This window comes from Aedes albopictus, chromosome 3, assembly GCF_035046485.1.
Source record: "Aedes albopictus strain Foshan chromosome 3, AalbF5, whole genome shotgun sequence".
Taxonomy (NCBI): domain Eukaryota; kingdom Metazoa; phylum Arthropoda; class Insecta; order Diptera; family Culicidae; genus Aedes; species Aedes albopictus.
The window spans coordinates 96,070,508-96,142,596 of record NC_085138.1 but is presented as its reverse complement, the minus strand read 5'-3'; the positions used below and the strand labels follow the sequence as shown (position 1 = coordinate 96,142,596).

The following is a 72,089-nucleotide window of genomic DNA, read 5'->3' as shown; positions in this document are numbered from 1 at the left end:
GATGTTGGAGTGTTGGTGGGAATTGGTTGGTAGAAGGTTCACACATTGGTGTGTGGATACCAGAGGAAGGTGATAGAATTGTGTGTTTTTATTATTTTGAAGATGTGCGGCACAGTTCGCTTGATTGCATAACTTGTAGGCGTTTTTCTAATAGGATTATGACACTGTGCTGTGAAAGTTTGGAAGGAAGGGAAACGGCTTTTTCAACCCGTTTCTGTTCTAGCGACGGCTATGAACATGTTTATATACATGAGTTGTATATGTAGAGAGCAGAGAGAAAGTGTATAGAAAGATACAAAGTAGGAGGAAAGGGACGGGCCAGGGATTGAACCCAGGACCTTCTGCATATAAATCAGAAGCGGTAGCCACTAGACTACGAAGCCCTTCAAAAGGAATCGCTCAAGAAGTGACAGAAACTTTCTACGGTGACTGCCATTTGAACTCAAGCCTAACATACAAGCTATCTTGATTCTGAACTCAATATGAGGTGTCCAGGAAAGCTTGGAATCAAGAATGACTCCAACGTACTTTACCTGTTCAGTCAAATTGATTTCAGAATCAAAGAGACGTAAAGGTTGAACACCATTACGGTTTCGCTTTTCCGTGCAAAGAACAATAGATGTTTTACTCGGATTAACCGGCAACACCAACCCTCAACTACCTGAAGAGCGTTTTGCATCAGGTCGAAAAGGGTGCTGTTGCATATACCGACTAACAATGTTAGGTAGTCGTCGGCAAAACCATAAGTAGGAAAACCGCTATTATTGAGTTGCCTCAATAGCGTATCTGCTACGAGATTCCATAAAAGTGGTGATAAGACTCCCCCTTGGGGGCATCCACAAACACTCAATTTCCTAATCGCCGCTTGACGCAATGTCGAGAAGAGATTTCGGTTTTTGAGCATTTGGTGAATCCAATTGGAAACCATTGGAGATATACCATGACCCCGTGCGGCTTCCATGAGCATGAGCATGAGCATGAGATGACCGTACAATTCGTAGTTGCTACTCCGTTACTGACCAGAACAGTCAACATTACACAGGGAACCAAATGGATGGGACCTGGGTGTAGCTTTCCATCCTCAATGTGCAATTTTGAAGGTTCAAAACTTTATATTGTCAGTACAAGCGCCGGCCACGTCCTTACGGTCATCGGGGAAGGGAAGGAATGTTGGTGTTACATCCGTTGCTACTAGAGACCGTGTGTACCTCCGCATCCCCACGGTTGTCACAGGAAGGACGTTTGTTAGTGGGAAGGGAAGGGATAGAAAGTTACATAGATCTGGATTCACATTGGTAAGTGATGTGAGCTATGCAACCCTTGATATGATTTAGTCTTCCGCCAGCCGGCTGTCGGAAGAATACAATAATTTTATTGTATGTTTGTGTATTAAATTTAATTATACACCGGGTATGAATATTTTTTAAACCACGCTTATGTCGGATCCACTCGTAATAACGCACGTTTTAAGCTTATCGTTTCTCAGTCAGAAAATAAACTGTATGCAAATCCGTTTAGTGTTACTGCCAATGCTGAAAAACCAAAACCCGCGCCGTAGCTTTACGAGTAAACTGGACAACTAAACAACTAGAATCGTTGCTTTTGAGTTTCATCTATGTTCTTATATTACTTTTTTTCCGCGTTCCCGTGTTAATAAGATTGGGGATAATAAAACCGTTGTACATATTTATTATCCGCGAATGTTCGCAACGCGTAATATAAGTTGAAGGTGTGATGAACAGAAATACATTATCGTAAATGTTCGAAAAAGATATCGAAACTATGGAACTCGGCACGAATAAATCGACGCGGAAAACGTGGTCTACTTGTCACTGTATCGTACGGTAATCTTGACCTTTCTAAAGAAAGAGATACTTCGCCGTTTTGATCGCTGATTGCCTGCTTGTAATAGAAAAAAGTATTAAATTGGCTTCTTTAACGGTGTTGAGATAATTCCATATTCTGAATCTGCATGCAAAACTGAGCCGAAATCCAAATTTTCATGAATTTTGGTGCCCGGGAACCTATTTAAAAATCAATATGAAGTTTGTATGGGAGCGATTTGTCGAATCACCCCTCGTCGCACTTTGTACTGGGTGGAGCTGTCAAGCAGTTGCCCAGCTGTCAAAAGGTGATTTCGATAAATCTCTTCGAAATCGATTTTAGGTACCAAACTAAAGTTCTAAAAATCTGAAAAAAATTATAGTGGTTCAGAAAAAGGTGCTCTTTCGTATAAAATCAAAAAATCAATACATTTTTCTTAATTTAAAAACCCAATTGTGATACGTTCTCCACTGTTATATTTTTTGTAAATTGTTATTTATATATAGTTTAAATTTACCTCCATCCCTCTGAAACAAACGGTATATTAGCAGTGAAAAATAAATAGAATAAAATAAATAAATAAACAAAAAAAAATATTGTAAAAAAGTACACCAAATCTTGATCCTGGAATGTTCCTGCATTTAAATAAACCAGGCTGGAAAATAGCAAGATCAAAACTTGAAATGGTAGATCTTACACCGTAACGCACCATTCCAAGGTGATCTACCCACGTTACGGGTTACCATGACCCCGTGCGGCTTCCAATATGGTATCGAAAGGCACGTTGTCAAAGGCACCCTCGATATCTAAGAAAACACCCAAGCAGGATTGCTTTTGAGCGAATGCCTTCTCGATGTCGTAAACAACTTTGTGTAAAAGAGTCACAGCGGACTTAGCAGTTTGGTACCGTGATTTCGGGTGAAATTGATCAGTGGGGTGAAATTGATCGACGAGGGGGCCATTTTTATTTGTTAGAAATAACGCTTTAAACTTAAAACAATTTGTAAAAAATGTTCATCATCTGGCTCAAGAGTTATTGAATGATGAGTTTACATGTTTTACAGCCAATTAGTCACATATTTCTGTATAAAATTCAATATTTTCTGAAACTGCCAGGCAGGCGAACTTCAAAGACACTTTCAAACTCTTGTTACCGCAGCTATATCTCAAAGGTAACGAATATTCGGATAAATGTTTCTAGCTGAAAAGTATTCGCTAAACTCGATTTCGTCATCAAAAGTTTTATAAATATTGAAATTAAAGCATAAAATTGTAATTTTCTGGAAGTAATAGCATATTAAGTATGGAAATTGCATACTTTCAGGCGTTTTCTTAAGATTTATTGAACTTTTAACTTAAATAATTAAAAATTTAGCAATCTTATAAAAATTTTGCATAGATTTTCGCATTCCGAGGTGGTTAATTAAGAAGGAAAAAATATTTTCAACACTTACAAAAACATTTTACTGACTGATCAATTTCACCCCGAAATTAAAATTTTTGATTTTTTATTTCAAATGATGTTTTTTGTAATAAAATTATTTGCAGTAGAATTTTTAACCTCGTTGACTGATGAAAACCATGGTCGTACTTGTTTTAATGCATTAAGTTTAATCATATTGAAAAGTATTCAAAAATTATTCTCCAAAAACTACGAAAAGTGATCAATTTCACCCGAAATCACGGTAGTCATGTTGGTTCACATGAAGAGGCACGTTGGCCAGATGAACATTACGGATGTGGTGATCCACAATGCGTTCTAAACATTTAAGAAGAAGTTTGAAACTCTTTGCTTCTTCATTGACGCGCGACCCACTTTCGGAATAAACTTTGCAGTAATATCCCGCCAGGATTTGGTAATATACCCTGTATCGAAACTGCAAACAAGTAGTTTTTTTTTCAAAACATGTTTGAAATAATCAAATCCCTTCTGAAGCAAAATAGGATAAATTCCATCAGAGGAAGTCAGATCGCTATTTGGCAAACGAAGTTCGTTCACTCGGAAATCCTTAGATTTCGCAAGGACTTTGTTTAACCGACTGACTTAACCGAAACTGGAAACATTTGTACGAAGGTTCTCCAGCCTGATCGTGCAGCAGACCGGAGAGCTTTCCTGTAGGCCTTGCGAGCCGACCTGAAAGCCTCCGAACCAGCCGAACTTCGTCTGTTCCAACACTTTGTACATTGTTTCCTGAGTTTCGCCAAATCAGAGTTCCATCAAGGAGTTCCTCTTATGATCTTCACAGACCGCAGCGGACATGCTTCTTCAAAAGCTTCCATGATGAAGGTCGTTGTTGTATCAACGACATCATCTAAATCACTTGGAGTGTCAATGGCTGGTGAGTATCCATGAAATTTGACCGCAACCAAATAAGTAAAGAGATCCCAGTTTGTTGACCGAGGATTCCTTAAACGCAATGTTTGCGAAGTAACATTTAAATGTTCAAAAACGATGGTCAGATAAAGATTCTTCATCTGACACATGCCAATTGATCAGCTCGTGATTAATTCTACTAGAGCAAAGCGTTATATCTAACATTTGCTCTCAGCAGATACCTAGATTGGGCGGTTACCTATGTTAAGTAATGCCAGATCTGTACCACTTATGTAAGTACTCCATCAAACTGGAGCCTCTCAAGTTAATGTCTGAGCTGCCCATACATTTCCGGTTATTAGTTGATACGAGTGTAGCTACTATTGCGTTGTTGACAAGCACACGGGCTCGAGGCATGACACGCGAGTTTGCCATTTCATGTTTACTGAAAGTAGCAAACACCGAGTTCACAAGGTTTCCTAGATATAGAAATTCCCCTTACGATAGTAAGGTTCTTGTACCAAAGCCACTTATGGTGTACCATTTTGTCCGCAAAGATTTGTATGGAATTCTGTATAGAATTTTTTTTTTGTAAAATTTATGGAGGATTATGATTACATAAAAAACGAAATACATTGCCCTGGCAAGGTCTTTATTTAACTCTAATTTGTTAAGTTTAAACAATATAGTTGAATCCATCCTGCGGAAATTTGAGCGATCAACGACTTAGTGATTAATCCACATTACTTACTTAGCTGGTATGTATGTATGTACCAATATTCCTATATGATGATGAAAATGCATACGTGATATATGATATGTTGGCAGTTTAATACAGACAGTAATGCTATCTAGGTCATCTATGTACAGTTTGATATATCGATCGTGCCGCGAGCAACCGGTAATCCCGTCAAATTTGAACACTTATCACGTCCAGCAGACTTTTAGGACAGTGCTTCCGATATTTGCTGCAGTCATGATGCACTCCCTTTTCCTCTGCCCGGTAGAATTCGTCTGGTAATCGTTCATCCCTTGAGTGTGATGGTCTGAAATTTATTTAAAATGAATGGTTAACTATCACTTTCTACTTGACAATGTTTTTGATCATACTTACGTTAGTAATATATGAATCAAATCACCCAGAACACCGTTGTGCTCATACAAGGGGTTATCTGCGGTTTCACAGATCGCTCGTAGAATGCATCTCTTCCCGTTGAGGCCGAGTCTGGAAAGAGCAAGTGTTTGAATGGTTTAACGCTTTTTTTTTAAACCAACCTTCACTTACCTGTTGAGATTCATCTCGATGGTTCGGTAGATCTTCTTCCGAGTAAAACTAGCACTCGGTTTATTCTCACCCATCTGTCTTCCCGAGTCTCGTTTTGTGTTGATTTCCGGGGTGTCGACTCGCTTTAATGCACCCTGCGTGTAATCCGTAGCACTTGTTGGCATGTTGTAGTTCATTTCGAAGTTGTACGCGAAGAAAATGTTCCGGTTGGGGATAATCAGCGGCACAGATAGAGCTGCTAGGATCTACAATTCAGCACATTTCAACAATTTCGAGTTTCACTCAACCTTAACGTTGCTTATGTTTAACTTACTCCAGTAGCACTATTATACGTGTAAACGATCCGTTTTTGTCGATGAAGAATCCTCGCAGATGTTTCATTCTGATTCGATTGTTCAGTCAATTCCACACTATTTGAATAACCGGGTAATAAGCCTAATAAAACCACCAACATATGGATCACCTTCCTCATGTTGGACTGTCATACTGGCAAATACCTGAACGAAGTTGAGTTCTGATGATTTACGCGCCCATACGGTCCAGCTACTCTCTCGTGTAGCACTAAGCCTCAATACGTGAAGAGAAATCACGATCTTTGTGTACTTGCTATTTGCGTTATACTCCGGGTGCGTCTTTGAATTGCTTGTTACCATCTTTCACTTATTCAACGGATCGATCATAATTCGAATATCCATTGTTGATCCTCGTTTACCAATTAGCGCCTCTCAATAGGTCTGAGAAAGTTTGAATAAACAATTTTATATCGGCGAGCGGCGCCTATTATGACTGGATGTCGTACCTACATAAAACACATTGTTAGCCATTCATTTCATCATAGTTCTACATCAAGTTAAGATCAAACTGGTCAGTCACACCAAACGCTCGCTGGATTGCGCTTTGCTTGGTCTACCCACCTTGCTCATTGCGTTGAACGCCTCCCTGCATCATCTGGATCTGTTGCGAACACCAACTTTGCCGGGTTGTTATCCGGCATTCATGCAACATGCCCTGCCCGACGTATGTTGCCGTCTTTGGACACTTTCTGGATTCGCCGTAAACTACAAATGGTTCATCCTTCGATTCAACACACCATTGTCCTGCATACCACAGAAGATCGTCCTTGGCACGCGTCGCTCGAAAACTTCAAATGCTTGCAGATCTTTGTAGACCATGGTCCAATGGTCCATGTCTCTTCTCTTGTCCGTAGAGGACCACCGATCTTATTGGCGTCTGCGCAGTTTCTTCTACACACTTAAAACTGATTCTCGAGCTCGGCAGAAATATTTGCTGGTTCATAACGGCAGTTCATAATTTTGCTGACATTTCGGCAAACAAAATGTTTCTGCCGAGATTGTTCATAATATTGTACCGAAATAACGGCAAACTGCTTGAAAAATTGGAAAAGTGACAGCATTTTTGGCTGATTCTGGCAGTGATCGCGGATTTTGCCGAAATCAGTAAACGAGATTACCGAGATATCAGCAATTATGTCATCCTTTGCTGAGTTTCAGTAATCCAACTGTCATTTTTGCAGCTGCCATGTTTTGGCAAAAGAAAAACAAATCAGCGGTGGTGTGTGGTGCTGAAGGCACATGAAGTGCATTTTTTAAACGAAGTCGAAAGGTGTAAGAATTAGGGCAAGGGAGGTATTTTGGACCGCTTTAGGAAGTGGATGAACAATTCAGCGAAAAAAAAGGTCCCCACTTCTAAATATGGATAATTTCAGTAGGCATTACGTAGAGCAACATGTTTTCTGTCGAAAAAGGCCAAACAGAACTCAAAATTTTTGTAGTAAATACAAGAAATATCAACACTCCTGACGAATCTCGGGCTTCTATTTTGGACCACCAAGTGCACATATTTTGGCCCACCAAATTTAATTTCAATTGATTGATGAAATGAAAACCATCTCAGCAATAACTTGAACATAGTTAAAACTACGTGAAGTTTACAAATTTTCTATTCAATTTTTGAGAAAGGGAACGTTTAAAAATCACGTAACGGTAAAAAAAGATGAAATTTTGTTGCTATTGCCAACGCGTTGTAGTATGATGTTTCATAAAAAAAATGTTACGCAAAACGTGTATTTATTAACTATTGCATGACGTAAATCACCATGTATAAATTACGTAACGCTTCATAGGAAGTGTGTAAGTTTAGTGATTTTGTTAAATATAAAGGCGTTCCACATATATTGTAATGAGTGAAAAGGCCACCAAAAATAAAGTAATTTGAATGATACGTAATTGGTCAAACATACATTAGATAACACATTGTCTCAGTCATCAACTAATTGCCGAGAAGGACAACTTTTCTAAACTGGATGATTGAACACCTGAAAACTTCAACTTGTCGAAAAGTTGTTAGGGCACAAATCGAACCCACAACAATCTCATTGTGAAATAAACGTATAACAACCCAGATTACGGGAGGTCCCAACTTATTCTATTTATCTGTTTTCAGAGTACATTACATTGGCATGAATGTTTTCTCCCTTTAGAAGGAACTGGAAAGATGGTTCTGACTGGTGGTCCAAAATATGTCCACATCTGATTATGTTGAACATATTTTGGCCATACCTCAAACCACCGTTTTAGTAAATATTATCGCTCCACCGAGGATAAGAACAGTTTATTTTGAGTTCTTACATGGCCCTAACTACATTCACATGAAATAAATATTTATTTGTAAAATTTAATACCTCTTCGAAGCCGACTACAAATTTGTCACCTCCTTTGTTTTTGATGCTTTTCCGTGCGTTTCATTGAAAGTGAAAACATTTTCTCCATTTTTGATACTGAACAGCATATTTAACTAACATCCAAAATAAAGGCCATCACACAGTTGAATACTTTTCGTGTTCCAATAAAAAAAATACTAAAATTCAGTAGAGATTATGTGATAAATATCATAAAACTCCCTAGGTGGGCCAAAATACCTGCCCGGTCCAAAATACCTCCACTACCCTAAAGACACTCTGTAAGTAAACTACCGTCTACCCCCGTTGGTTTGAACGACACCTCATGCAAACCAACGGGGTTCATTTTTAGTTTGAACTTCTAGCAACCCTGTGGACGACGAAAAACCCCACTGCTGGCAGTCTCATTTTATGTTTTGTTTTGGTTCTGCGTTTCGTTTCACCCCGTTCCATTAGCAGAATGAAGTTTGAGCCATTTTAAATTTGAACGATGTGCAGATTAGAGGGGGTCAAATTAAAAAGTGTTCAGATTAGATGCGGTCAAACGAACGGGGGTAGACGGTATCGCTAATTTGCTTCATATTCACTGTATTCTACACACTAAGTTTTTTTCGCCGAATCTCGGCAAACAGATTGCCGAGATTGGCACCGCCGAGTGCTCGGCAATCATCTCAGCAAAAATTAGATTTGCCGAGATTTCGGCAATCACAAAATTGACAGCTTTCAATATTTTTGCCGAAATCTCAGCAAATAAATTTGCTGAATCTCGGCATTTTATAATGTTTTTGTTTTGGAATGGAAGAAAAAAGTTAAAATTAAATTGAAAATTTCGCACCCGATTGGAAACATAATAGAAAGTTATTACTACGTTTATTTAGTTACATCTATAAATATATAAATAAAACGAAAAATAGTTAATATAATGCCGAATACTTTCATTGTTGTTTCCTCTTCTAGTCAGGCAAAAGTAAACAATTCCTCGATCGTGGATGTGGATTGGAGTTTTGGATTTGTGTGGTCGTCATTCTGTAAGCATGTGATTTTGACTATAATTAGCTGGAATTTGAATACTTACAAAAGGATTATTTTTTAATACTTACTCTTTTTTATCACTCAGCGTAATATCCATAATTAGGTTTCCCTCAACACCATGTAGCACTGATTTATTTTGTTTTTTTTTGCTGCTACGTGCCGGCTGCAAAAGTGACGTTTGTGTCTTGGAAGAGGATTATATATTAATACTGAGATCTCGGTAATCTCGTTTACTGATTTCGGCAAAATTTGTGTTTGCCGATTGTCTCAGCAAAAAATGCTGTCAGTTTCCAAAGTTTTCATACGACTTGCTGATATTTCGGTAAATCATTTTGGGCAACCTCGGCAAAAACATTTTGTTTGTTGAGATATCAGCAAAATCCTGAGTTGCCGGATGAAATCAGTATTTTTTTCTGCCGAGCTCGAGAATCAGTTTTAAGTATAGAATCGCAGTAACGCCTATGTGCCGCTGTTTGTCAAGGAGCCGTTGGTCTTTGAGTAGTATTTCAACACATGAACCAAAATGAAAGGAGGAACCCTGAGAGGAATGAATGCTTGCGGCAACAAATTCGATATTTTTCATAATTTTATGGGCCAATGTAAAAATAAATGTTGGAGAATACAATTTCTTTTTTCGTGGTTTTATATGGAATAAGACTTGGGCAAAGAATTCTGAATTTTATTTATTTATTTTTTATTATTTTCAAATGAAAACAAAAAATATGCCGAGATTCAGCAAATCCATTTATGCTGGCAAATGATTTCGCCGAGCTTCAGTTAATGTATTTGCTGAGAAACTTGGTAAAATATCACTAGCTGTCAATTTTGTGATTGCCGAAGTACCGGCAAATACAATTTTTGCCGAGCTGTTTGCCGAGCAGTCGGCGGTGCCAATCTCGGCAATTGGTTTGCCGAGATTCGGCAAAAAAAACTTAGTGCGTATGGCTCGTAGTAGACATAACTTCCATTGATGACGCGTCAACGTATTTCCGAACTCATATTGTTGGTAGCCATTAGCAAAAGAAACCCAGGTAGACGAATTCCTTCACCACCTCGAAGGTATCCTCGTTTATCGTTACGCTGCCAAGGCTGGATCTGTTTCATTCATTGCCATGCATGTACTTCGTGTTTGACCCATGTACTACCAGTCCGATCTTTGCTGCATCGCATTCCAGCTTTGTCACCGTTCCAATTGTTCTGCCAATACAAATCGTAAATGGAGCACCCAAATCACACAACACCCCCCCTCTCGGAAAATGTTCGACGGAATTAACCTTGAAATTTTGAAATTTAAAGGTGAATTTAGTTTAGCGGCTGTTCGAGCCCGTATGAAGTTGATCATCAACATTAACTCTTTTCCCGGTTAGCCTAGATAGCTGTGTAGTGTCGGTAGCGATTGTGTCAATTCAGGCCAAACATTTCAATAGGTCCTATCTGCATTTGAGAGGCTCTCTTTGTTCACTTTCTCTTTCAATTATTGCAATGTAATGCTACACTTATCAACTACTTTTGCAATACAAATCAAAAGACGACTGTTTTGACCTTCGTTCTATGCAAGGAGACAATCATAATTCAAACGAACAGCTGAGATATTACCGAAAGAGAGGGAAATCAAAGAGAGCCTCTCTTCTGCAGATAGGACCTTTAGACATGTTTGGCCTGAATTGGCTAAGAATAACACTACGGACCGCCTGTTCCGGTGGTAAGAATCCACCAACAGGTGACCTCTAATTCATGGTGTGATGCGGCTTTATGCTTACCGTGCCTAGGAATGAATGGCTCCAATGGGTCTAATAAAAACCTAACCGCTAACGGAGCCTGTGGAGTACCAGGGCGCCCACCACAGTATGTTGCCTTTACTGTGCTAACCGGAGCAATGATGCAGTGGAGTTTGTGTTTCTCCGAGACAATCAGCTGCCCTTCTTTAGTCTTACTTGAGGCTAGATAAGGGCGGGATTATGAAGATGTTTTTAATTAGTTTAAATTTTCACCTATATGGTTTCGCATTATGCGATTTACACAGTGTATTCTGTGTATCCTCGCCTTTGGCGTTTTCCAATAAATACCGATCTGGATTTAATGCTGCTGTTCTTTAGTGTGCTGTTATTGCGAAGAGTTTAATCTTACCTTGTTTGGGTAGTGGCTATGGTTAGTATTGCTCAGATTAATCTTCAGCACAAAAGAACAGCAACGATCATTAATGTCTTCCATAATTTATATCACATAAAAACTGTTTATTTTGAACCCTCTACTCCCTTGGCACGCTTTTTGTATGATACCTCTGAAACACACTTTCCTGAAACCCCTCCCCTTCTCAAAGCGTCACGTAATTAATGGACCTTCAGAAAAAAAAAACTTAAGGAATTCCATTTATTAAGTAATCTAAAGACTCCTCCATCGGCACCTTAAAAAAATTCAGAACTTCAATAAATTTCTTATAATGGAATGTCTCCAGCGATATCTCCCAAAGTTCTGTCACGATTTTGTTTAGTGATTCCAGCAGATATTCTTCAAGAGATTTCTGCATGTAGAGATTCCGTCATAGGTTTATATTCTTCTATGTATTTCTACAGAAATACTCTTGATTTTCTGTCAAGCATACCTTTGGGAATTTTTACTCGGATTTTTTTGAGACATTCATAATTTTCTTTAGAAATAATTCCTAGCAAGTATTACAGAAGTTCCTTCAGAAATTTCTCATGAGCTTTTTCTAGGAATCTTTACATAAGTTTAAGTGTTTCTCCAGACACTCTTCCAGGGATTTCTTTTAAAAATACGTTCACAAGTTCCTCCCGGAATTCTTTCAACTTCTTTCAGAATTCCATTATCATATTCTCTGGGTTTATTTTACAATAATCCTAAAGGGATGCTCTGAAGAATATCTCCAGGGATTGCTACAGGAATTAGATGGACGATTTATTCAAAAATTCTTCCAGAGATTCTTTAAGAAATTTCTCCACGGAGGCCATCCTCAACTTCCTCGAGAATTCCTTCAGAAATATCATCAAAGACTCCTTCAGTAGTTAAATGAGGGTTTTTTCATGAATATCAGCGCTAGGGATTACCTCAGAAATGTGTCCATGCATTAACTCGGACGTAATGGTTATGCAGTCTCAATTTTGATTCAATGGATGGTGTCTTTTTCTAAAGCATTGTTCTTCAACCAATTCCTCCCCTAGAGCTGCAATCTCGCTGTCTTCGAATACGAACAGCGAGGTTGAATTCCCCAAGATTTCCTTCAAGATTTCCCTAAAAATTTCTTCTGAGACTTTTTCGGTACTTCCCCCTGGGATTTCTTCAGGAATTACTCCTTGGCTTCCTCCAGGTATTCCTCCAGAGATTCCTCCGGGAATTCTGCAGGGATTCCTTTGGGAAAAAAAATCCTTCAGATATTCTTGCAGAATTTTCTCCAGCAGTTCCTCTGAAGATTCCTCTAGGAATTCTTCTAAACAATCCTCCAGCAATTCCTCCAGATAGCGAATACTATCATAAGGACTGTATCGGAAATTAACTATAAACGTTCAAAAAGCTCTATCTCGAAGCATGGTTGGTCTTTTCATTTCGGTTCTTCTATGAAATCTTCACAATATAGTGAAGTTTAGAACAGCTTGAAGAAATTTGGAAAATGTTAAGTATTATTGAAAATATGGTTCTATGAGTACACCACACAAAATACCAATCTGTACAAAAGGCAATTTTTTTAAATCTTTTTAACGTTTCAATAATTTGTAGCGAAAAAAATTTGTACGGGGAAAAATCTGGAAAATGATGATTATTACTAGCAGTTATGTACACATAACGTATCACTCAATACCGACTTTTAAAATTCTTATTTTGGATAGAAAACCCTCCATCATGTAGAAAGTGGTCTAACCCAAAACACACCTACTTCTTGGTCGAATTTTGACGCTCTGTTTTAAATATCTTTAGAGGTTATAAAATTCCGTTCTGTGGTAAATCTACCTCTTCAATAAATTTAAATACATGCCCAATTGAAAAAAAAATGCGAATTTTCAACTAAATGTATTTTTTAATTGCTTAATTGTTCTTTAAAGTCGCATAAAAAAAGAGTTCCTCGAAAAATAGCCATTTTTTCATTTTTATGAATTGCGCTAAACCACGGAGGAAATTTTTCTTGATAAAAATAATTTTCCTATATCATGAGCATTCTGGAAAAGAATATATTTGTGCAAAAATAAGAGAACAAATTGAATATTTTTCCACAGTTTTCGCTATTTCAAATTTTTAGGGGGTGTCCAAAATTTTAAAAACATATGTGCAATCTTAGAGATAAAAGTCCAAGTTTAGTTTTTGAAAATCAGAACTGCCATTCTTTATTTTAGAGATTTATATAGTATCTAAAATTATGTTTATTTCGAACAGATTATTTTTTAGGCAGTGGTGAACGTTTATAGTTAATTTCCGATACAGTCCTTATCTATCATTTCATTATTGAGGGATTTGCACAAAAGTGCACGCGGCCTATCGCTTCTGAAAGGTACAGCCGCGGTTTTCACTCCCTGTTTACTTCATCCTTATGGGAAATAACATTGCGGCGTTTCCTACGGTGCGGCTGTTCCTTTCGAAAACGATAGACCGCGTGAACTTTTGTGCAAAGCCCCTTTTTGAAACATTTCAACGACCGCGCGGTGTTTACGTTTCAAGAAATCTGACAATATCCACTTTGATCTCTACTCCCTTCACGGAGAAAAAAAAATTGTAAAAACAAACAAATTTTAGTTCAATTCAACCGGAATTCAATGTTAATATCGGCACAAACGACGGTTTAGTTAGATTTTACCACCCAGGTTAGTTAAAACAAACTAAAATATCATGTTGATAGATTTTCATAACCAATAGTTATTTTTACAAACATCCATTCAAAACAACAAAAATGATTGTTGTTCGATATGACAGCTCTGAAAACAAACATCAACATTAGTTATTTCAAACCAAAACATGGCGGTTGAAATTACCGGAATACCGTTCAAATTAAACGGGGTTTGATTGTTGAATTGACCGACCAATTTATTGTTTTTGCTTTGCTTACTGCTCCCCCTGGGTTCCGTATTTTCTTTCTGGGGTGATGTCACATTGAAACTTCCGAATAAATGTGTAAAATTTGTTCCATTTTATTTAAAACAACGCTTAATGTATAAACTTTACACTTTTTTCATCCCACTGGGAACGAGCATAAATCACCGGAGATGAGTTTGTGAATTCTCTGACGGGGCCTTCAAGATTTCGCTAGAACATACGGAAGATACGGAAGAGTAGAGGCGGGACTGACGTTACTATGCATCCGGTAGAAATATTGATGTTTGTAGATACGCCTCACCGAAGAATCCGGCCAAATTCCATCACCGATACAACGCACACGTTCTTCTTCTCGTCAAATGAGAAATTCGTCGCTGTATGGAGAAAACTCTAACTCACACCTCCGCCATGATATTTCTTTTGAGCTGTTGAAAAAAAAAACTAATTTTAATTCAGTATTTTATAGGTTTATATCAATCAGAATATCCTTGAGAATATCAATCCAATAAACAAAAACTTACTTGCTATTATTCTTTGTTTTGGTTTAATTTCTTAAGCTTTCTGATCTTCCGAGTGTCTTAATTCACCTTCCGAGTTTGCTCACACGCACAAATATGTGATGAAATTCATTGATCGGTTTTTCTTCAGATGACAGACAAAGGCAGTTCTCAGTACGAGCAGTGTCGGCGTTACAACTTTTAAACAAACCGAGGCATTAGTTTGAAATGAACGGAATTTCCGGTTGTTTTACCTCCAAATAAGAGATTAGTTCATTTCAACCGGCAGTATTTGTTGATTCAATCCAGTATGTTGGTTTGTTTCTTTGATTTCTAACTGAAAAGGAACAACCGGAATTCCGGTGAAAACAAACTAAAATTTTGTTAGAAAACAACAAACATTTTGGTTTGAAATCACCATACTTGAGAAAACAGTGATTAGTAAAAACAACAAAATTCGTTGTTTATTTCAAACCAATCTAAATGGTTTGAGTCAACAAAATTTAGTTTGTTTACAACTAGTTTCCTGGTTTGTAAATCAACAAACGTGTTTGTTAAATCAAACTAAACTGGTTTTTCTCTGTGTTACACTCTGAGTAGAAAAAGACCGATATAGCCATAAAATGATAAGCGGCTGGTAAGGACGGTATCGCAGCAGAACTCATCACGGAGAAAAAACATTAGTAAACACAAACGAATTTCAGTTTGTTTTAACCGGATTTTCGTTTTGAATTGGGCACAAATGATAAATTAGTTTGATTCAACTGCCCGCGTTAGTTGAAATTACTGAAATTTCCGTTTGTTTGTTTCATTGATTCAACGGTTAAATTCTACAAAAATCCGTTTGAAATAACTAATAAGATGATTGTTTAATTTTGACAGTTGCGAAAACAACAGATTTCGGTAGTTGTTTCAACCGACGCTAATGGTTTGATTCTAACAAATTACAGTTTGAAACAAACGATGAAATTGGTTGAAAAACCAAACGCTATCGGTTGAAATTACCGGGGTTTTATCTTTTTTTTTCTTGTAGAATTAAATTTAGAAACGTTTTTATTTAATTTTTTTATTCATTTTCTGTTAAATATTTATTTGCCATTTTGGTGAATTCGTGTTAATTAGTACATACTCTTAAATAAGTGCAAATATTCACTAACTAAGAAACAATCGGGTCACCGGTGTACAATGTACAATCATCAGTAAGAAATGGAAGCGATCCAAACGAATTTATGCGCTTGGGATTCTTATTTGGGAAATCCGTGTTGGACAGCAAACCCGGTCGATGCTCTAATGGCACCCAATGGGATGTGCTGATGTGCTCAGCTTTGCTGTTAATTTTCGTGGGACTTAGCTTCATCAGCTACGGTGTCTACTTCCTTCTCATAGCTTCTCTATTGAGGTTGCTGTCGAGTTGCGGGATCGTTTTATTCTGCACTAGCTGTCCCGGCAGACGTCGTACTGCCATTTTGATTGTGGTATTTGACAGCTGTAGTGTGTTCATTTCGTCACCGCACTCTAGATTATATTTATTGCGATCGTATTGGATTTCTTCCCCGCGCTCAACAATTTCAGTAATTTCACATTTGTTCATCTTTTCAGTTGATTTTGGTAACTTTTATTACTTATAAACACAGCCACCATGAATACTAATCGAACCGTGCAAGGGTCATCCCGACCGGTTCATCCGTTCTTGAGTTTTGTTGCCTCAAAGGGACTTCAAACTCATTTTTATATATATAGATTATACTCTTTAGAATATGTGAGGTGTCTTCGATGCTTTTTCGGTGACTATCAGAAATTCAAAGAAACATCATACCCATTCAACAATTATTTACTAAATCAAAGGAAAATATACAAATCTTACCTTATGAAGTTGAACGAATTTTAACTTTTTCGATTATTTTTCATCTATGTAACAATATTGCATCACTCTTTGTATACACAATGCCCACTTTGAGTTTGCTAGGTTGCTGCTGATGGTGGGGACGGAAAATTGATAAAAAAACAACCATTTCCAATTGGTTTGTTTCGAACCAATATGGCAGTAGATTTTTCGCCAAAGAAAATATTAGTTTGATTCAACTGCCAAGCCGGTTGTATCGAACCAAAATTTCAGTTTGTTAACCTGAACCGGAACAACCTACATTTTAGTAAAAACAAACGCCTTGCTATAGTTGAAAACAACAAATCATTGGTTTGAAACTACAAATACTGTTCATAATTTTTTTGACACTTCGGGTAGTAGAAACAACTAATTCGCGTGGCTGATTCAAACCGAAACCAATGATTTGGAACAAACAAAATGAGTGTTAAAACTACTTTTTCATTAGTTTAGAAAACAACAAACGTATTAGTTGTTTCAAACTGGATTGATTTTTCTCCGTGATCAAGATGGGCCCGGAAAAGTTGGCCACCTATCTGCACCAGTTAGTAGTCAAGATCTGGGAAACCGAACAGCTACCGGAGGAGTGGAAGGAAGAGATAATCTGTCCCATCCACAAGAAAGGCGACAAGTTAATGTGTGAGAACTTCCGAGCAATCACCATTTTGAATGCCGCCTACAAAGTGCTATCCCAGATCATATTCCGTCGTCTTTCACCTAAAGTAAATGAGTTCGTGGGAAGTTACCAAGCCGATTCCATCGACGGCCGGTCGACAACGGACCAGATCTTCACCGTACGGCAAATCCTCCAGAAATGCCGTGAATACCAGGTCCCAACGCACCACCTGTTCATCGACTTCAAAGCGGCATACGACAGTATCGACCGCACAGAGCTATGGAAAATCATGGACGAGAACAGCTTTCCCGGACTGATAAGACCAGACTGATAAGAGCAACGATGGACGGTGTGCAGAACAGCGTAAGGATTTCGGGTGCACTATCCAGTTCATTCGAATCTCGACGGGGACTACGACAAGGTGATGGACTTTCCTGCCTAGGGTAGGACGGGGCAAGATGGCCACCCGGGGCAAGATGAGCACCCTTCCGTTTTACTACTTGTATGATGAATTTTGCCCAAACAACTTCATAATCCGTTAGAATAATGTCCATCTTGTTTGTTAACCAGATAAAAGGTACTTCATAATGAACGAATTAAAAAATATCGTCAAATTAGTCAATAGCATGGATTTTTAGCATTTTCTTATAAGAAATCATCAGAATAAAATAAGGTTTCTGTGTCAGAATAATATTTTTACCATAATTCTGGTTATCAGCCAACATTACTAGCTTACTGCAAAGCATTTTAATTTACATTAGAAAATATGTGCTAAAAACAAACATTAAAATTTATTCAATTTTAGTTATTTACCTATAGTGGGGCAAGATGAGCACCCCTGCACTATGGGCCAGAAATCAAAATTTCGCGACAAAAGTCAAAAAAGTTGTTTTTCTAAGATCAATCAATTTTCGTATTTGTATGATTGTTTGGGCTATGTTTGATTATATACCGACTGATTTTTTTGATTTGTAACAAAATTGTATCGTTTTTTGTATGGAGAAACTTCTTATGAGCGAAAATTCTCGATTTTAACCAATATTAAGAAAAATGTGATTTGTGGTGAAAAATGTTATTAAAAAATATAACGCATACATTTCCTAAAAGTAAATTTAGTATGTTTTGCATATTCGATGCACAAATTGCGATGCTTTTAGGTTTAAAAATAAATTTTACAATATTTACTCAAATTTTACGGTTTAATTAGCCAATGTGTTCAAAAAGTAGGAGTATTCGACCGTATTCGACATGCAACCGGTCTAGGATGCTAGTTCAGACCCTTCTTTTTCGAATGCTACCGGACTTTTTTGCGGGAATTTGCGGGAAGCCAAGTTAGAGTTATTTTAGTGCTTCCTTAAATTTTACAATATTTCACGCTGTGCTTCAATAATCACCTACTCTTGCCATTACGACGCTATGACTTTATGGCTTGCGAAACAATATACAAAGCAACAAACAACTTTCATTCTGGAAGGTTTTGTTTCAAATATAAATGTGATTATAAGCTTTTAAATCAAGACCAATGTGCAAAGTTTCGGTATATCAATCAAAATAAGAATTTTAAATAAACTCAACGTACATACATATATACAGATGGATACATTATTAGTGAAATTAGGGACAAATCCACAGATCAAGTGAGATTTGAACTCACGACCCTTATATGCTACACAAGTGCTTTACCGACTTAGCTACCGAGCCTATCAATGACACGGCATTTGAAATAGGGAACCGAGCCACTTGGGCAGTAATTTCTATTGTGGGCTCCTTCTGCTACAACTCAGTCAATTGTGAACCAATTGACACAATTTTTGGAACGCGGTGAGATAGGTGTAGTATCTAGCCCTGTTTAAAATTCAAGTTAATTGGTTCGAAGTTTACTGAGTTGTAGCGGAAAAGTGCCCAAAAAACAAGCCACGCCCAAGTGGCTCGGCACCCTATTATAAGGAAAATTAAATCTTTTCCCTAATCACAAATATATCCATTACACTTGTACATATGATCGAAGAGCGAACACAATTTATTGTTCAAATACCGACTCCAAGTCATTTGGCCGAGTGTCATTTGGCTTATTGCCGCTTGGCCGAAAGTCATTTGGCTGAATGCCGTTTGGCTGAAGAAGAAACGATAGTGCCACTGTTTTCCACGTCAGTATAACTCAAAATAATCCCCTTTGATTAAAAGGAGGAAAAATCTCTGATAAAATATTGACAGTTTCAACGCCAACTAATCCTTGAATTATAAAATAAGAAAGAATAGTCAATGATTGGAGGAAGGAAGAAGGAAAAAAAATAATGATGATCAAATTGGCAGCTATAATGTGAAAAGAGGTCTCTGAATTATTTTGAACATAATTCGGCCAAGTGGCATTCTGCCAAATGCCGGACATCTGAAACACCTGAGCAGCGAATTTTTTCACCAAAAACTATACATACATGACATCTATACATAAATTGAGATTATTAAAAATCATAATTGACCACACGAATTGATGTACCGAAACTTTGCACTTTGAGTAAGTGTGTGATATTGATTTCAACGTCTACAATTCACAGTCCTACCTGAAACGAAACCTTCCAGAATAATAGTAGTATGTTGCTACACAGAGAAAAACCAGTTTAGTTTGATTTAACAAACACGTTTGTTGATTTACAAACCAGGAAACTAGTTGTAAACAAACTAAATTTTGTTGACTCAAACCATTTAGATTGGTTTGAAATAAACAACGAATTTTGTTGTTTTTACTAATCACTGTTTTCTCAAGTATGGTGATTTCAAACCAAAATGTTTGTTGTTTTCTAACAAAATTTTAGTTTGTTTTCACCGGAATTCCGGTTGTTCCTTTTCAGTTAGAAATCAAAGAAACAAACCAACATACTGGATTGAATCAACAAATACTGCCGGTTGAAATGAACTAATCTCTTATTTGGAGGTAAAACAACCGGAAATTCCGTTCATTTCAAACTAATGCCTCGGTTTGTTTAAAAGTTGTAACGCCGACACTGCTCGTACTGAGAACTGCCTTTGTCTGTCATCTGAAGAAAAACCGATCAATGAATTTCATCACATATTTGTGCGTGTGAGCAAACTCGGAAGGTGAATTAAGACACTCGGAAGATCAGAAAGCTTAAGAAATTAAACCAAAACAAAGAATAATAGCAAGTAAGTTTTTGTTTATTGGATTGATATTCTCAAGGATATTCTGATTGATATAAACCTATAAAATACTGAATTAAAATTAGTTTTTTTTTCAACAGCTCAAAAGAAATATCATGGCGGAGGTGTGAGTTAGAGTTTTCTCCATACAGCGACGAATTTCTCATTTGACGAGAAGAAGAACGTGTGCGTTGTATCGGTGATGGAATTTGGCCGGATTCTTCGGTGAGGCGTATCTACAAACATCAATATTTCTACCGGATGCATAGTAACGTCAGTCCCGCCTCTACTCTTCCGTATCTTCCGTATGTTCTAGCGAAATCTTGAAGGCCCCGTCAGAGAATTCACAAACTCATCTCCGGTGATTTATGCTCGTTCCCAGTGGGATGAAAAAAGTGTAAAGTTTATACATTAAGCGTTGTTTTAAATAAAATGGAACAAATTTTACACATTTATTCGGAAGTTTCAATGTGACATCACCCCAGAAAGAAAATACGGAACCCAGGGGGAGCAGTAAGCAAAGCAAAAACAATAAATTGGTCGGTCAATTCAACAATCAAACCCCGTTTAATTTGAACGGTATTCCGGTAATTTCAACCGCCATGTTTTGGTTTGAAATAACTAATGTTGATGTTTGTTTTCAGAGCTGTCATATCGAACAACAATCATTTTTGTTGTTTTGAATGGATGTTTGTAAAAATAACTATTGGTTATGAAAATCTATCAACATGATATTTTAGTTTGTTTTAACTAACCTGGGTAGTAAAATCTAACTAAACCGTCGTTTGTGCCGATATTAACATTGAATTCCGGTTGAATTGAACTAAAATTTGTTTGTTTTTACAATTTTTTTTTCTCCGTGTATGTGTATTGTTTCGCAGGCTATAAAGAGATTGCGTCATAATGCCAAAAGTCTATCTAAGAATGGATGGTTATTAAAGCACAGCGTAAAACATTGTAAAATCAACGCATGCGCTTAAATCATTCTATCTCGGTGTCCAGCAAATTCCCGCAAAAAAGTCCGGTAGCATCCGAAAAAGAAGAGTCTCAACTAGCTTCCTAGATCGGTTGCATGTCGAATTCGGTCGAATACTTTTACTTTTTGAACAAATTGGCAAATAAACTGTACAATTTGAGTAAACATTGTAATTTAAACTTAAAGAGAATATTCGCTTATAAGAAGTTTCTCCATACAAAAAACGATACAATTTTGTTACAAATCAAAAAAAATCAGTCGGTATACAATTAAACATAGCCCAAACAATCATACAAATATGAAAATTGATTGATCATAAAAAAAAAACAACTTTTTTGAATTTTGTCGCGAAATTTTGATTTCTGGCCCATAGTGCCCTGATGGGAATATAGAAAATATTTTGAAATTATTGTAATCCACTCAATGGTGCCGAGCATAGGTTTCCATAACCTCTGCAACTACATTGGTTGCGCAAATTCCTAAAAATAAGCAACTTAATAATCGTTTATTGTTTTTCGGGTCATTTTGTATAAAGTATTATAAAACCGCATTTTTTTTTCAATAATCGAAAAAATTGATAATTTTAGAACGTGATACCATAACTATAAACAAGGTTCACTATATCAATCACTGTATGGCCAATTTATTGTGAAAATATTGGGATTTTATTGAAGGGCTCTTCTTGCCCCGTAGCATGTTCGAACTGACCATAAAACATCTTTTTTGTTTAGTCAAATAAATCATCCTTATTGTGAATTTTGAACCCTCCTATGTTTATGGGTGATAGAAAACATGATATAGAAAAGAACTACTGAGAGGTACTTTGAAAAATTGTGCTAACTTTCAATAAACTCAACGTGATCCTTAGGGTGCTCATCTTGCCCTACCCTACTATTCAACATCGCCCTTGAAGGCCAATTTGTCTGTTTTGCGGATGACATGGATATCATTGCTAGAATATTTGGAACGGTGGCAGAACTGTACACCCGCCTGAAACACGAAGCAGCAAAGGTCGGACTGGTGGTGAATGCGGCTAAGACAAAGTATATGCTGGTAGGTGGGACTGAACGAGACAGGACAAGCCTTGGCAGCAATGTTACGATAGACGGGGATACTTTCGAGGTGGTAGAAGAATTCGTCTCCCTCGGTTCCTTGCTAACGGCGGACAATAACGTGAGCCGTGAAATACGGAGGCGCATCATCAGTGGAAGTCGTGCCTACTATGGGCTCCAGAAGAAACTGCGGTCAAAAAAGATTCACCCCCGCACCAAATGTACCATGTACAAGACGTTAATAAGACCGGTGGTTCTCTACGGACACGAGACATGGACGATGCTCGAGGAGGACCTGCAAGCACTCGGAGCTTTCGAGCGACGCGTGCTAAGGACTTTACGGCGAACCCAGCATTCAGAACGTGGCCAAAGCCGGAAGGATACGATGGGCAGGGCATGTTGCAAGAATGCCGGACAACAACCCTGCAAAGTTGGTGTTTGCTAACCATCCGGTTGGTACAAGAAGGCGTGGAGCGCAGAGAGCACGATGGGCGGACCAGGTGGAGCGTGATCTGGCGAGTGTTGGGCGTGACCGACGTTGGAGAGCTGCAGCTGCAAATTGAGTATTATGGCGGCAAATTGTTGATTCAGTATTATCATGAATTTGATGTTAACTAAATAAATGAAAGCCATAAAATGATTAAGTTATATATAGAATACGGTCGATAAATCAGAATCTGACTGAAAATTAAGTTTTTATTTTTGTGTTTGTGACTACGACTCGGGTGCATAGTGCAATAATTTTAAAGTGAATGAAATTTCAACTCGAATTGACTCAATTCCAAGTTTACAGCCCACACCAAAGACGTTCTTAGAGAAAACACTTCACTTTCCTGTGGTCTTGGAAATATCATAGCAATTGATGCTAATGAAACTCAATCAGTATTGTCATATGTAATTCACACCACTTCAGTTGCTTGGTTCACACATGCTCGAAAAAATGTAAACTAGCCCAACGGGTCTAGCGCAACGGGTCGTTAGCATTGGTGATGATCGTAAATCAGTCGCAAAGATGCAGTTGAGCGAGAAACTGACCTTATTTAAACTTGTATTCCTACACCTTTTGGTTGCGAGCTCTGCAGCACACTCACCATATGTCCAACCCGATCAACAAGACGAGGGCCGCGTGCTCATCTTCCCTCCGACGTCTCCCACGCGTCATCAGTTGATTTCCGGTATCGGTATACCACTGGGGACACCCGAGTCCGTTACGTCCGGATGGGTTTTCAAGGCGCAGTACTTTCTGCCGACCACGGTCGATAACCTGAAACCCATCTACGTGGAAGGATGGAATGATAGTCGACGATTGTTTGAAAAGCGAGAAGCCGTTACGCTCCCCCCGATGGAGCACTACGAAGCGTTTACGGCTAGGGATGTCAAAATCGAAATGGAGCCACTTCCGGATGTGGCAAGTAGCGAAGAAAGCGATGACGATGACTATTTCGAGGAGGGAGATGACAACTACTGGCTGGATGACGATGAAGAAGAGACTCTCCAAGAACTTAGGAAGGAACTGCCTCCGTCCAATTTGGAGTCCCAGATGGCCCAGGGTTACGATGCGGCGGGTTCACGATGGATGACGTACAAGTCGTTGGAACATATCGGTCAAGTCTACGGCTCCGGAGGACGGGAATGCGTACTGCGAAGCATTTGCGAGGCAGCCAATGCGCAGTTCACTCATACCGGGGGAGTGTTTGCAGAACTGTTGCACATTATTTTCACGTAAGGAATTGAAGATTCAACAGCGGTTTACAAATAATAATGATTTCCAATTCGATTGTAGACCATCATCTACTGCAGAGCCTCTTTCGGAACACAGTGACAACGAATACTACCGAGCGGAGCAGTTAGGCAGGGAAGGTGCACCTTGTCAGTTGGTGTTTCACGAGTGTCGAAACTCAATACTCGATGTGTTCACAGGAATACACGATCCGACAAAAAATGCGCTACTAACTGCTCATGACAAGGTGATGAGATCTTTCATGAAATAAAATAAAGAACAAAAACGTGTTGAGATTAAAATTGCTGGTGGGTTATCATTTTAACAATCCAAGTTATGACATAATCTGGCCGTCAATACTCCACATCAAAAACTTTTTTGAAGTTTTCCGTCATGTAAATATTTAGCATTGAGTTCGTTTATTTTCTGAACTGACGTAGCTAGTGAACTCTGGGCAATCAACAAGTCCTAAAGCGTCCTTATACGGTATGTGTACCATCAGCAATCTCACGCTCCCATATTCATCCTATCCGAAAACAAGCGATTACGGCACCGATTGATTCCGTTCTTTTTGTTTTCATGCGTAATTCCAACAAAAAATACAAAAATGAGAAACAAAACAAACAGCGCTTCAAACCTTTGTTTTTCGTAGGATGAAAATGGGAGCCACATGCTTAATAAGGGAACCAATACCCTATATGCAGACAGCCTCTCAAAGGAACCTTCCTGTATTTAAAACTCTTTTACTTATATACTAAGTACACGAAAAGTATTTTAATTATTTCATTCATTACAATTACCTTTTACAATTTAAAACACTGAACCTAATAACAGTCATAAATCCACCTAATATCAGTTATTATGATACCACAATATTGCTATAAGCCAAACTTATACTTTTCATACCGTCGTTGGGGGTGGGAATGGGTCAAAAATGATACTCAAAGATTGTTTGTTAAATAACAAATGTAGTTGAAGTCAGAATAACTTTTTATTTGGTATGTATACTCTTCTATATGGTAATGATAGTTAAGCCAAGAAAGTATCACATTATATGAATTGTCTACTTAACTACAAATGATTGAAAATTTACCCAATCTCACCCCTTAGAGGGGGTGAGAATGGGTCAAAGTATTCGAAGTCGCCTGTCTATGAATACAAGTTAATTTTATTGATCATATCTAGTAAACCTACTTTAAATACAATGTAACCATGACGAATAAAAACTTAGGTAATTTTAAAAGATGATTAATCCACCTAAAAAGGCTAATACAATCGAAAAAAATGGTTGAAACTTGATAAAAAAAAGTTTGTATGTTGTATCGCCATTTTAGCCACCATAATCATCCTCATTTAAAGTTTCAACCTCCATGAGAGGAGGAGGGATTACAATGAGGGAGAGGCGCATTAAAAGATTTATTGAAAAAAAAAACATGATATTTTTCGACGTTCGTTCGTCTTCCGAAATTTTGTCATGTTACCGGTTTTATGGCCCGGTATTTCCTGGATGCCGTTACCGTCTGGTAGTTTCGCGATATTTCCTTGGAATTTAAAAATTGAGTGGAGAAGAAAAACGCTATCAAGTATATTTTGTGAGCTTGCGATATTGCAGTACACTAAAAATTAGCTGATGATAAGAGGAGCTGTCCAAACGCATGGATTTATTGTTATAAATGATTTTAGGCACTAAACGTATGAACACACTCGCTTGACACTTCTTCGACATATTTTCGAAAAAAGCGTGCTTTTATGGAGATACGGTAAACATGGCACCACTCTAACGTCAAATGGGGACTGGATAACAAGTTGAATTTTTAGTTAAGGTTATGTGCACTCGATAACTTGCTTGCCCCAATCTCCCCCCCATTCTTAATATTTAGATATAGGGTCGAAAATATTGAATTTTCAAATTAAAAGTGCATTGACAGTCCGCTTTTTTCGTTGCATCAACCAGGTAATACCTACAGCTAACCACTTATAAGAAAATTTATGGTTAGGTACTTGTGTGAAACATTACGAAGGAGAAATTTTTTCAGAGTGATTTACTAGTAGTTTCATCATATAAGTTTAGCCACAAATTTAACAAAAAAACGATTATTGCTAAACATCTTATTCTGCATCATGATGTGTAAAAACATCTTCTCTTTGAAATAATATAAAATGTTCAATATAAATTAGCGATAGTTGATGACTGCCGTGTGCAGCATAGTTGTCCCATGTTACATTTAGTCGATTTTGACTTTTTTTCGCCAAACGGTCTATTTTTACGTATTCTTTTAGAAACTGCCCTCGGTTAGTACACTTTGTTCGGAAAATCTATAGAAACAACATCAAGTCAATTTGTCCCATGTTCATTTTTGTCATCATAAGCTGTCCCATGTTCCAATTTTCAGCATAAGCTGTCCCATGTTCAATTTTCCAGCATAAGCTGTCCCATGTTCAATTTTGCAGTAGTCCCATGTTCTATTTTGCAGCATAAGCTGTCCCATGTTCAATTTTTCAGCATAAGCTGTCCCATGTTTTTTTTCTCAGCTTTTAAAGCTAAATTGGAGTAAGCTATGAGTAACCAGTGGAGGGTGTAATCAATAACCAGTCCAAAGATGGCGACCAGAATATCCAAGATGGCGGTCTACAATCCAAGATGGCGGCTCAAAATTCAAGATGGCGACTGTTTAATGGAGTTTTAGGCTCTAAACCATGCAATCTATATATATAAAAGTCAATGTATGTATGTTTGTATGTTAAATTGTATGTTAATGTGTATGTAAATTTGTATGTTTGTTTATTTGTTTGTTAAAGAGGTGGTTATAAGGGTATTGGAATTCAAGATGGCGGCTTAGGTTCCAAGATGGCGGTCAAAACGTCAGAGTGCTTGCTATTTAACGGTGAATCTGTTACGGATACTATGCAATATGGGTATCTATCGATCGGGTTTGATGAGTAGAAGTCAAAAATCAATATCCGACCCCATTTTGAAATCCAAGATGGCGGACCATAATCTAAGATGGCGGACCATAATCCAAGATGGTGGCCACGGATTGGTGTTTTGCGCTATGATACCATGCAATATGGGTATCTATCGATCGGACTTGATGAGTAGATGTTAAAAATCGATATTTGACGCCATTTTGAAATCCAAGATGGCAGACCATAATCCAATATGGCGGCCATGTAATGGTGGTATGAGCTATGATACTATGCAATATGGGTATCTATCGATCGGACTTGATGAGTAGAACTTAATAATCGATATTTAACGCCATTTTGAAATCCAAGATGGCGGACCATAATCCAAGATGGCGGCCATGTAATGGTGGTATGAGCTATGATACCATGCAATATGGGTATCTATCGATCGGACTTGATGAGTAGAATTCAAAAATCGATTTTTGACGCCATTTTGAAATACAAGATGGCGGACCATCATCCAAAATGGCGGCCACGGTATGGTGTTTTGAGCTATGATACCATGAAAAATGGATATCTATCGATCGGATTTGATGAGTAGAAGTCAAAAATCGATATTTGCGCCATTTTGAAATCCAAGATGGCGGACCATAATCCATAATGGTGGCCATGGAATGGTGTTTTGAGCTATGATACCATGCAGTATGAGGATCTATCGATTGGACTTGATGAGTATATGTTAAAAATCGATATTTGACGCCATTTTGAAACCCAAGATGGCGCACCATAATCCAATATGGCGGCCATGTAATGGTGGTATGAGCTATGATACCATGCAATATGGGTATCTATCGATCGGACTTGATGAGTAGAACTCAAAAATCGATATTTGACACCATTTTGAAATCCAAGATGGTGGACCATAATCCAAGATGGCGGCCACGGAATGGTGTTTTGAGCTATGATACCATGCAATATGAGGATCTATCGATTGGACTTGATGAGTATATGAGTACATATATGACATCGATTTTCAACATCTGCTTGTCGAGCCCGTTCCGGAAATATCCATATTGCGTAGGATTCCATGCATTTGCAGAAACCAGAAGCCGCCATCTTGGATTTCATAATGGCGTCGGACATCGATTTTCAACATCTGCTTGTCGAGCCCGTTCCGGAAATATCCATATTGCGTGGGATTCCATGCATTTGCAGAAACCGGAAGCCGCCATCTTGGATTTCAAAATGGCGTCGGACATCGATTTTCAACATCTACTCGTCGAGCCGGTTCATGAAATTTCCATATTGCGTAGGTTTCCATTTATTTCCAGAAACTGGAAGCCGCCGTCTTGGATTTCAAAATGGCGTCGGACATCGATTTTCAACATCTGCTTGTTGAACCCGTTCCGGAAATATCTATATTGCGTGGGATTCCATGGATTTGCAGAAACCGGAAGCCGCCATCTTGGATTTCAAAATGGCGTCGGACATCGATTTTCAACATCTGCTTGTTGAACCCGTTCCGGAAATATCCATATTGCGTGGGTTTCCATGGATTTCCAGAATCCGGAAGCCGCCATCTTGGATTTCAAAATGGCGTCGGACATCGATTTTCAACATCTGCTTGTCGAACCCGTTCCGGAAATATCCATATTGCGTGGGTTTCCATGGATTTCCAGAAACCGGAAGCCGCCATCTTGGATTTCAAAATGGCGTCTGTTTGGGGCTCCGCAGTACCAGAAATCCTCCGTTGATCCGGCTCGAAGGACCAAATGTTGAGGCGCCGCAGTGCCTCAAGCGGGTAGCTCTAGGATTCCTGGCGGGATGGAGTCTCGCAAGACCTGGGGTACCAGAAATCCTCCGTTGATCCGGTTCGAAGGACCAAAATGTTGAGGCGCCGCAGTGCCTCAAACGGGAAGTTTCTTTCCGCAGAAAGAAAAACGCACAGAAAGTACTTCTATACTAAGCACTTTATTTTACTACTAAACTTTGCGTTGTCGAAGCCACGCAAACGCTTTTACACTTCTACTTCGCGTTGTCGAAGCCACGCGAACGCTTGTACACTTCGATATTACTTCTCACTACTTGACCGTTTGCCGGGTCAAATCAAACTATTTTCTCGTTCGGTGGTGGTGCTCTCTTTTTATAGCACTCCGGAAGGCATCCAGAAAGTTCCACAATATTCCCGGTATGAAACATTCCAGAACATTCCATCAATCTGGCTACACTGTCAGATCGAAGTCACTCACGGTCACTCACTCGCAGCATGCGCACCGCGTTGACGCGCGCTCGCTCGCAGCTGTCATCATCAATCATCGTTAGTGGTGAGTGGTCCCGTGCTGGGCTCGCTGTCGCCGCCGTGTTTACGTTTGTGGGAGCTTGAGTGACGCTGTTCAATCTCGTAGGGGAATGTGGGGCACATTTTCCACCGGAGCGTCCGATGGGCGCGAACATACTGCCCCCCGGGCTGGAAGTATTCTTGTCGAAGCAGCGGCATCGGATAACGGTTGGCTTCTCTGCAATCGAGTTGAAGCGGTAGTCGACTGGTCGGAATCTTTCCGAAGCTCCGTCCTCGTCGTGGTGGTTGGGTTTTTCCTTCTCCATTCAAGTCAAGAATTCGTTGGTGATGGACGGTTTCCATCGGCCTCTTGAAATTCTCCTTCCTAGTGCGGTAAAGGCAGCCAAATCGGATTTTCACCTGCCCTTCGACAGCTTGCCGAACAGATTGCTGGCCAAACAATGCGCATTCCATTCCCATTTCTTTCGTACCGTTGAGCATTGGCTGGCGATGCAATATTTCGGTAGGCAGCACGACGCAATACATCGCTTTCACGTTGACTGCAGTTCCAGCATGCCCTTCCTTGGCTGGGCTGAGTTGCTCGACGATCATCTTAGAGCAAGCTTTCGCACTGATGTACTCGCCCACCAGAGCTGACCTCGAAGCGTTCGCAGAAGTTCTTGGTGGTGGTTTCGCTGGCTTGGTGTGCCACTTCTTCGTGGCCTCCGGTCTTTGCAACTTACGGAACTTATCCGTCTTGCAGATGCTGTCAGAGATTGCGCTTACAGACACGTCTGGAGCCAACTTCACGCTGTCCAGAGTTCCACACTCCATGGTCTCCAACTCTGACTCCTTGGAAAACACCGCCAGGTTTGCCAGTGTTTTCACATACGATGACAGCTTGGAGTGTTCGACCTGAACGGACTCCACTTGGTTGATGACTGTCGCGAACGTTGGTTTTTCGTCCAACAGCAGACTCGGTTTGTCTGGGATTATCTCTCGATTTGCAGCTATTGCACCACACAATGGCTTTACGTACGATAGCCAGAATTGCTCATCCTGAGCGTTCTTCACGTGATTCGGCCTTTCTACACTGGAATCTGGCAGATCACCACTGCACGGCTTGGAATGCTCCTTGTGAGCAGACTCTGGTTCCACGGCGGATATTGCAGTGTGAGCAGGCTGGTGCACACAGGACAAATCAAAGAGCTCCTCCTGAGCGGACTCTGATTCTCTCGTGCTTGCCGTGGACTCGACAGTACATAAGGCGTGGTTCGTCAGCTCCATTCCGGACGATCTAGTCTGCATTCTCTGGGGGAAGACGGATCTTTCGTCGAAAGTTGCAGTGTGAACGGGCTGTTCCACACTGGACGGGCCAGAGAGCTTCTCCCGAGCAGGCTCTGGTAACTTCTCGGCTGCCACTGTCATAGTCTCGAAGCTAGTCTCCTCATGACGTAGCTGCCCGATACTTGTCGGCTTGGACTGCTCCTTCCAAGCGAATTCGGGATGTCCAACGGATATCGTTGAATGGACGATTGGATGTGGTCCTACACTTGGTTGTCGGGAGTGCTCCTCCTTATCGCACTCCAAGCGGTGTTGATGATCCACTTCATGCAGTAGACCAGGGGCTGCTGACTCGTCAGACTTCACGGTATGACTTGGTGAGCCGAAGAGCTCCTTTCGAGCGAACTCCGACTGGCGATTACTCCGGATACTTACCGTCTGGCGGTGCTCCTTTTGAGCGTTCTTCGATTGGTGGTCTGATCGCACTCTCTGAGTCCATGGTACTACCCTGGGCGCGTCGGAGAGCTCGTCGCGACCACACTGCGATTGGTGGCGAATCCGCACTCTTCCTGAAGATCTCCAATCCTTGCTGGCCGGTTGGATTACCTGGACGGGTATCGCAGTGCCACTCGATAGCGGCATACAGGACTGGCTGGAATGCTTCGTCGGTGTCAACTCTGTCCGGAGGGAAGTCCGCTTCCAATCCACGCCTTGTCGATCTTTACTGCATGGTACGCCACATCTCGTTGTGTGACGCGGTTCCTTCGTATAGGACGACCTATCGTGTTCCCTCGGTTCGTCCTTGGACGTCTCAGAGATTGCCGGCGGCTCTAGACTGGATGAGTCGTAGAGTTCTTCTGAGACGGACTTCACCTGATGCCGATTATGGAGGCTTCCAAAAGCTCGGCACTCTCTCGATTGCGACTTGGCTGGTGACTGGGAAAGTGTCACAGTGTGATTTGTTGGCGTCACACTGGACCAATAAGAGCGCTCTTGCTGAGCGGGCTCTGCATTGCTGACGGTCGTCGCAACGTGATGTGACGGTTTCACGTTAGACTTTTCAGAGTGCTCCTCTTGAGTAGGCTCTGCCAGCTTCCTGCTTTGGAAGCTTTCCAAAACACGGCACTCACTCTCGCTGAGTTGGTACTTACCAGTCAAGCTCGCGGATAGCTTCTCTATCCTTAGCAGCGCTTCGATGTGTAGCCGGTCGAAGTCCATCTGCAGCTCTTCCTGTTCTTTGAACTCTGATGCAGGGATCCGGTCCAAGATCTCCTGGTGAAGCTTAGCGTACTCCTGGTAGTACGTGCCTAGCTTCTTCTCGTACACCCGCAGGAGCGATGATGTCATCTTCGACGGGTCGTGCTCTGCCTCCATCAGGTTTCCGATGATGTATCGGATCTTCTGCGTGACCTGTTCACGAAGATGCATGAGCAGCTGTGTCTCATGCATGACGGGGTCCTCAAATTCCGGTGTGCGGTGTCTCATCTCGAATGCTTCACCCGGTTTGGGTACACTTCACTTCGATGGTTGGTGGTTGGTCGGCAAGTCCTCGCTTTGGTGTCCAAGCAGGAATTCACCGACGGTGCCGATCTACTTTGAACGGCAAAAACCGTCGACTGGTCGCCTTGTTGACCAGGGCCGTTCGCCTCACTAATCGACGGGAGATCTTCCCCTTGGTGACGAGCAGGAATTGTCCCGCTTCCACTGATACCTCCTTGATCAGTAGAAGGCTTTGTCGGTACCGATCGCAAGGCTCGCTGACCGGTATAACCTTGTCGGTGGTCTTGCCGGCGGCGAGAATGACACATCCAGTGCCGATCGTTCACTGACCGGCGGTAGATCCTCTCGCCCGTTGACCAGGGAAACACTTCTTCTGGGGCCGATGACCTCGTTGATCGGCAGGAAATCTACCGGTACGGAACTCCTCGGCTGGTCGCCTCGATGACCAGCAGGACGCTTCACCAGGACCGACTGACTCGTCAATCGGCGGGATTCCTTCGACGGGATGGTGTCTTTGCCGGCGGCAAAGAAGACACCGTTGGTGCCAATCGTCCACAGATCGGCAGGGATTCCTCGACTGGTCGCCTCGTTGACCAGGGGAACAACTCGCTGGTGCCGATCTCCTGGCTGACCGGCGGAATCCTCCAGGGGAAAGGATCTCGGTTCCACTGATCTTTCCTCGATCAGCAGAAACCTTCGTTGTGACCGACCGACTCGTCGATCGGTAGAATTCTTCCAATGGGATTGTGTCTTTGCCGGCGGCAAAGAAGTCACTGTGGTGCCGATCGTCCACAGACCGGCAGGGATTCCTCGACTAGTCACCTCGATGACCAGCAGGACACTTCGCTGCGGCCGACCGACTCTTCGATAGGCTGGTGTCCTCGCCAGCGGCAAGAATGTCACCGTTCGCAACGATCCTCTCGTTTACTGGTAGGAATCCTACGACTGGTCGCCTCGTTGACCAGTAGGAAACTTCGCTGGGGCCGACCGACTCGTCGATCGACGGAAACCCTCCGATGGGATGGTGTCTTTGCCGGCGGCAAAGAAGTCACCGTAGGTGCCGATCGTCCACAGACCGGCAGGGATTCCTCGACTGGTCGCCTCGATGACCAGTAGGACGCTTCGACGGTGAACCGGGGACTGTAGGCCGGTTCCACTCCACAGGTACGGTATCCGGTTCGGACGGACCAAAATGTTTGGGGCTCCGCAGTACCAGAAATCCTCCGTTGATCCGGCTCGAAGGACCAAATGTTGAGGCGCCGCAGTGCCTCAAGCGGGTAGCTCTAGGATTCCTGGCGGGATGGAGTCTCGCAAGACCTGGGGTACCAGAAATCCTCCGTTGATCCGGTTCGAAGGACCAAAATGTTGAGGCGCCGCAGTGCCTCAAACGGGAAGTTTCTTTCCGCAGAAAGAAAAACGCACAGAAAGTACTTCTATACTAAGCACTTTATTTTACTACTAAACTTTGCGTTGTCGAAGCCACGCAAACGCTTTTACACTTCTACTTCGCGTTGTCGAAGCCACGCGAACGCTTGTACACTTCGATATTACTTCTCACTACTTGACCGTTTGCCGGGTCAAATCAAACTATTTTCTCGTTCGGTGGTGGTGCTCTCTTTTTATAGCACTCCGGAAGGCATCCAGAAAGTTCCACAATATTCCCGGTATGAAACATTCCAGAACATTCCATCAATCTGGCTACACTGCCAGATCGAAGTCACTCACGGTCACTCACTCGCAGCATGCGCACCGCGTTGACGCGCGCTCGCTCGCAGCTGTCATCATCAATCATCGTTAGTGGTGAGTGGTCCCGTGCTGGGCTCGCTGTTGCCGCCGTGTTTACGTTTGTGGGAGCTTGAGTGACGCTGTTCAATCTCGTAGGGGAATGTGGGGCACATTTTCCACCGGAGCGTCCGATGGGCGCGAACAGCGTCGGACATCGATTTTCAACATCTGCTTGTCGTGCCCGTTCCGGAAATATCCATATTGCGTGGGATTCCATGGATTTGCAGAAACCGGAAGCCGCCATCTTGGATTTCAAAATGGCGTTGGACATCGATTTTCAACATCTGCTTGTCGTGCCCGTTCCGGAAATATCCATATTGCGTGAGATTCCATGGATTTGCAGAAACCGGAAGCCGCCATCTTGGATTTCAAAATGGCGTTGGACATCGATTTTCAACATCTGCTTGTCGAACCCGTTCCGGAAATATCCATATTGCGTGGGTTTCCATGGATTTCCAGAAACCGGAAGCCGCCATCTTGGATTTCAAAATGGCGTCGGACATCGATTTACAACATCAACTCGTCGAGCCCGGTTCGATAATACTCACATGGATTTTTAAAAATTATTTTGGCAATTTCATGAAATGGTACGTTTCACCCCTCCCTCCCCAAAGTCCTCCAGAAATCCTAACAATACTACATGAATTCCAAAAATTCGCCGGAAATGCCGAGAATGTCTGTGTGAATCCTGGACATTCTCCGGGAATCCTGATAACATCCAACATGGGACAGCTTATGCTGAAAAATTCGACATGGGACAGCTTATGCTGAAAACTGAAACATGGGACAGCTTATGCTGAAAATCTCGCATGACATGGGACAGCTTATGCCGATAAAATCCCGAAATTTGCTAGATTTATCGGCATTACAGTCCCACCAGAGTTTTTATTTAAAAAGTTAAAGTAAATTTAATACCTATGAAATTTTTGGTTCATACTTCAATGATAAATACCAATTCTAACGCTCTCCTGATAAATTCACTTTGATTTTTTACTACACTTGTTCGTAGAGAGGGAAACAAGGCTGGAACTTAAAACGCGTTTTTCTCGGTTTGCTGTTTTGTAACATGGGACAACTATGCTGCACACGGCAGATGAGCTATTTCAAATTTTATGTTTCTCCGTTTTGACCCAATCTCACCCCCCAGACCCATTGTCACCCCCATCGACGGTATGTTTTGGGTAATGAACAAAAAGTATAAGGTTTAACTTATACTTTGAATAAGTTTTCAGATTGAATATTTCCCGCCGAAAATCGCCCAAGGAATCGCCTAAACAGTAAACAAAAAAGTGAGTATTTTAAAGATTCTTTTACTTTAGCAAAACCAAAGTTCGTCTCTCATATTGTAGCATCGTAGTCGCAGCTGCCGAAAGTCCTATTGCAGGCCACGACTCGCGGTCCAGCTCTTGTTCGAGAAGATGCCGCCATCCGAGAAGTTCCTTTAATTCAACTAGACGCAGCAGCGGCAGCTCGGGAAAATCGCCATCGAAATTCCGAAACCGCTCAGGATCGCTAGTCGCCAGAAACACGATGTATGCTCCGCGACTTTGAAGAGGAAGGAATGACCCGGAAGATAACAAAGTCGAAGAGGAAGGTAAATCCGAGGAAGGACAGAGATAACCGCAAACCATTGCAATTTACGGCACGGGAGATTCGAAGGATGGAGGATGAGGACGGTTTAGGTCGGTAAGTTTTTCTGTGATATTTGATGAAACAAAATAATAACGATGAATTTCTCATTTTCAGTTGCAGTTCCGAGGTGATGTTGGCACGCAAAACGGATGCAAAGGCAAACTTCTCAAGCGATACGACACCGGCTTGAAGTAACAAATGCGCCACCCCACATAGGAGGACTGACCGCTGAACAAGGAAAATGTCCCGGTCACCTAGAAAATTGCAATCTTTCAACACGCAAAGTTATTAAAAATTAAAATTAGTAAATAAACTAGATATGTATTTCTGACCAAACTTGTTTTTAATCATGTCTACTTCAAGAAAAAACAGTAGGAAATTCAAAATATATGGTAGTAGGTTTCATTAATTGTTCCACATACATAGCATTAATAACTGTTATAGCAATCATGAGCGTTACTGATTGATTGTATTAGGTTAAACTTATACATCTCATAACTTGTATCTTATGCTATACATTACATTCAGCTATATGGTTTATTAGAAAAACGAAATGGCAAAAATGTAGGGTAAAAACACTAGACTTCGCCCCCCTAAAATACTGCACTAATCTTCGCCACTTCATACATAAAAAATGGAATTTGTATGGAGGGGGCGAAGACTAGAGCAGTGGCGAAGTCTAGTGCTTTTACCCTATAACATTTTCTTATACATTCAATAAGGATTTTTCTTTTCGTGTACTTCCTGCACTGTAGTTATTTCTTCTAGGCGAGACGTCTCCACTGGAAGATAAAATCTGCAGCAGTTCTACAGTTATTAACTGAGAGCTGCCTCTTCCAATGAAGCTATGAAGCTCTATCTTGTTCCTTGTTGAAATTTTTTTTTCACAATTATTTCTTCCAAAATTCGCATTTCATGACCACCGCACTGAAGTTGACCGAATTTCATTAGCTTCACACAGGCGGCCTATTCTAACGTCTACGCCTCGTGAAGTAAAAAGATAATTAAAGGTATTTTCATGAGCGTTAATTTGGGGTTTCAGGGGATTTCAAAGGCGTTCCAAAGATGTTCCAATGGGGTTTCAGAAGCGATCCAATGATTTTGAAGGGGCTTCTAGGGCTTTCAGAGGGTGCCAGAGACTTTCCATAGGGTTTTCAGGAGCATTCCATGGGGCTTCAAGGGAATTCCACGGGCGTTCTATAGTGCGCCAGGAGATTTCAGGAGTTCCATTGGCGTTCCAGTGTGTTCCTAGGCGTATCAGGGGGGCTCATGGGATTTCAGGCGGTCCCAAAAGCATTCCAGGGGATCTCAGAGGGCTTCATAAGCGTTTCACGGGCTTCAATTGATTTCAGGGGTTTTAGTGGCGTTCCAGGGAGTTTCAAAACGTTTCCAAGAGGTATTAACTACAAGAGATTTCAGGGTTTTTCAAGTGTGTTCCAGGAGTATTAAAGGGATTTTAGGTGCGCTCCACGGGCCTTCATATGGTTTAAGGAGCGTTAAACGAGGCCTCAGAGGTTTTCCGAGGCGTTCCAGTGGTATCAGGAGCATTCCAAGAGCATTTTAAAGAGTTTCAATGGGTTTCTACTTATTCACTTTCAGTCCTGAGCACCCACGGTGGTGGAATTTAGAGATCTTCCCGTAATAAAAATTGAATATAAACTGGCGATTGGGTGAATGATTGTATTGCGCATTGCGCGGTTATAAGTGCGACGATGAAGTGCGGAACCTCAAATAAAAGTGCGATTTTGCGTCAGATCGTTCCGGTGTCTTCACCGCACTTATTCATTAGCTCGTGATGAATAAGTGCGGTGAAGACACCGGAACGATTTGATGCAATATCGCACTTTTATTTGAGATTCTGCACTTTGTCGCAGTCCAGTTAGCAATGCAATAAACTATATTATTCCGTGTATGATCAAGACGAATGCCCGAAAGGGTAATAAAGCACGTTTAATTATATTTTTTTATTAGCTTCAGCCTTGGCGATTCCCGCGATATCGCCTTGACTTGTGACTAGGCCTAGGCCAAATATCTGTCAGAAAGAATCGGTATTTTAAAAATAAACATTCTTTGCAAATTGTTTTAAAATTTTTAAATACTTTTTTAGTGTATAGGAATCGATTTTTAAATTGTTTCAATTTTTCGCATGAAAGTTCAAACAATTTGCTAGTGTAACTCAAACTTGTTTAAAAAGAAACGAGCAAAAAACTTTAGCTTTTATCATATGTTAGTTCAGAGATGAGCCAGCCTAGGGCTGCCAATCTCTTTAATAAAGATAATAATAATAATAATAATAATAATAATAATAATAATAATAATAATAATAATAATAATAATAATAATAATAATAATAATAATAATAATAATAATAATAATAATAATAATAATAATAATAATAATAATAATAATAATAATAATAATAATAATAATAATAATAATAATAATAATAATAAATAATAATAATAAATAGGTGGGAGCTCAGGTAAAATAACTCTTGGGCGTCCATGAAAAACCACCATTTGAGGAGTGGGAGCTCAAGGTAAAATATCTCCTGGGCGACCATGAAAAACCACCCTCGGCGAGCAGCGGCGCTTGAGCCAAGCTATTTAGCACTGTACTTGGAGTAAATGCCAATGCAGAACCCGTAGCTTCCGGGAATGAAAGCACACCCATATGGAGACACGAGCTAGACGAAATAGAAGAATGCGATCGCCCGAGGAGGGAGCCCCTACTGGAGCTGGTCCTGGAACGGGGGACAGAGCGAGCGGCCAGCGGCTGGAAGAGGAACTGGTGCAAGAGCGGCCTTCCAGTCAACGGGCACAGCCCGTACCACGAACGCAGAGCAGAAACGGCAGCAATAGCAATCACCAAGGCCATGCTGCACCTGCCAATGTTGCTGTGGCTGATCGACGTCAGTCACTCACGTTAGCAGGCGGCCGACGGCAGCGGATCATGTGGACGAGGGAGATGAATATGTACGTGATTCGCTGCTATTTTGTCTGCACGAGGATGGAGACGGACATGTCCGGCAGATCAGGGATGCTGGAAATGTTCAACGAGAGATTCCCTCGCTTTGCGAACCAGCTTGACTTGAACAAGCTGTACACACGACAGCGAGCAATTATGTCTCATAATATGCTCACAGCTGCAGAAGTGGAGTGCATCAAGCTGGAAGCGCAGAGGGAATTGGGAGAGGAGAGGACAAGATCGAGCGATACGTCGAGAAGGAGTTCTGACGGGCTGGATGCATCGAACGCGAGTGAGAGTCGTGATACGACTGCACCCACTGCTCCAGGACCAACAGCGGATATGCAACGACAGCAACTACGAGACGAACTAGCGCTCCACATGGCCACAGCAGTCACGCAGTTCCGTGGGACAGACCCCATGTCCCGGCACCGAATACCAAAGCTGCGGAATTCCTATCGGTTAACAAGTGCAGTAAGCATCCTAAACCAGGATATTTTGCCACAGTACTTGGAGGCCGTACAGCACCTTGAGGATCTGCAGTTTACGGTGTATTCAGCTGCGGTGGCTGTTGTCAAGACGCTGGGACTGCGGACGCGCCCGCAAGGCGACGGTGAAGGTCGCACACGCCCCAGCACACAGAAACCCGCGTGGATGCGACGTTTGGAGAACCGGATCGCCACATTGCGGACCAAGATTGGTCGATTAACACAGTACAAGCAGGGGAATCGATCAACGAGGCTAGTTCGTTATGTTGCTGAAATTGTGAAGCCCGCAGAACTCCGAGATCTCACAGAAGTCAACATTACGGAGATCCTCGACACCCATGTACAGCGGTTGAGTGCTCTTGCGAAACGATTGCGGCGTTATGGAGAATGTTCGAAGCGGAAGGAACAAAACCGGATGTTCAACATTAACGAAAGAGAGTTCTACAACTGCATCCGAAACGACAAGCCTGACTATGGAGAAGGCCTTCCGGAGATTGGCGAAGTCACACAGTTCTGGGCCAATCTATGGGAGAACCCTGTCCAGCACAGCGACGATGGGATGTGGTTGGCAGAAGAAGAGCGACAGTGTAATGGAGTTGGAGACATGACCGCGGTCGTAGTAACCGCTCAGGATGTACGCGAGGCTACCCGGTATACCAGAAATTGGGCTGCACCAGGACCCGATTTCGTGCACAATTTTTGGTATAAAAAGCTCACGACGATCCACGGGCGGATGGCGGAATGCTTCAACATGGTGCTAGAAGACCCCACGCAGCTACCAGAGTTCATTACCAGGGGTATCACTTATCTTCTGCCGAAGGACCAAAACACAGCTGACCCAGCAAAGTACAGACCAATAACGTGTCTTTCGAGTCTGTACAAAGTGCTGTCGTCGGTGATAGCGAGGAGGATACAAACCCACTGCGATGCCAACAACGTGATGACCGAAGAACAAAAAGGGTGTCGCAAAAACACGCAAGGCTGCAAAGATCAGGTCATTATAGATGCAGTCATTGTGGGTCAAGCCACCGATAAGCAGAGGAACCTGAGCATGGCGTACATCGACTACAAGAAGGCGTACGACTCAGTGCCGCACTCGTACCTTCTTAAGGTGCTGCAGTTGTACAAGGTAGACGGGAACATCATCAGGCTGATGCAACACGCGATGGGGATGTGGAGCACGTCCCTACAAATCACCGACGGAACAGCTGTGTTGCGGTCCAGAACTCTCTGCATCAGGAGGGGGATATTTCAAGGCGATACCTTCAGTCCGCTATGGTTCTGCCTTGCAATGAACCCCCTCAGCAGAGCACTCAACCAATGCAACTATGGCTACCAACTGAAAAGTGGGGGAAGGAGTACAAGAATAACCCACACCTTCTTTATGGACGACCTGAAGCTGTTTGCGGAATCAGTACAGAGGCTGCATCAACTGTTGCAGCTTGTGACGGTGTTCAGCAACGACATCCGGATGGAGTTTGGAATTGACAAATGTCGGTCAGTCCATCTTCGCCGGGGTCAAGTAGTGGACGCCAGCTGTTTCCGCGTCAACGAACAGGAGGAGATTCGGAATATGGTTGAAGGCGAAGTGTACAAGTACCTCGGCTTCCTGCAACTTAGAGGTATTCGCCACACAGCGATCAAGAAGGAACTGCAGGACAAGTTCTTGCATCGTGTCAACTGTGTTCTGAGGAGCTTTCTGTCAGCCGGCAACAAGGTGAAGGCGATCAACACGTTTGCTGTGCCCCTGTTGACCTACAGCTTTGGGGTGGTAAAGTGGACCAAGACTGACCTCGAGGCGTTAGAACGAGCAGTACGAGTGGCGTTCACCAAGCACCGCATGCGCCATCCAAAGTCGTCCATTGAGAGAGTCACCCTGCCACGCGCAGTAGGAGGAAGAGGCGTCACCGATATCCAGGCACTGTGTGTCTCCCAGATCCAGCAGCTGCGGGCATATTTCGTAGAAAGCCAGAACCGTCACGAAATGTACCGCACTGTATGTGAAGCTGACCACGGTTACAGCGCCCTGCATCTGGCGCAGGAGGATTATCAGCTGAACTGCGACATCAAGACCGTCGACGAGATGATCGTAACGTGGAAGCAAAAGGAGTTGCATGGGACGCACCCCCATCAACTGGAACTCGAGCACATCGATAAGGCGGCGTCAAACGCGTGGCTGGTGCGGGGTGACCTCTTCTCAGAAACAGAAGGTTTCATGGTAGCCATCCAGGACCGGGTAATTGCGACGAAGAACTATCGGTGGTACATATTGCACGAGGACGTGGAGGACCGTTGCAGGAAGTGTAATTCAGTAGGAGAAACGATCGAGCATGTCGTTGCAGGCTGTTCAGTGTTAGCTGGATCAGCTTACCTCGATCGTCACAACGAAGTTGCCAAGATTGTGCACCAACAGCTTGCTTTAAAGCACAACTTGGTCGACAGATTTGTACCCTACTACAAGTACCAGCCGGACCCGGTTCTGGAAAATAGTTGCATAAAGCTGTACTGGGATCGCGAGATCATTACGGACGTCCTCATTCGTGCCAACCGGCCTGACATTGTGGTTTTCGACAAAAGGATGAAGCGAGTAACTCTCATCGACATCGCTGTACCGTTAGACCATAATGTCCAATCAACGTTCTCCGGCAAGATAACCAAGTACCACGACCTAGCGGAGGAGTTGAAGCAGATGTGGCACCTGGAGGACGTCCGTATAGTTCCGGTTGTCCTCTCGGCAACCGGAGTTGTCCCTAAATCTCTCCTGAGGTCCCTAGACGAGCTGGAATTGAAGAAGGACCTGAACAGCATCCTGAAAGCGGTGATTCTTGGAACCTGTAGCATAGTTAGGCGGTTCCTGAATCATCACAACTGAAAGTACATCCAAAAGCAGACTCATTAGGATAAGCTAAAAAACCGGCTAATGAGATCCACAGAGCCTAATCCCCTTTGGCATTCCGATTGCCCGGGGTAGGTGAAAGTTTCCAGCAATTTTTGCTGAGAAGTGCCAAAACTCTATAATAATAATAATAATAATAATAATAATAATAATAATAATAATAATAATAATAATAATAATAATAATAATAATAATAATAATAACAAATGTTAGTTTAGATAAATTTAAAAAACAAGTATGCAGAGTTGCTTTAAAATACAAAGTACTTATACCCACAAAGTTTTATTAGATTCTGAGAGGGTGCTGTCAATCACGAAGACGAGTTGGCGTGAAATTCGTCTAAAGACTGGACTCGAAACACAAAATAATGTATAACTTTTGATTGTTTGCACAAAAAAAAACTGATTTTTTAACCAGAACTAGTATATTATGTGCATTAACTACCATATTTTTTAAATTAAAATCGATTTAGTACATATTGGCGCAGATATTGTCGATAGAATAAAATGTGGTTTTGTGAACTTTGGGCATCCATTATAAAAATTGTTCAGACTTAAACTTTGTTATTAGCTCATCAAAACTTCTAAAAGTTTGGCTTTAACCCTTTATAAGGCCGAGAAAACTAGAAGAGTTGTCCACGCATGCTATTATGGAAATGATTATACACATGATTACATGTACAAACCAATTTTTATTTGAAAGAAACTCTCAAAAATCTAGGTGGCAATATAGTTGCCACTGCCCGCTTAGGAAACCAGCGCTGGTGGCAATATTCTTGCCACTTCCCGTTTAGAGTACTTTTCTTCTTTTGACGGATCTATGACATTTCGTCGAAAGACATTTGGTCGAATGACGTTTGGTCGAATGACATTTGGTCGAAAGTACATTTGGTCGAACGGCCGTTTGGTCGAATGGACATTTGGTCGAAACCCATATTATGGAGTAGGCAACATATGACATTTAGTCGAACGGACAATGGACATCTGGTCGAAAGGCACTAACTGATGAAAAGACACTAGACCAGGTAGTGCAGTCCGCGCACTGTTGTATTTCCGACTTCAGCTTGAGGTGCGTACCCAAGATAGTAGCCCCTTGAGCGCCATGTAGGCAGAGCAGCCCCGGTAAAGAAAGCCTGCTTAAAACCGCCACCTACCAGAAAAAGCAAAACTAGGGAAAACGGATTGATTTAACGGCAACAGACTAGGCAACGATTTAAGGATAACGATTGGAAAATCAAATCTTGGAACGTGAGAACTTTAATTCAACCCACACGTCTTGCGCACCTGGCTCGTGAACTGCAGAATGCCGACGTTACTGAGGCTACTATCCGCAGATCAGCGGAAAAAAACTTTCGTTAACCTGTCATTGGAAAACTTTCATTTCGTTGCCAACAATATTTTTCTGCGGCTTGTAGCATTCGCTGCTAAAGCAATCCAAATCAGCAGTATCTATTTCTTCATAGGTGAGAATGTCCGAAAACACACCTAGCGATACCCGAGTGATGATACTTGCTTGTAGATTGATACTACCATAAGAGGATAACATGGAAAAAGTGACGCATTCAAACGCGTTCAAGCTTAAACTCGGCACGCTGCGATCAGAAATATTTAAAAATTCTTCAGTTGGAAGCTGGAACGCGAGCGGGCTCGCAAAATGCCTGCATGATACCCTGGTATCCTCAAAACTGAAATAGTTATATATTCGCCATTTTTCAAAGATTTGAATAATCTTGGGATTCGATTCAGAAACTTATCTTTTATTGGGAGCATATCCGAGTGAACCGTTTTGGTTTTCGGAAAATCCGGATTTTCAGGAACATGTTTGGCATGTCAGCTACAATAACCATCAAAGATCATAAACCAATAATAGCCTTGTCCAATCAGTCCTATCATCAGTCCATTGGTGGGCTATTCCAGAAATAAAAGCTCAAAAAGTCGTAACACTTTCTCACACCTCAACTCCCTCAACCCCACAATGTATATTTACATATATTTACGGATTTTCTGAAACTCTGAAACTTATTCGCATAACATATCGATAGAGTAAGCACATATGAGTTCGGAGCTGAATCGGTATCTGAACGGGCGTTCTTGAGTAGTAAGCTCTGACACGCAAGCTAAATTACTACTGCGATTCAATCAAAACATTGAAAGCATTTATATTATTTCCGACTCGTGTTCAGTTCAACTGCAACACTACATTAAAGAACAGCCTATGTTTAAAAGAAGGAAAAATATCAGATGAAAAATCTGCAGCTTCAACATATGAACACAGTAAAATCAAGAAACTTGAACAAACCCCCAAAAGTTAAAACCACTGATGAAAAAAATTAGCAGTTGGTATATGACGCAATGAAATTAGTAAACTTGAAAGACCAGCCTATGTTTGAAAGAAGGAAAAATATCTAAAAAAAAGCATCAGCTAATAAAGAACAGCTTGTGTTCAAAAGGAAAAATTTGTTCTGAAACATTCAGCAGTTGGTACAGCGTACAGGAAAACGATGTTGGGGTCAATATGACCAAAACAGGCACGCTGAACGTGCATTACGCTATCGTGGTACGAAAAACCTAACACCCTAGGAGGGTTAATAAACGTGAAAGAATAGCCTATGTTTCAAAGAAGGAAAAATACATGAGAAAAATACAGCAGCTATAACATTTAAACATATTACAAATACGAAACTTGAAAGAATAGCCTATGTTGAAAAGAAGGAAAAATCATCGATAAAAAAAAAATCACAACCATAATGTCCACTGTCAGCACAAAAAACAAACTTGAAAGAACAGCATATGTTGAAAAGAAGGAGAAACCTTTGCTGGAAAAGCGAGTATGTGCTTTACAAAAACGCAATGAAATGATGAAACTTGAAAGAAGAGCCAATATTGAAGATACGGAGAAATCTTCGATGGAAAATCAACTACTTCACCAATGCCAACGAAAACTACATTGCAAAACAAGTTACCATAATTATGAACACCCTTGAATGAAATATTTGCTGTTTAATGTTTGGTATCATTAACATGATTAAATTGCTATACGACTTAACGTCCATTCGATAAAACATAGTTTCAACCATAGTGCCTTTTGACCAGATGCCCATTCGACGAATTGTCCATTCGACTAAATGTCATATGCTGCTTCTTCCACAAAACGGGTTTCGACCAAATGTCCATTCGACCAAATGTCCTTTCGACCAAACGTACTTTCGACCAAATGTCATTCGACCAAACGTCATTCGACCAAATGTCATTCGACCAAATGTCCTAAAGCCGTTCAGCTCATGTCAACCCATAATTTGATTATTTCTTAAAATATTTACCAAATCTATAATTTTACAATAAATTTGAGCTTATTTTCTTCACGCGGTTAAATTAAGTCATTTTTGAGAATTAGTGTAGAATTAGCATTTAAGTTAAAATACACGTTAATAAAAATGAAAAAAAAAAACATTTTTGAGACTACAAATGGCTCCTTAATTATTGTTAAAGCTTTGTTTAAAGCTATGTTCACTTAGAATCCGGAATCATGTCACATTTTCTAGTGTCGCTCTCAATGAACATAATCATCATTCTTTTGCAGCACTCTGATCATAACTAATCCTCTTTAACCCTCTAATACCCAATTCCGCCTTTAGACGGGGTATAGTTTGAGCATTTTTGTAATTTTTGTTTCGTGGAGAATCAACTTTTTTATATTTTTGGCTGATATTTAGGACTGTTCTGTATAATGGTTTTTGGTGTATTTTAAAGCGTATTTACATTTTTTTTAAATCATTGAAAAATTGATGTTTTAGTCACCTTTTACAAGTCATTGTTTATTTTGTATTGAATCGCTACAATTAACATATTTCAAATTTTTCCCAAATCATTCTATCCTTGTTTAATAGTTCAAGTGAATCGAATACACTCAAAAATTATTTTCCTTAAAATTACACGGAAAATAAAATTTTCTGCGAAAAAAAAATTAAAATAATAATATTTCAACAGTAATCATAAAATCTCAAAATGTTTTCATCTCAAAAAATCCGTTCCCCAAATTGGCTTCCAGGAAAAATATAAAAGTGTGGGGATGTTCAAAAGTAAAAATTAGAAAAATCAAAAACTGAAATTCACGAAATCGAGAATCAAAAAGAATCATCTTCCAAAACATGTTTAAATCGATTTTAGATGACGAAAAATGACATTAAGATCAAAATCAAAAATTTGGGTATTAGAGGGTTAAATGGTGAAAATTTCATCGATTTTCTTGCAACGAGTGAAAAGTTATTTCATATTGAAGACAAGAGGAGGAAAAAAATCTTGCACAAATACGTTGAAAATTTTGCGTGGTCAGGTACGACAGTCGCGAAAAATGTTAATATCGTCAAAACCATTATGTGTTATGTGCACAGATGTTGTTAACCATGGCATAAGGAAGTGTCCTCGGAAGAAAAAAACTTGGGTTCATTGATAAATCTGCTTTGAATATGAAGATTTGGCAAGAGGTTCGAACTCTAGGCATGGTTTTTTCGCAACAAGATGATGAGAACCAATTCATACAAGGATGGCAGCCTCAAAAATCGCGTGTTGCTTTTCAAAAACGCACACTAGGGATATGTAGAGTAGACTGGGTCAACAAAGTCGATTTTTTGGAACAAAGCTTTTTCGATTCGTTTTAGCGTCCAAAGCAACTGTGCAAAATTTGGGAGCGATTGGTTGCTTCCCCATATTCCGCATTGCGATTGAATTTTGTATGGAATTTAGTATGGGAAAACGTATTTTTTTGCATTTTTCTCATAAATTGATTTTTTTCGTCTAAAACAGTCTAACCAATGACGGTGAAGTATAGCCTAGGATATACCGAAAAACTTTGCCGAAGACCACAAAGTGATCCGACACTTGTGAAAAAAGTTATAACGTACAGATTGCCCAGTGGTGCTTAACATTTAACATGTAAAGGAATAACATCAATAATAAAATCTCAATTTTTGGCCTAAGTTACCAGGCGAATAACTTTTTTCACAAGTGTCGTATCACTTTGCGGTCTTCGGCAAAGTTTTTCGGTATATCCTAGGCTATACTTTAACGTCATTAGTTACATGGTATTAGACAAAAGAATTCAAGTTATGAGTAAAATGCAAAAAAGGACGTTTTCCCATACTAACTTCCATACAAATTTCAATCGCAATGCGGAATACGGGGACGCAACCATTTCATTTATTTAGTTAACATCAAATTCATGATAATACTGAATCAACAATTTGCCGCCATAATACTCGATTTGCAGCTGCAGCTCTCCAACGTCGGTCACGCCCAACACTCGCCAGATCACGCTCCACCTGGTCCGCCCATCGTGCTCTCTGCGCTCCACGCCTTCTTGTACCAACCGGATGGTTAGCAAACACCAACTTTGCAGGGTTGTTGTCCGGCATTCTTGCAACATGCCCTGCCCATCGTATCCTTCCAGCTTTGGCCACTTTCTGGATGCTGGGTTCGCCGTAAAGTGCAGCGAGCTCGTGGTTCATCCTTCTCCGCCACACACCGTTCTCCTGCACGCCGCCGAAGATCGTCCTTAGCACCCGTCGCTCGAAAACTCCGAGTGCTTGCTGGTCCTCCTCGAGCATCGTCCATGTCTCGTGTCCGTAGAGAACCACCGGTCTTATTAACGTCTTGTACATGGTACATTTGGTGCGGGGGTGAATCTTTTTTGACCGCAGCTTCTTCTGGAGCCCATAGTAGGCACGACTTCCACTGATGATGCGCCTTCGTATTTCACGGCTCACGTTATTGTCAGCCGTTAACAAGGAACCGAGGTAGACGAATTCTTCTACCACCTCGAAAGTATCCCCGTCTCATCATTGCTGCCAAGGCTTGTCCTGTCTCGCTCAGTCCCACCTACCAGCATGTACTTTGTCTTAGCCGCATTCACCACCAGTCCGACCTTTGCTGCTTCACGTTTCAGGCGGGTGTACTGTTCTGCCACCGTTCCAAATGTTCTAGCAATAATATCCATGTCATCCGCAAAACAGACAAATTGGCTGGATTTCGTGAAGATCGTACCCCGGCTGTTGAGCCCGGCTCGTCGCATAACACCTTCCAGGGCAATGTTGAATAGTAGGCAGGAAAGTCCATCACCTTGTCGTAGTCCCCGTCGAGATTCAAATGAACTGGATAGTTCACCCGAAATCCTTACGCTGTTCTGCACACCGTCCATCGTTGCTCTTATCAGTCTAGTCAGCTTCCCGGGAAAGCTGTTCTCGTCCATAATTTTCCATAGCTCTGTGCGGTCGATACTGTCGTATGCCGCTTTGAAGTCGATGAACAGGTGATGCGTTGGGACCTGGTATTCACGGCATTTCTGGAGGATTTGCCGTACGGTGAAGATCTGGTCCATTGTCGACCGGCCGTCGATGAAACCGGCTTGGTAACTTCCCACGAACTCATTTACTTTAGGTGAGAGACGACGGAAGATGATCTGGGATAGCACTTTGTAGGCGGCGTTTAAAATGGTGATCGCTCGAAAGTTCTCACACATTAACTTGTCGCCTTTCTTGTGGATGGGACAGATTATCCCTTCCTTCCACTCCTCCGGTAGCTGTTCGGTTTCCCAGATCTTGACTACTAACTGGTGCAGACAGGTGGCCAACTTTTCCGGGCCCATCTTGATGAGTTCTGCTGCGATACCGTCCTTACCAGCCGCTTTGTTGTTTTTGAGCTGGTGGATGGCATCCTTAACTTCCCTCAGCGTGGGAGTTGGTTCGTTCCAATCGCTCCAATCGCAACCAATCGCTCCCGAATTTTGCACAGTTGTTTTGGGCGCTAATATAGATTTAAGAAGCTTTGTTCCGGGTTGATACGATCAAATTTAAAGTTTCTCCATACAACGTTGACCCACTCTAATGTAGAGGTTTTACCTATTTTGATGAGCTGCCATGACAGCCGGAGACGTTCAGTAATATCGTCACAGATGGGTAGTGTTTATCAACGAAAAAAACACTCAAATTTCGCGTTTTCTCAATTCACTGAATTGCCCCTCATTTCGCAATAAAAAAAAGTTTGGCAATTTTTCTTCGGAATCCTAGTCAGACTAGTCAAGGCACTCAGGACACTGCATAGATGACCTGATTGTTGAACAAAAGTGCGGAAGGGGTTGTTGCTAAAATTTACCACCGTTGTGCAGATTTTTAGAGAGGTCAACACTGAAAAAGTGAGAAAATGTGTGAAAAATAAAAATAAATAATTTCAATGATATTTTTTCCATGAAAGTACAATAAACAACCTTTGTGAAGCCCTCTAACTTCACCTTTTATGTTTGTTATTACATTTCTAAGATATACGTGATTTTGTCATTCCGGATTCTAAATGAACATAGCTTTAGTACCAAAAAAATACCAGGCGTTGTTAGTAATCCCAATTTTGTGTAAACCAAAAAAAAGTTCGAAATAAATTGTTATAAAACAGAAAAAAAATACAAACAGTAGGTGGCAATATAATTGCCACTGCCTTATAAAGGGTTAAGTTCTCCATGTAAGACATAATAAGTGGTAAAAAATTTTTCATAATCGGTTCAGTACTTTAACAATTCAAACAAAAAAAGTGTTTTTTTCTCAAATTTTGGGCATTTTTTAACATTTTAAAAACAGTGTGCAGTACTTTTACTGTAGAACTGGCAACACTGTCCCGATTTTTACACCGCTTTGAACACGCTCCTTGTTGTGGTGGACTTTTACCCCCGGAACAGGTGATCCGTAGTGCTATTCTAAGCCGGCAGCTACACGGGCAATAGGTAGGGTTCCTATATATATGAACAAAACTAAATTGAAAAAAATCAGGGTTGCCTAATTTTCCGGAAAACAAACTTTTTCCACAGACACCACCTATTATGAATAATCCGAACTCACGAACGAAGCATCGTAGACGCATTTTTTGAGAAATCAATAGCAAATTTTCTCAGCAATAAAAAAATACAAAATAAAAATTGTTTACCAGAAAATTTTCCACTGTTGAGGAAAGTCGGTTTGAAAAGTCGGAAAAACTAAAAAATATATTTTTGAAAGGAAATTTTATAAGCTATATTCTGTAAAATTTTCAAGATGTGGTTCTTCTCCGTTCCTAAGTTATGACCAATTTTGTGCTCCAGCGGGTTTAAAGGCGTTTTAGGAGCGTTTCATGGGGCCATAGGGGTTTCATGGGGTTTCAGGGGCATTTCAGTAGTTTTAAAGGGGTTTCAGGGGCGTTCCACGACTGTTCTATGGTCTCAGGGAGCTTCAAAGGGTATCACGGGTGTTCCATGATGTTTCAGAGGAGTTCCAGGGTATCACGGGTGTTCCTTGATGTTTCAGAGGCGTTCCATGGGTGCTCCCGGGGCTCCCAAGGGGTTTCGAGAGCGTTCCAGTGCTTCATACGGTTTCAAGGGCGTTCCAGGTAATATATTTCTGATGCCACCTGAAGCCTCTTGGAACGCCTTGATACTCCTCTGAAAATTTCCCAAAACTTTCTTGAAAATCCGATAAATCTTTCTTTGAAACCCCTTCGGAACCCTCCCAAAAGCCCTTGCAAAGCTTTGATACGTCTTGAAACGCCTCTGAAACATCCCTGAAACCCCCAGTAGCCCCAAGTTACCCCTGCGAACTCCTCGGAAACTCTTTTGAAACTCCCATAAAACTTGAATATGAAAATCCGACACATTTCTAAAATTTCGACTACCGGAATGAACCGTTCAACAATTAGTGAAAATCGGTCAACATGGAGATAGGCAAGCTTAGGGAAGCGTTCAACATTTAAGTTCCAGACTTCCAATACAAATGTTCTATTTTCTCTTAAAAATTGTAATTGAGGGGAATCCAAACTTAATGGGAAGTATAAGGAATTATTGGACCTAGACGTTCAGTGGATGGATGTATTCCACTATCTTGGAATATTGCACGGAAAAACAAAAAAAAATAACCTAGGTGAATTACCCTAATGTGTGAATTACCACCAACTTACCAACTAAGTTGGTAAGTTGGTATCCCAAGTACCTAACGATTCCATTGCTGAGTGGTTTTGTTTGATTTTTATTACTGCAATAGCCAAAACTAACCTTTACCAAAACCATCGATGAAAGGTTTTGTACTTGGTTTTATAGCTATCCATAAACCCAGAATTCAAAAGTAATATTAACTCGTCAATATGATGAACTTATTACCGTTTTAAACTAGCAATAACACTGCCTGAAATTTCAGGAGATGGCGTTCCATTCGAATCTCTAGCATGCGCAGCTTTTTCTTTCTACTCACTCTCGTAAACAAACACGAGAAAAAGAAAGATAAAAGAAGGGCACTTGCACTTGTTTTTTATCAAAGACAATGAGCGATAAGAAATAAAAAGCTGCGCACGCTAGTGATTCGAATAAAAGCGACATCTGTTGGTAGCTTGGCAAAAGTTATGACAACACTGTTCATCTTGCTTACGTTAGATGTTCGCTAACTATGGATGTCGCCATATTGAATAATTAGAGAACATTACAGAAAAATAATTATTACATGATGATATACACCGCACGTTGTCAAAATTTCGATTATTATCGAACTTTCATGTACCTCGGATTTTTCTTCAGAGAATGTCAGCTTTCCGGCTATATTTTAAAATTGGGAAGTTTAAAAATATTCCATCGGGAAAATTTTGATTTATCTAAGTTTTCGGCTATTTTTTATACTAAAATTAATTAAACACAGTTTTAAGCCGAAATACGTCTCATACAAAATACATGGAAAAATTTACACCGAAAAAATATTTTCTAATCTTTCGATTATGAAAATGTAGCCCAAATACTAATCATTTTTGAGGAAAAATCCGTGCACCGTTTTCGAGGCATATTAATTTTATGCTTCTACAATCCCAACATTCACGGTAACCTTGAATGCGAATAAGACTCGGAGCATAATAAATTCTAAAATATTCTAATATGAAATACGCCTGTTGCTGGCAGCACTGCGGAACCTAGGATAGGATACGACAACTAGTCAGCCCAAAAGAGACCAATTTGGGGACCAATAAGGCTGACACAAATTTCGGTTTCCTCTAATGTCACCCCCCCCTCGGAAATTTTTTGTCGGAATTCCACATTTTGAGGGGGGATACAAATAAATTATTCAAGAAATTGAAAAAAATTAAAGTGAAAGTAGAGTCGTCGAGAAAATTTCTTAACAAATCCGATGAGTTTGACGATTTTTCCTAATTGTTTGGGTAATTTTTCATCAAACACATTTATCATTTATCATCCCCCCCTTGACGAGTCAACGACCAAAGTGACAAAAGAAGAAAATGAGATTTGTTCCGGCCTAATCTTAGCAACGCGGAAAAACAAGACAGCAAGCTGTGAAATTAGACAGAGAAGTTGCAGGTGTCACATCCTATCCTAGTGCGGAACTATCCTCGCAATCTTCAAAATGTCAAAAGTAGGCGAGGAGTCAGGTTGAAAGAGAGAGAGAGAGTAGTCGTGACTTTGCTAATAATTTTCCAACCGATCAGCAACATCGGAGTTAAAGAAGTTGTGTTAAACCTTAGAAACGTGCTTTATATGCGTTTTCTAATATATCCTATATCTAAAATGTTGAACTAGTGCACTGCCCATAACTGCATAACAGTCACATTCGACAAAAGTAGGCATTGGAGAAAATTGAGCTCAAAGTTTGCAACTTGCACTAGTATGGAAAAGGATCTAAATTTCAAAAATTTGGCAAAAATTCAAAGTTAATTATTTCGCAATGAAATCTTCTACAGCTCTTCTTGTATGCTGGGCGAATAGTTCAAAAAAATATTAGAGCAAAATATGATTGATTGTACGTTATGAGGCCAGTATGTATTCCCAGTGTGACTGTTATGCGGTTACATTCGTTAATATATGTTAATGAGACAAAACGACTTGGTATATTTTTCATATTTTGTGGAACAAACTTGTTAAGTTCATTTGGATAGATGAAACTACTGATGATTTGGAGATGAGCCCCGGTATTAAATCAATTTTGTCAAGAACTGCAAATGTTACAAATATGCAGTTATGGGCAGTGCAGTTAACATGAAATCTATGAACTTACAACTAGCTATCACAGTAAGTTCCACTTAAATCTAATTGATATAAATATAACCTAAAATTACTATCACAGATATGTACAACGAAGGTATTAAGGGACTGAGGACAGATATGTTTAAAACCGATAAATGTAAGTAATTTAAGTACAGTGAAATCTAAAATGTAATAAAACGTATTCTTCCAGCTTAAAGCTGATTCGCACCATATCAATGAGTTTGCGAGCTGCTCCGAGGATATCGGATATTTTTCCCTTCCCAACTCCCGTAACAACGCCTTTAGATTGACGTTTCAAATCAGCTGATGTTTTGGATCATTGACAGTTCTTCTATGGAGATGACAAATCCCTGTTAGCCGTGTTGATCATTACTTGTCCTATCTTTACGCACTATCTTTATGCACAGTACTCACGAGGTGGAAACTATTCTTGAAGGTGGAAAATTTTTTAACTAAGTTTTAAAGCGGTTTTATTGCTACTCTTACTACGGTTTGCTTAACCTCTCCGACATTGGTCCATTTAGCCAGGAGATCTTCTTAAAGAGGTTATCAAGCGGTTTGATGCATAAATCAGTTTTATTGGAAGTTTTAAAATATCTTATAGAGCAGAATAAAAATTAAAATGTTACTTGGGATGTCTATGAACGTTTTCAGTCCCAAAAGTTTATAAGCCAGTCTATTACTCAACCTACGGGCACACGCGCGTGCCTTTCGTACTTAGCTGCTACGTACAACTCAACGCATCCAATTTGTACCTTTGTATGTACATCCAATTATCAACCAAAAATAGAAGATTTCTTTGCGTATACCCAAATTTCGCTGATGTGGTGTGACTGTGACTGTATACTAGGCACATCAGCTATTTAGAGCCAATGTGCTTCAGTACTATAGATTACATTATAGAAATTCAATGGGGAACGTGCCATATAGTCAGCACCAGTGAATCACCTGTGAACCCCGGTCATTTTTGTCGGTGGAATCGTCTCGCGGATCGTTACCATGGAGCAGACGAATCTGTTACGAAGGATATTGGTTATCGTTCTAATCATAGGCCCATTAACCATCGAAGGGTCACTTTCCGGTGGAGACATCCTGGAACGGCACAAACGTACCTTGCTGCTGACGGAGGACGCGGCCACCGGTATCTTGGCTGCCATAGCGATTCCTTTGGTGAAGGAGAAGCCCAGCGGAGTGGACATTTTCTGTTCGTACAATTTCGAAGCCAACTACGGTATGACCGAAGAGGCGTCGGATTGGACGGATCCTTTCAAAAGGGTAAGGAAGAGGGATTTTTGGGAATCAGTTGAAATGATATGAATCGAATCTGGGCATTGGTAATTGTAGTTTCGAGTGGCGGAGAACCAGAATGGCTTGCTGGACGCCGCTGGAGGTGAGGGTGGTGAAAGACGAAAGCGTCAATCGTTGGCGTTCAGGCCGTCAGATGGAGTTACTCGGAGGAGGCTGTATCACGTCATAGAGCAGCAGTTGTGGGTGTAAGTTTTGAACCACTCTTCGGAAAGTTCTATTGTTAACATAAACTAACTTTTTTTTACAGTGCTGGTTACGATGGTAGGAAGTGCTTACTGAGAGCTATTTGCGAGGCTTCCAGGATTGGATTTCAGGACCACAATGGTGTCTTGGGTGATCTGATTCAAATAATATTAAGGTAATATAATTTAAGTAACATAATTCGAGTTGTTATAATTTGCTAATGTTTTACTTTTCAGTCCATCTCTCTCGACCGACGAGCAACTTCCAAAAGAATTCTACACAGCAGAAAAAATAGGATTGTACAGTGATTGTTCAAGATACAGGAAGCATTGTGCGAAGGATTTATTGGAATTATTCTCATATGAGTTCTAATATATTGTCGAAAAATGATGTGTAGACACGAGTTCAAATACAAATAACAGTTCAATTCGGTAAACTATGAAAGTGTGGCACATGTACTTTTTTTGTCCACTTCATATCAATAAATTATATAGAGGAATTCTTAGATGTACCGTAATCCGGGGTCAAATTGATCACTTTAAAACAACTTTTGCGGATAACATCAGTGCCTGTTCAAATATTGGCAAAAGAATTTCTATAAAACCAGTACCCAGTGAATCTCCATGGAACCATGAGACAGAATTTTGGTCAACAAATTTAAACTTTAAGTTAAATACATAACTTCAAATATCAAAATATTGGCAATGCCACTTTGGGGCGAAATTGATCAGTAAACAATTAAGCATCGGTTGGAAAGGAAAATTTCCTTCACCGCTTAATTTTGCTCTTTTAAAACCGAATAACGCGTTTAAAATCTTACAACTAGTGAATTTAAATGCAAAATTAAATTTCGAAATTTCCCCTTAAACGCCTAAAGGTAGGCAATTTTATTTGAAGTAAGTGATTTCTATTACAATAAATGGCTATTTCTTCATAAAATGAACTTTTTATAACAATTTCATGTTTTGATTAGCTGCATAACATCCCAACCAAAGCTCCACAAAAATGTTAAAACAGAGAATTCACGGGAAGTCCTATTAGCAATTTATTGTTTAGCAGCAATGATTTCAGCTAAATGAGAAATACATTGCAAATTTCTTGAAAAAATAAGGCAAAACTAACTTTATTCTAAAAAAATAAAAGTCTACACTCATCTCTAGATATCTACGAATCAGATGACGTAAAAAGTTTAAGATCATTACGACGCTTAAGAGTTTAAGATCATTACGACGCTAGTATGGAATTACAATGTAGTACCCGAGTGATCAATTTAACCCCGCTGATCAATTTGACCCCGGCTTACGGTACGCTTGGAGGAAGTCCTGGAGGAATTTCTGATAAAATATATAGAGGAACAACCGGCGGGATTTCTGATGAAATCTTTGTATCAATTTCTGCAGGAATCTCTGCAAAAATGTTTTCCAGAAATCCTTGGAGCAATTTCTGAAAAAGGAAATGTCTTGAAGCAATATCTAAAGGGATGTGAATAAACTTGGGAATCCTTAATAATAATAACACAGCGCAACATTTTTTTGTCTCAAGAGCAAACTTATGTGTCTCCGAAAGATTTTGGACCGCTGAATCCGAATCCGGGCTCAGATTTGCTCTAACACGTCACAATTTTAAGCTATACCTCAATTTATAGGGCTGTAGTATTGTAGTAGGCTGATAGAACATGATTAATCAAAGTAGGAGCTGGAATAAAACATTTATTCATTGTTGTGACTTGCACCGTATCAGTCCTGTTTCATTTTACTGTCCGGATCCGAACGCCTGGGACCAAGCCAAGGAATCGCTACACTACAACTGTCGACGACTCTGGGATCGAACCAAGCGGCCAATCAACATCTGGAGAAAATCATTCTCAAGAAAGGAAAAGTGAAGACGCTGAGAAAATGGCTTCGGTAACTATAAAAAAAAAACAAATTTCATTGCATTTATGCTGCAGTGTAATTAAGTGAAAAAAATGATTTCCAACGAATGAATTCTGATTTTCAATCAAAGCAAAGTGAAAAACGGAAGGTACTTCCGATTCGTTTCTGTTAAAGCTAGCGAAGGGATTTATATAGAATTCGGTCCATTTCTTATAAAGAAGTGAAGGAAATGTCCGGTCCGTTTTACTTATGAAAGAAAAACGAAGGGACTATGAATATTTCGGGCCATTTCTCACAAGGAAATGAAGGATGTTGTTTGTACAAGGATCCGGTCCGTTTTGTAAAACAAAACGAAGGGATTGCTAAATATTTCGGTCCTTTTGTCACGAAGAAAAGAAGGAAATTCATGTGAAAAATCCGGTCCGCATGGCTTGCGAAAATGACAGAAAACTAGTGAGCGAACATGAGAAAAATTGTTATGCGTTGCTATGACAATTGAAAACAGAATTGTATTGATTGAAAACTCGATTGCTAAGAAAATAACGGAATGTTTGAAATGTCAGTAATCTGCACACTAAATTCAAAATGAAATCAATTACAGCTAAACTTCAATATAACACCGTTTTCCGAGGTCGGCGACGGATCGACAAGTACGCGGTGGGCGTTATGGAAGGACCAGTTTCTCTCTTACCTGACCCTGAAAGGCATCGACGATCACGAGGACATGTTCAACGCTTTGATGTGCTTTGGTGGAGCCGACGTCCGTAAAATTGCGCGCGATGTCAACGTCAGCGAGTCGGCCGTCGTGGACAACCGATACAGATTGGCTATGGAAGTTTTAGATAATTACTACGCCCCAAGGATGTCACAGAGGTACGAAAGGTTCAAGTTCCGTCAGCTGATGTTCAACCCTAATGAGAGAATTGACAAATTTGTGATTCGACTGAAAGAGCAAGCTGCTCAGTGCGGTTTCGGAGATCAAGTTGAAGGTATGATTATGGATCAGGTTGTGTTTGCCACCCAGTACGACGATAAACTCCGTGCCAAGTACCTAGAAGCTGACTCAAGCCTGGAGAAAATGATGGAGATTGCACGCACGCATGAATCGGTAAAATCACAAATCCAAGAGCTTCGAGGCAAACCCACTCCAACGACGGTTGAGCTGAATGCGGTTGGTGAAATGGCGAATAATCTCAAACAAGGCATTTCCGAGCAAGCGGATATCGATCAGTTCAGAGGCCAGCACCCTATAAAAATCGTGAGCGTAAGGAGAAGTTTGTACGAGAGGTGGATGATGTGACGAATGCTGTACAAATCCGCGAGTTGTTCCATCTTGAAGGTAAGCGAACCGTAAGTGCTACAGTTGGAGGAGTAAACGTTCGGTTCATTATCGACACCGGAGCAGACGAAGATGTGCTTAGCGTTGAGGACTGGAAGACCTTGAAACGTGTCGGATTCAATGCATTCGACGTCAGGAAGGGAAGTGACAAAGTCTTCCGCGCATATGGATCAATGAAGTCGTTGGACGTCCTAGGTGAAGTAGATGCTCGAGTTGCTGTTGGCGAGAAACATTTCGATACAACGCTTTATGTCCTCCGAGATGGAAAATGCTCTCTGCTTTCGGGTAGGACCGCAGAAGCCCTCGAACTAATTAAGTTTCTGCACGCTGTAAACAATGAAGCATTACCCTGCATCAAAGGTGAGCAAATTTAATTGTTTTTCTCATTAATACTTGTACTTAATATATGAATTGCTAAAATTAAAATATATTTACTGTAGACTTTTGTGCCACGATCAAAATCGATAAATCTATCCCCCCGGTGCGGCAAGCGTATCGCCGTATACCAATTCCACTTGAAGAGCTTACTTTACTCAAACTTAAAGAGCTCGAGCGTCAGGGCGTAATTGAACGCGTCTCTGAGGCTTCAGAATGGGTATCACCAATGTTGGTGAAACGTAAGAGTGCAGATGAAGTAAGGATTATAATTGACCTACGTGAGGCAAATAAGGCAATAGTAAGAGAAGTTCACCCACTGCCGACTCTAGAACAGATGATCAGCCGTTTGAAAAGCAGTAAGGTGTTCGCTAAATTTGATATAAAACAAGCGTTCCACCAGCTGATGCTTAGTGAAGATTGTCGTTACATAACGACATTTATTTCACCACTAGGGTTGATGCGTTATAAACGACTAGTTTTTGGATTATCTGCTGCACCAGAATTATTCCAAAAATGCATGGAGTCAATGTTAGGAGACTTTCCGTGGCTCATTGTATTTATCGACGACATACTGATTTTTGCACCAGACAAGGAAACTTTGAAACTAAGAATTCTCTTATTGGAGGACAGATTGAAGAAATACAATGTAACGCTAAACGATCAGAAAACCGTAAAATGTGCAGATGAATTGGATTTTTTGGGATTTCATCTATCAGCTAAAGGCGTCAGCATTTCCCGCGATAAAATAGAAGCAATTTCTAGATTTCGGCCACCGCAGTCTGCAGAAGAAGTCCGGAGTTTTCTGGGGCTGATTACGTTCGTGGGACGTCACATTCCTCACCTTTCCACGTTGTGCAGTTCTCTGAATGCACTTACAAGAAAAGGACAGAAGTTTGAATGGACCAAAGTTCATCAAAATTCGTTCGAAACTTTGAAAAATGCTCTGGCTAAAGTTGAAACGTTGGCATATTTCGATCCAAATTTGGAAACTTTTCTAGTTGCCGACGCAAGTCCAACGGGTCTTGGAGCAGTGTTATATCAAAAAGGACCTGACGGCGTTCTGAAAATAATAAGCTACGCATCGAAGGCACTCTCCGAAGTTGAACGTCGATACGCCCAGACAGAAAGGGAAGCCCTCGCCTTGGTATGGGCTCCTGAAAAGTTTCACTTCTATCTTTATGGAAAGTTCTTCTGGTTGATAACCGACCATAAACCGCTAGTGACTATTTTTGGAGAAAAATCAAAACCTAGCGCCAGGATTGAGAGGTGGAGACTGCGTTTGATGTCGTATGACTATTCAGTCATTTACGAACCAGGAAAGAGCAATATTGCGGATCCTTTGTCAAGACTTTGTCGGGAAATACCAGAATGCTATGGAAGCTATGATGAAGAAAGTGAAAGAATAGTACGGATGGTGTCTACTGATGTTTGTCCTGTGGCTGTTTCACTTATGGAGATTATGGAAGCAACCAGGAATGACATTGAACTATCGGAACTCATTCGCTGGCTACCGTACCCGAAGAAAAGGTGGCCAAAAACTCTTATGCGGTACAAACCAATTGCAAGCGATCTTTCAACTGATGGAGGTATTGTTTTGAAGAATAAGAAGATAATTGTACCAAAATCTTTACAAATGCATATTTTGAAACTGGCTCATGAACCTCATCTAGGTATGGTTAAAGTTATTATTATATTATGAAATTTATACGCGATATAAGTCTATCTTACAATCCATTATTTTTACGATTTATTAGGTATCGTTGCGATGAAGAAAAGATTGAGGGAAAAGGTATGGTGGGTCCGAATCGATTTCATGGTGGAAAACTTCGTAAAAGGGTGCAACGGTTGCTTGCTGGTCTCACAGCCCGAAACTGAGCCGATGGTTAGAACACCATTACCAGCAGGACCATGGCAGAAATTAGCGTTAGACTTCACAGAGGTCACAAATGGTATACATCTTCTTGTTGTTGTTGATTATTTCTCAAGATTTCCGGAAATTGAAATAATGACAACCATAACAGCAAAGGCGACAATATTCAAATTACGAACGATCTTCGCTCGATTTGGATTCCCTTGCGAAGTCATATGTGACAACGGACCTCCATTTGGATCAGAAGAATTTGTCGACTTTTGTAAAGCGTCTGGTATAAATCTCAAACATTCTGTACCATACGCTCCATTTCAGAATGGGTTGGTGGAACGTTATAATCGAACACTCTTGAAGTCCGTCAAAATAAGTGTTGCACAAGGAAGAGACTGGAAGAGCGATCTGTATGATTTCTTGTTAGCTTATAGGAACACGCCACATTCTATTACCAATGAAACCCCAGCGAAATTGATGTTTGGTCATAATTTGAAGGACAAGCTACCAGATTATTCGGATAGTAACGAGCAAGGATCAAGATCTAATATGATGAAAACAGATACAGACAAGAAGGAGAAGGGTAGGATCTATGGAGATAATAGAAGACGAGCTAAGCATTCAACGATTGATATAGGAGACCACGTAGTAGTGAAGAATTTCTTGAAACGTAGCAAGCTAACGCCAACATTCGACCCTCAACCATACATAGTTACGAAGAAGAACGGAACCCGTCTTACCGTGAAAAACTTGGAAACTGGAATGGAGTACGACAGGCACATCAACCATACAAAACGTTTAACTTGTAGCAGCCCATTCTTCAACCTTGAACAACCAACCCTAGTTTTCGATGAAATGGTAAATCCAGATCAAATAACATCAAGAAATTATCCAACACAAGCTAAAGATGGGACATCGGCTGATTCGACGTCTACAGGACCAGTGAGAACTAGGAGACATCGTGAAGCTCGAAAACCAGAATATTTCAAAGATTATTTACTATATAAATGTGATAGAATGTAGTATAACTGTTTAAAGATAATTGAATACAATATAACTAATTTAAAATTAGAAAGAAGGAGAGATGTAGTATTGTAGTAGGCTGATAGAACATGATTAATCAAAGTAGGAGCTGGAATAAAACATTCATTCATTGTTGTGACTTGCACCGTATCAGTCCTGTTTCATTTTACTGTCCGGATCCGAACGCCTGGGACCAAGCCAAGGAATCGCTACACTACAAGGGCAAAATATGCGATTTTGGGCTTTTTTGACAGCAAGCCATGAGGCAAGGAAATACTTTTTTTAACCTATCAAAAGGTTAATTGGTCAATTAACATCTAAATTAACGGCTCATGCAAAATATTTCGTTTAACCTAATCTAATTTGACAGATTTTAGCATTTTAAGTTAGTATGAAAACTTGCATGCAACTTTTGGAGGGTGACTTGTATGGGAAATATCGTACCTAACATAAATCGCTTAAAACTAACAAATTTGATTAGGTAAAACGAAATATTTTGCATGAGTCGTTAATTTAGATGTTAATTGACCAATTAACCTTTTGATTGCCTAAAAAATATAATTCCTTGCTTAATAACTTGCTGTCAAAAAAGCTTAAAATCGCATATTTTGCCCTATAAATTGAGGTATAGCTCAAAATTGTGACGTGTTAGAGCAAATCTGAGCCCGGATTCGGATTCAGCGGCCCAAAATCCTTCGGAGACACATAAGTTTGCTCTTGAGACAGACAAAAAGTAAATTTTTGTTACGCTATGTAATCTCTTGTAGATAGAGACAGTTTTTTTCGAAAGCTTCTAAGCGAATTTTGAAGAAGTTTTGAGTTTCTGATTCTCAATGTATCCGTGAATCATATTCTAAAAAAAGTTCATGGAATATTTTTGAGAAACTTCAAGAAACTTGAAGGAATCTCTATTAAAGAAATCCGAAGAAATTCGTAGAATTTCTGGAACAAACTATCTAAGATTTTTTGAACCAACATTTTTTAAGCTATTCGTGCAATACTTTCTTGGGGAGTTCTTGAAGAAATTTCTAAATGACATTCTCAAGTCTAGAGGAATCCCTAGAAGATATTGTGAAACAAATTCTGACTGAATTTCTTTCGGATTTCCTGGATGAATTTTTGAAGTAAATCTATGAGCAGTTTCTAAAGATTTTTTCAGGAATTCGTGAAATATTTTTTAAACTAATCCTAGGATAGATTTCAACAAGGGTCCATGAAAGAATTATCGAAAAATCTGTGGAAGTTTTTTTTTAACTAATGGGGAAATTTGTAAAGATATCTCTGGAGATATTTTTGAAGAAATTATTAGTCGAATTTATAACAAAAGTCATGGGAGATTTTCGGAAGGAACCCGCAGGGTAGTTTCTACAGGAATCCGTGCAAAAAATTCCCGAATGGATTTCACATTTCTTAAATAGTCCCTAGAGGAATTTCTAGAGAAATCCCAGAAAGTTTTTCTGACAGAAATTCAGATTCAAAAAATATCACTGGAGCAATTTCTATAAATCTAAAAAAATCTCGGAAAAGAGTAAATCTCTAAAGGATTTTCTGACGAAATCCTTGGAGAAATCCCTACAACAAAACATACACAACTCATTTGGAGAAATCATTAGTGGAACTTCTGTAGAAATTGGAAGTTGCTGTGGAAATTTTTGGTGAAGTCCTTGGAAGAATTTCCAAAGTAACCCCAGTTCAAATTTTTGAAGAAACTTTCGAAACATTATCTGAAAAATAGTTTCTGAAGGCATCGTTGAAAGTTTTATTAAAGAATCTCTGGAGAAATTTCTGAACACATGTCTAAAGATATTTCTGAAAGAATCTCTGAACGTTTTTTTTTTGTAAGAATCCCTAGAAGAATAACTACTCAAATTCATGAATATTTTCTTGGAAAAAATGGAGGAATTTCAGAAGTAAATCATGAAAGATGCTTTGAAAGAATACTTTGTGAAATATATAGAATAGAAGATTTTTTTAAACAAATCTCTGAAGAAAATTTCCAAATGAATCCATGGAAGATTTTTTTAAAGAATTCGTTATGCATTTTTTGGCCGAATGCTCGGTCAAGCTTCCGCAAACAACAAAAATAGAAAGATGTTATACAAGAATTCCTGAAGAATTTTTTGGTAGATTTTTTAAAGAAATCTCCTAAAGATTCTCCGAACAAATGCCTAGACAAATTTATGAATGAATAACTAGAGGAATTTCTGAAGCAATCCTAGGGCGAATTTCTCAAACAATCTCTGAAATGATTCGTGAAAAATTATGTAGCGAAGAAATTCTTGTCGAATTTCGTTAAATAATTCTTTGTGACTCTTCTGGAGGAACACCTGGAAGATTTTCTTAAATATTCTGTAACATGATGACTTGAGGTGGGAAGTTTTATTCGGAGGCCGTTGTAATAGAGTTGAATATTCTGGGTTCACTTAATTTTATGTAACACCTCAGAATTGCAACAAAAGGCGACCGAGTAGATAGCGGCTCGAGCCTACACTACTCAAACAGAAAGATCGTTCAGCAAATACAGCACAACCAGTAAACACGCTCTATCAAGTGCTTGTCTCGAATCTCTATGGAAAGAAGGGTTCCTCGAAGGAACCCCTTGAGGAATTTCAGATGGGATCCCTGGAGGAATTTATGAAGCAATTCGTAAAGAATTTTCAGGGTAAATAAATCCTCAAACATTTTCAAAGGAATCTCTGAATGAAATTCTTATTTTTTTTTTAATTTTTGGGACATTTAAGCAAATAGCGTTACTGTGTATGTCCATTGCTCAAAATATTGGGTTTTCAATCAACCATACATAGTTTTGGATACAAAAAATTTCGATCGTAACAAAATAGCGTGATAGTGGTTTATTCGTTATTTAGCGAGTTTTGGTACATTTTTGTATAAAATAAAAAAAAAATAAAAAAAATTGCTTCGTTTTTATGTAAAATTCTTTTATATAGACATTATATAGACATATATATATATAGACATTATATAGACATATATATATAGACATTATATAGACATATAGACGGAGTGGATTGCCAGCCGGATTGTGGTGAGAAGTAACTATAACATCCTTGTAGATGGGTTCTTCTATCCCAACAGTTGCAATGGATTTGACGCGCCCTTCTTGTAACAAACCATCCCGTAGAAAACTTGACAAGTAATGTAAATTTCATTATTCATCCTTTTGGATCATACTGTTGGAAGGAGATTCTCTTAAACCCGCGGATTTCGCGTAAGTGTCTCTACTTACGGGTCCGCCACACCCCCTTTTGGCTCTTCATACAGCGGTATGTTGAAGTCAGGGTGGTAATGAAATTGATCTTTACTGTTAAGTGGAACTGCATGCAGAGCAAGACTCAAGCTAGGATGGTGGCTACCTACATACATATACATACATACAATTCTATTATATAGACATTTCAAAAACTGAAATATCCACTAAATCGAGGTAAACCTGTAACTGGGTGGAAGTAGGTTCAGATAAACACCTCTGATTAGCGTTGATCCGGCTCTGAGCTCATTCCTCATAAGGGCCTGTGTCAACCCTCGGATGGCCTCCCTGCTTGCATAGATAACCACAAAGATCTTTGACGACTACTTCATTGGCAGTGAGGGATAGCGACTCAAAGGGGCTGTTCATAAACCACGTGGACCAAATTTTGGCCATCGCAGACCCTCTTCCCCTTTCGAAGACTTTCGTCCATACAAAAAATTTTAAATGTGTATGGAGCGTAGACTTTGGCCAGATCCCTCTCTCCCCCTAAAGTCTACGAGGTTTATGAACGACCCCCAAGGGGACCCAACAGAAACGACTACTAAATCCATAAACTATGTGACCGAGAGTGGAGAGACAGAGGGAACGGCGTTGAACCCGTTCGCGCGAGGAGGACTGGCGAGAACGCCAATATGAGTGGCGAGTGTACCCACCAGTAAGCAGGCGGCACAAGGTTCAACAGGAGGAGCACGAGGCGGCGCAGCAACGGCCGAGGAAGCGCAGATGACTGGCAAGGACCTCACGCGGGTGTGGAACCGCAACAGGGGCGGTCTACTAAAGATGTGGGTAATTGCCGAACAGCTGGACGAGCGAACGGACTACCATTAGCAAGGACCTGAAACAGGGCCCGCTGAAGCTCCGCAAACTGCTGGCTCTGACCAAGAAGAAGTATGATTTCCTGATCGAAGAGCGGAGTACGGCTGATGCGAGCAGGGAGGAGCGGTCCACCGAAAAGGCCAGCTTCCGCTTTGCTGGCAACGCGAGGATGCAGCACGAAACCATGCAGCTCGCCGGAGCCGTAGCGGAGAGGTCAAACCGCTCTCGAGCTTCATGGTCGAAACCTGCCGAGGAGATTCGGCCTAAGAAGCGTCCGACAGAGGCGGACGAAAAGCCAAAGACAGAAGAAATGGACGGCCAGTGCGAGTATCCAGGCTGCCAAGCCGGTTACAAAACACGCAAAGGGTAGGTAAACAGAGCCTCAAGAGGCTAACCCTAAGAAGAACGGTTGCCAACTGAACCAAGGGAAGGAGAACCCTTGGATTACGGTTGGAAAGAAGAAGTTGATAAAAGTGTAACCAGTAAGCGCGAACGGAGCGACGCGCTGGTCTTCAAAACCGAGGCAGACACATACGCCGAGGTGCTGAGAGCCATGCGAGGCCATATCGTCTCTCACCACTGGACGCGGATGTAAAAAGCATACGTCGCACCATGACTGGAGAGATGATGCTAGTGCTGCAGAAGGAGGCGGCCAAGAAAGGCACCTTCTACAAGGCACTAGCTCAGGAGGTCCTGGGCGCAAAAGTGCAGGTGAGAGCCCTAACGGCGGAGGCGACTCTCCAGTGTAAAAACCTGGACGAGATCACCGATGCAGAGGAGCTCACAGCCGCACTTAAGCAGCAGTGCTAGGTAGATGCACCAAGTGCATCAATCCGCTTGTAAAAGGGTCCGGCAGGCACGCAGATCGCCACGATCAAGCTCTCCGTAGGGGAGTTGAACAAGGCGACTGCAGTTGGAAAGATCAAAAGTAGGCTGATCAGTGTGCCCGCTCAGCATGTATGAGTCGCCAGAGTCGTGGGCGTGTAAAGTTCCCGCGAGGAGCAAACTCTGCAGGAATTGCGGAGTGTAAGGCCACATCGGCACCAAAATGTCTGATTTACATGGCGAACAAGGGTCACACGACGGGCGGGCCTAAATGTCACGCGAGGAGGTTGAATCAACGGACGATAATGCAGGTTACACAGCTAAACCTGAACCACTGTGAAACCGCACAACAACAGTTGCTGTGGCAGTCAGTCTCGGAGTCAAGCACAGACATCACCCTACTATCGGACCCATACCGTATCCCTCCAAATAAGGGGAACTGGGTAGCGGATAAGGCCAAAGCTAGCGGCGATGTGTACAACTAGTCGTTTCTGGTCCAGGAAATAATAGCGAGGATCAACGGGGTGTACTACTGCAGTTGTTATGCCCCTCCCAGGAGGCCGGTAGACCAGTTCATGTCTATGGTGGATTCGCTAAGAAGCGTACAAGTGGGATTGAGTCCCGTTGTCATCGGTGGAGACTTCAACGCCTGGGCGATTGAGTGCGGTGGCCACTTGACTAACGTGAGAGGCTGGGCTCCACTCGAAGCTATGGCTAGAATGAACGTGGATGTCGCGAACGTAGGCGACAGAAAAATCTACAGTAGGAACGGGGAAGATTCCATCATTGATGTGAGCCCGAGTCTAAACCCTAGCTCGGACTGGAGGGTCGACGATGGATACACACACACAGTGGCGTATCAAGCGTGGAACACGGAGGAAGACGGCCTAAGGTCATCGACCGTCATCGGGGATGGATGACCTTACACTTCGATAAGCCGACATTTGCGGAGAGATTGCTTATTTATAGAGGGTAACACCGATCTAGTTGGAACCCTAAGCCGTGCATGTGACACCGCAATGCCAAAGGCGATCCATACCCAGAAATGGACACAAACTGGTACACTGACGATGTCCAGAAATCGCAGAACTCCGCGTGTTGCCAGGAGGAAATGCCGCAGAGGTTCTTTCAGCAGACTTAAACTTCTTTTATTGTGTTAATCAGCTAAAGCTGCAAAAATTCATATATTTGGTTAAATTCTGTATCGGTTTCTTAGGTATACAAAAGACTTACAATTCTTCAGTGTGTTCTCCGACTTGGCAACAAATCGTAGCGGGCTTCGATGGTAAACCGGATCAATATAACTTGAAATTAAATTACTTATATATTTCCTACTTTTTACTGGTCAGGTGAGCAACCTAGTTGACCTGCTGTTTACTTATCATCTGGTCTATTGTTGCCCGATTTCCTACAAATGACTGAATAATGACAATAGCGCCGTCCAAGGTAGAGTTACTATTTTTCGCCGCAACACCGCGCATCCTGCATAAGAGCTAGAAGGAGGATGCAAAGATTTCGCAATGATAGAATGGTAGAATGGAGCGAAGTGAGGCCTACAGGGTGGCTAAACTGGCACTGAACAAAGAGATTACGGCACGTTAAACGGGCGCGTTTCAAAACTCTCTGCCAGGCAGCCAACACGACCCCATGGGGTAATGCCTACAGAGTATTCATGCCCAAAATGAAGGGTACGTCAGCACCCCCAGAACGCTCCCCCAAGATGCTGCAGAAGATCGTGAAGACGCTGTTCCCGCGCCACGATACAAGACCATGGGCCCCCGTCCCCTGTGGCCAAACCGGCCATAGCGAGGCCACCCCGGTGACGAACGACGAACTCATTGCAAAACCAAGTCGCTTAAGTTGAACAAGGCTCCGGGTCCGAACGGTATCTATTGGGGGGCTGGCCGTAGAGCGTTAATAAAATGAACTCATCGGTTTGGCTCTCAGAATAGTAATGAACAAATTTTCTCTTTATTGATAACAGATAACAAAATAGGGTTGCTAAGGTTGCTAGGGTTGCTTGCCGCTACGCGTCACCATCGCCTACTTCTACACTCCTCCTCGATGGTAATATTCCAGCTGCTTCTCGGAACTTACGTAGCTTCACCGCATGAAGTGGCTTAGTTAACATGTCGGCAACCATTTCTTCGGTCGAACAGTATACTGCTTGAATTTCTCCATTGGCCTGCATCTCTCGAATATAATGGTTCTTGGTTTCGACGTGTTTGGATCTGCGACCAAGTCTGCGACTTACATTTGGTGATGATACTTGCTTAATGCAAGATTGATTATCTTCAAAAATTGTAATGGGCAGGTTGACTGGCACAGAGAAATCTTCCAGAATCCGCAAAATCCATTGGACTTCCTGACAGCATACTGCAAGCGCTATGTACTCAGCTTCCGTACTGCTCAGTGAAATACATGTTTGCTTCTTGGAACTCCAGAATATTGAACCGCCATTCAGTTGCAGCAAATATCCAGATGTCGATTTCCTGTCCTTCGCGTCTCCGGCCCAATCCGCGTCAACGTATACGGTTAGTGGATCTGGTTTGATACCCAGTATCAGCTCATGGTCCAACGTGTGCTTCAAATAACGTAGAATCCGTTTCGCTTCTACCCAGTCGGCTTGGGATGGGCAACTCACTTTTCGTCCCAGGATCGAAACGCTAGCAGCTATGTCGGGTCGGGTATTTACAGAAACATAAAGCAAACCACCGACTAGGCTGGCATACTGCGTGTTGTTTGGTAGCATCTCACTCGTCTCCTCCTTGGTTTGCAAATATCCGGGATCTAACGGAATCTTGGATGGTTTCGCTTCCTCCATTCCGAAACGACTCAGCAGCTTCTTGATGTATCCGGCTTGATTCAACGAAATACGGTCATCTGTTCGTTTCACTTCAACTCCAAGGAAATAGCGAATGTTGCCCAATGACGTTACAGCAAAATGTTTGTTAAATCCTTCGATGATTCCGGAATACTCCTCCTCGGTCCGACAGGCCACAACGATGTCATCAACGTAATCAGCCAAATAAACGGTGTTCTCGCCTGCCCCACGGTAATAGAGGCAGGAATCGTTCTTCGATTGCGTAAATCCCATCTTCTTCAACGCAGCATCAAACGTGGTGTTCCAGACTCGAGCAGCCTGCTTCAAACCATAGAGGCTCTTGCGAAGGTGGCAAACTGCGTTCTTGTCGGTTGAGGCTATTCCTGCAGGTTGTTTCATGTAGACAGTTTCTTGAAGTTGTCCGTGTAAGTAGGCTGTCTTGACATCAGCGTGTTTCAATAACAGCTTCCTTTGGGCAGCAACTGTAGCAAGTATCTTGAAGGTAACGGGTTTGACAACCGGTGCAAAAACCTCATCGTAATCAATTCCAAACTTTTGTGTGAATCCTTGAGCTACAAGTCTTGCCTTATACCGCACCACATTGCCTTGTTCGTCCAGTTTCCTTTTAAATATCCATTTGCATCCAATTGCTTTTCTCCCGGCAGGAAGCTTCACAAAATCCCAAGTGTGGTTCTCCTTTTGAGACTTGAGTTCGTCCTCGATTGCTGCTATCCACATCTCGCTCTCAGGACCAGTTACCGCCTCTTCATACGTTCGCGGCTCGGATTGCTGCTTGTAGATGATGTTCAGCGACTCAGAGTATCGTGCGGGTGGTTTACCTTTGGTACTTCTTTCCGATCGCCGGGGCAGTGGTGAATCAGGAACTTCTTCGGTGCTGCTGAGAAACTCGATGCTGCTATCACCTGACTCGGACTGCTCCTCCTCCTGAACGAGTGTAGATTCCGCTTCCGATAGGTCCTCTTCGAATTCGACTTGGGTTGGTATTGCATCTGGTGTTTCATCCGGTGTTTCTGGATCGCATTCAAATTCAACGACTTCAGGATTGGTAGCCTCTTTCGTACGGTCATCCTCTTTGAGAAAACGAGCATCTCTGCTGATCACAACTTTGTCGGTATCAGGATCAATGAACTTGTACGCCTTATGATGGTCCGAGTATCCGATGAAAATCATCTTGACTGCTTTCGGCTCCAACTTGGTTCGTTTTTGATCCGGAACGTGAACATATGCTGAACTTCCAAATATCTGCAAGTGTTTCAAATCAGGAACCGTTCCATACCAGTGTTCGTACGGCGTTTTCTGAACTGATCTTGACGGAAGAACGTTCTGCAAATGAGCTGCTGTGTTTACTGCTTCCGCCCAATATCGGTATCCAAGCTTCGCATCAATTAGGAGACATCTGGCCATTTCCACGAGACTGCGATTTTTCCTTTCGGCGACTCCATTCTGCTGCGGGGAATAGGCAGCAGTGTATTGCGGAGTAATCCCTTCTGCACGGTAGAACCTTCCGAGTGCCTTGGACTTGTATTCACCGCCCTGGTCCGATCGTATGATTGAAGGCTTCCTTCCAAAACGCGTTTCTACCATCCTGACGTACTGCATTATCTTGTCAACCGCTTCTGACTTCCGTTGCAAAAAATACACCACCGTGAATCTCGATCTGTCATCTATCATGGTCATGAAGTATCTTGATCCTCCAGGTGTGGGTGTCTTCATCGGACCACAAATATCCGTGTGAAGCAGCTCCAGAATGCTCCGAGATGATCCTGTTGCTTCCTTGGGAAAAGGTAAACGAGCCATTTTTCCTTCCAGACAGCACTCGCACGTTTCCTCTACCGGACAATCTTCAATTTGTATTCCTGTGGCGAGCTTGCTGTTGATCATTTGACGAATAGCGTTTGGATCTCGGTGTCCCAATTTCCTGTGCCAGTGATGCAGACATTCGTTGGTGTGAACTGCTGCTGCGGTTTCAGGTTTCATCAGCTTGACGTAGTACAATCCTCCAGACTTCACGGCTGTAGCAGCAGGCATCCCGTTGTGCGAAATTTCACAGTTGTTTCCGGCAAATACGACTTCAGCTCCTTTCTCGGTCATCTTGCTAACAGAAACCAGGTTCGTTTCCAACTCCGGAACCAGCAGAACTTCCGACAGGTTTATTTTCTTCGGCATCCCATCCTTGGCTTCGCAAAACAATCGTCCGCTTCCTTTGACCTTCACTTCTGCAACATTGCCATCTGCGAGTGTAACGGTTGTTCCGGAAAGCGGTGTCATCTCATCGAAAAAATCTTCGTTTCCACACATATGACTTGACGCACCAGAATCGACTATCCATCCGTTGGGCCTGAACGTCTTCTTCGATCCGGTTGCAAAAGCGAATTCAGCGCTGTTACTTTCTTCCTTCACAACACGAGCTTTTGGTTTGAACGGTTTGCGATCCTTGGCAGGGTACACTTCTCTCTTCTGGTTCAGTTGTCGGCAATCTTGTTTCTTGTGTCCCGGTTTGTGGCAGTGATGGCACACCACCTGCTTCGATCCGGATTGTACTTTCAGCAATGACTCACCTCGAGCGTTGTCTCGTCGCTTCAGGGCTTCATCGATTAACTTTCCGCGAATCAGTTCCATCGTCAGTTCGGTGTCGGGGCGATTCTCCAATGCGATTCCCAAATTGTCGTAGGACTCCGGCATGCTTCGTAACACCATCAGCATCGTTATCTTAGGCGGCAACTCGTACCCGGCGTTTGCGATCCGTTCGAACAGGTCTTCCATCTCCATCAGGTGTCGTTCCAGGTCGTCGCCCTCCGTGTACTGCATGTTGATCACCCGGCGCAGCATTGCCAGAACTGAAGTGATGCTTGACTTTTGATGGTGATTGACCAAAGCTTCCCAGGTTTGCTTCGCGGTTGTGCATTTCTGGATCAATCTTCGTTGGGTCGTTCCAACTAGTAGAGCAATGGTAGCCCGCGTCTTCTGGTCACCTTTCTTCCAGGCATCAGTTAGCGGAATCGGGGCATCTTCTTCTACATACTTCCATAACTCTTCTCGAATCAGGACCATTTGAACGTTGAACTTCCAGCTTTCGAAATAGCTGTTGCTCAGCTTCTCGACGGCGAACTTGTTCCCGTCCACGTTGCGGTCCTCCGGTAAATCCAATTACAGCGTAGAGAACTCCGACGACTTGAAAATAATCTTCGTGAACTACTTCTATAGGCCCATAACCTATTGGGGGGCTGGCCGTAGAGCGTTAATAAAATGAACTCATCGGTTTGGCTCTCAGAATAGTAATGAACAAATTTTCTCTTTATTGATAACAGATAACAAAATAGGGTTGCTAAGGTTGCTAGGGTTGCTTGCCGCTACGCGTCACCATCGCCTACTTCTACAGTATCCTGATAGAAGCCATCAAGACGGCCATCGAGGCTAGTCCTGACATGTTCAGAACGGCTATGGAGATGTGCCTAGACAGAGGCGAATTTCCGGAGAGGTGGAAAAAGCAAAGA

At 41.3% G+C, this 72,089-nt stretch overlaps 3 protein-coding genes across 3 annotated transcripts; 2 read left to right on the top strand and 1 right to left on the bottom strand.

Moving 5' to 3' along the window:
• Positions 1-4,781: 4,781 nt before the first annotated feature.
• LOC109411861 (uncharacterized) lies at positions 4,782-6,129 on the bottom strand. The gene is made up of 4 exons (XM_019685485.3): positions 5,737-6,129; positions 5,424-5,668; positions 5,253-5,363; positions 4,782-5,184 (listed from the first exon to the last, which is right to left on the bottom strand). The coding sequence occupies exons 1-4, from the start codon at positions 5,893-5,895 to the stop codon at positions 5,049-5,051; spliced, it is 651 nt and encodes a 216-aa protein (XP_019541030.2). The 5' UTR covers positions 5,896-6,129; the 3' UTR covers positions 4,782-5,048.
• Positions 6,130-23,345: 17,216 nt separating this feature from the next.
• On the top strand, positions 23,346-24,364 carry LOC109411871 (uncharacterized). Its single transcript, XM_019685497.3, has 2 exons — positions 23,346-24,091; positions 24,153-24,364. Exons 1-2 carry the CDS (start codon positions 23,382-23,384, stop codon positions 24,358-24,360), a joined length of 918 nt encoding a protein of 305 aa, XP_019541042.2. The 5' UTR covers positions 23,346-23,381; the 3' UTR covers positions 24,361-24,364.
• A 29,507-nt stretch (positions 24,365-53,871) lies between these two features.
• On the top strand, positions 53,872-54,735 carry LOC109411879 (uncharacterized). The gene is made up of 4 exons (XM_019685506.2): positions 53,872-54,147; positions 54,217-54,365; positions 54,428-54,538; positions 54,600-54,735. Exons 1-4 carry the CDS (start codon positions 53,872-53,874, stop codon positions 54,733-54,735), a joined length of 672 nt encoding a protein of 223 aa, XP_019541051.2.
• The last annotated feature ends 17,354 nt before the right edge of the window (positions 54,736-72,089 follow it).

Coding starts and splice junctions, on each gene's coding strand:
- LOC109411861 (XM_019685485.3), bottom strand. CDS start 5,895: ATGAGGAAGGTGATCCATATGTTGGTGGTTTTATTAGGCTTATTACCC. Junction 5,669..5,736: donor CGTATAATAGTGCTACTGGA/GTAAGTTAAACA, acceptor GCTGAATTGTAG/ATCCTAGCAGCTCTATCTGT. Junction 5,364..5,423: donor ATCGAGATGAATCTCAACAG/GTAAGTGAAGGT, acceptor TGCTCTTTCCAG/ACTCGGCCTCAACGGGAAGA.
- LOC109411871 (XM_019685497.3), top strand. CDS start 23,382: ATGCAGTTGAGCGAGAAACTGACCTTATTTAAACTTGTATTCCTACAC. Junction 24,092..24,152: donor CTGTTGCACATTATTTTCAC/GTAAGGAATTGA, acceptor ATTCGATTGTAG/ACCATCATCTACTGCAGAGC.
- LOC109411879 (XM_019685506.2), top strand. CDS start 53,872: ATGGAGCAGACGAATCTGTTACGAAGGATATTGGTTATCGTTCTAATC. Junction 54,148..54,216: donor GGACGGATCCTTTCAAAAGG/GTAAGGAAGAGG, acceptor TGGTAATTGTAG/TTTCGAGTGGCGGAGAACCA. Junction 54,539..54,599: donor CTGATTCAAATAATATTAAG/GTAATATAATTT, acceptor TTTACTTTTCAG/TCCATCTCTCTCGACCGACG.